The sequence below is a fragment of the Silene latifolia genome, chromosome 5 (assembly GCF_048544455.1).
Source record: "Silene latifolia isolate original U9 population chromosome 5, ASM4854445v1, whole genome shotgun sequence".
Taxonomy (NCBI): domain Eukaryota; kingdom Viridiplantae; phylum Streptophyta; class Magnoliopsida; order Caryophyllales; family Caryophyllaceae; genus Silene; species Silene latifolia.
This window is the reverse complement of record NC_133530.1, coordinates 27392846-27464934: the sequence shown is the minus strand read 5'-3', so window position 1 is coordinate 27464934 and position 72089 is coordinate 27392846. Positions and strand designations below refer to the sequence as shown.

Here is a 72089-nt window from a genome sequence, read left to right as displayed (position 1 = left end):
GGCGGCCCGCTGTCCACACAATGCTACTATATAACTGGTTGTAGTATTTGTGATTTTTGGGCTATGTCATTTATTTGCAGCATTAACTTAGTATCACAATATCACCCTAACTTTTGTTGTCTCAATTGTGTTACTTTAACTCATCCCATGAAGTCGAATATTTTTCTCATATGTACTTCAATCTGACTTAGCTAACCCATCAACCCATAATTAACCCATTAGAACTCCGTAGTAGTAATCAACGTGAGTTTAATTACTTTGTATTAGCTCTTCATTGGCCTGGAACTTACTGTCGTCGTACTCAAAAGTGTTGCAAAACCAACGGTTGTTGCCGAAGGTATCTGATCAATTAAATGATTTCCGACTATATTGTTGTGCGCAAACCAATCATACTGCACAACATCACAAAAGTGAGATTTCTACATATATATTACATTACTCTTTGAATCTTTGTCAATCAATTTGTAATTACTTCAACAGGCAAAATACTCACAATCCCACACACGTTGAATAACAAAGAAAGCGTAAACAACCTAGTGAGAAAACCGACAATAAACATACAACAATACGAAACATTAATGATAAATATATATCGCTAAAAGATTAAAAATATTAGAGCTCTGAAAATTACATGGAAAAATTTTCTGAGATAAAAAATCAAAATTTCATCCCATAAAATTGTGATCGCAAGTTTGTGAAGGTGATACCATGCCAAAATCATCAAAACCACGTTTAATATTAAGGCTTGACGCTTGCACCTTAGTGAATCATAATTATTGACATCTTCATCCTATCAACAAAATAAAAGAAATCAGTTAGCAATAAAAACATTATATACGTTTGTATGTATAATGTATCAAGTGAAAATCTAAAGATTGACAAACAAATTAACAATTTAATAATAACAATAATAAGTCGATAATGAGGGAAGGGAAATCATCCACCGTAGTTTAGAATATGTATAATATATAAGTGTTTATATATACAAATAGACTTTGTAATCCACCCAAATAGAGATTGTGTAGTTATGTATAATTCTCATATAAAATATAAAAAATACAAACATATTGGGCTGTTGATGAAACTCAATAACTCATACATTAGTCAACTGTGAAACGCTTTTTAGTATTAGAATAAGTGTTTGGATGTGATGCAAAGACAATAGAATTTGCTTAGTTCTAAACTTATTGTATATCTCTACGGTTAGCTTATCACACAATGATGTGATAAAAATTTATCTCTTCAAATATATAATTAATTTCTTATTGCCTAATTATCCCTAAATATATTGTAATAAAAAAATATTTTAGGTAGTTTCAGAAAGTTGGGGTCTCTCACGTTGCTCGAAAAAAGCTTCCTTTAATAATATAGATAGATAGATAGATTTTTTGGCGCCTTTAGCTCCTCTAGTGTGAATATGTGATTTTGACTTTTGTAGGCCGACTCCATGCCACAATTTCATACAAACAAAATTAGTTAACAAAGCGTCTTGCTTGTGATAGACATTATCCGTCACAAGCTTGTGACGAATAGTGCTCCTCTCACAATAAGGTAATTGGGAGGGCAAGTGGAGGGAAATGGAGCACCCTATAGATAGTGCCACTTGCATATTGTGAGAGGGGCACTATCCGTCTTCAGCTTGTGACGGATGATGCCCGTCTTCAATGAGAATTTGCGATTAGCTAAATAAACGATTCAAAATTGTATTATGCTAGACACCTAATCATGGCTAAAATATTTAATTTACTTAACTAATTATGATTTGCGTTTTATAAAATCAGATAAGAGTCCTACCACTAACCTCTCAATACACACACTAAAACTCATAGATTTAAGGTAGGACTTTATCATCAAACAGCAAAGAAAGTCATTCGTTTAGTCAAACCGGTTTTATCACACGACAAAGAAGAGTCCGTTTAGCTTAACTAACTTTTACCATAATTAATTGGAATATCTAACGAATCTTTCCTGTTCAACTTATTAATGCGTGTTCTTAGGGCACACCTTTAAAAAGTCGCAAACCTGTAAAACAAAACTTATAATTAGATGCTTAGTAAAACAAAACATAAAACTTTGAACGGTGTTTCACTGTTAGTCTCATATGACAAATTAAACAAAAGAAAAGTCATCAAAATTAGACATAATAGTAAATAGTATAATATAACCCCTATACGGAGTATTAGATATCAATATCATATCACCATTTAATAAAGTTATTGAACATACTACTAATCTTTAGCTTCTACGGTGTTTCATCGTTGAGCTTCTGTGGCTGGCGGTGGCAGGCCGTTGGAGATGCGAGAGGCGAGAACAGGGTAGAAGGAGTAGAGCAGGTGGTGCGAATTGATGAAGACTGAGGCAATGCTGCTGCTGGTTCGGTTGTGGTGCGACTTGGCAGCTTCGTTGTTGGGTTTCGGAACCGAGACAAAGGCCAAGCAATGAATGGTATTGGTGACCGCTCCGGAACCGAGACAAACACCTGAATTAATTGTTCTCATGATATTAAATTAAGTCATCATCTATAAATCTTATTTTTTATCCATTAAATTTATTTTCAATATAGGATGAGACTTACTCGTTCATAAAATAAACCAAACAAACCTATTACGGACTCGTGCAAACTTGTCTATTTGATTTCCTTAACGTCCACTCTTCATCTAGTTTTGTACATGCATTCCTACTATTTGCTTCCTGCAAAAACAATTAAATTTAAAAATATAATTAGCAAAACCCATCAACCACTTTCATAAACAATATAAAAATAACATGAGTAATGGTTATAAATTAACGTAAAATAACAATATAAGAAACATGCATAAATCTCAAGATGGTTTGATCTTTCTGGTCTCATCATCCATTTATATAGCTTCATAGCTTTTTTGAAATAGACTCCCACTGAAACTATATGATTAGCATTTGGAAGTAGACTCACAGTAATCGCTCGAAAAAAGCTTCCTTTATTAATATAGATAGATAGATATATAGATTACAATTTTTCTATATATTTATCGTACACTGATTTATTCATAGTTAGCTGGTTCTTGGATTATTAGTCCCACATAAAATCGTAATTCTTGACTTTGTTCATTTGTATTTAATTTTTTGGCTCATTTGACAAAATCGATATGAGATTTATTTAATATTTTTAAATGGTAGCTCAATTTTTTTTAATCTTATGTGAATATTATTCGTAATCTAATCATACACATTTGATACGTTATAGAAAGTCAGAGTTAAAACTATTTCATGCCATCATTGAAGTTGTTTATTTTTAATATTGTCATTGTAAAATTTTTTTTCTGCCAAATACTAAGTAAATTTTAATCTTTACTTCTTTTTCCTATTATGACATGTTACTTTTTCCTGAAATATTTTTTTTTCAAAATAAAAATTAGTTTTTTTTCTAAGGTTTTTTAAGTAAATTTTAATCTTTACTTCTTTTTCCTATTATGACATGTTACTTTTTCCTGAAATATTTTTTTTCAAAATAAAAATTAGTTTTTTTTCTAAGGTTTTTTTTAAGACAATTATGGGTTTGGTTATAATTAACAACTCGAATCTTTTGTAAATCTTTTAATTATTTAAAAAAAATTTACATAAAATTATCTTTGTTACTACACGGGTTTCACTAAGTAGTAAAAATCGATTTTTGACAATATTTTATGTTTGTAAGAAATTAAGATCTCTTTTTTTTCTCACAAAGATTAATTGTATGTTTATAAAATAAAATTTTTTTAACACTTTTATACGTTTATTATATGATTTTTTTTTTGCGTTATAAATATTTCTAAAATAAATATTCTTTATAAAGTTATTTTTCTATTATTATTTTTGTAACGTATAATCGATAAATTATTAGATCTACTTCTATTAGTATTATTATTTACTTCTATTAGGATTACTTTCTTATAAATTATTAGATCTACTTTGATTAGGATAATTTTCTCATAAATTATTAGAAAGGAAAAGCTAGATCTACACTTATTAGGATTTCTAAAAAAGTTGTACTCTCTAATATCGCTCGAAAAGTTCATGCTTTATATATATGTATTGATTGCAGAACAATTGGGCCCAACGTTGGCATATTAGCAGGAGACGAAGACAAGACTGAGAGCAACCACCAGGGGTTAAGATTGTGCAAAATTATACGATATTATTATACATATCCGATACGTTATATGAATTTAATTATACGGATTTCTGGATATTCGATGCGATTCTTTAAAAACCGTATCGGATAAGGATAGGTAAAATATGAAACCGGATATATGGTACCCGATACAGTTGCCTTTTTCTAGAAGTTATTTTGGTGATTAACCGTTGTTAGTATTAAACTTTATAAGTTATTTACTCTTATAACTTTTTAAAACACTTTAAGTTACTACAAAAATCAACAATTATACATAGAAAAGAAAAAAAATATATTAAATTATATAAGTGAGCCTGAAAACCGGATACCGGATATACGGTTTCAGAAAATATATACGGAAAAACCGTATCGGATGAGGATACTAAAATGGAGATTTAAAAAAACCGCATATCCGATACGATTTCCAAAACCATATCGTCCGATTTTACTCACCCTTAGGAGTAGGTTTTAGGAGAGTTCACACAATTAGTCTTGTTCTTCAAAATAAAAACCCCATCTTTTCTTGTTTTTAGATTTTTAACAAATCTCATTGAGGACGGCGATATCCGTAAGAAGCTTGTGACGGATACCATTTTCTCTCAGTAAATACCCATGAGAGGTGAGTGGGGGAGCATATGGGGGTGCCCCACCTTGTCCCCTCTCTCTTTTTATGAGAGGTCTTCAGTTTGTGACGGAATTAGCCCGTCACAAGCAAAACGTTTTGTATAGCCGACTATTCTTTTTGAAAACAAACTTGTATGAGTGTGAAGTGTCTATTCGTTTTTTTTTTTTTTTTTTTTTTTTGACAGCAGTCTATTCGTATTTTAGTTGTTGGGTTTGTGCCTTGATTCTGTTAACCGTCGCTTCGAATAACTATGCAAAACTTAAACGGTATCCGTATCTGTTATTGGGCTAGGTCTGTTTTGGGCCTTTATTAGGTCATTCTGTATTAGGTCTTAGAGAGTATTATATAAACTCTCTAAGCCTCTACCTAGCAGTCATACCGTCTGAATCTGTAATTTGAAAACTCCTCACATATCAATAAAACTCTCTCCCTTTTGCCCTGTGGACGTAGCTAACACACCGTTAGTGAACCACGTAAATCTGTGCGTTTGTCTCTTTATTGTTTTTATCAGTTCTTTCTTGCTTCTGTTATAACATTAGTATCGACCATTCAACACGATTATTTGCAAAAAATGAAAAATCGAAGCAACCGTACAATATGCTCAAGGTGAAGGAAGGGTCCCATATAAACATAGACACATGGCTGATTGCCTTAATAGCACCCTTTACAGTTTACACCCAAAAAAAAAGCAAGGACGTGCTTCTTTATGTAATTAATTCTTGGAAAATGAGATGGCGCCACCGGGTGGTACCCAGTTTGTGCGCCACCGGGGTTATAATAGGAAATTGCACATGTACTTTTAATTTCCTCCCTTAATTTTTAAATTTCAAACGAATTAATGGTAGAGGGTAATTTGCTTATACAAAAATTGCGCATCAAATTTGTCAATCACTCGAAGAAAAATCGTTATAGGATACTAAGTACACAAGGATAGTATACTCACTCGCATAACGTGAGATTAGTATTTGTCGTTGTACTTTTCTTATTAACGTAAGAGCAACCTAGAGTATTTAGCGATACTCAATCTGAGTTATAATCATATAGTTGATTATACGAGTGGATTGATAATTTTTGTAATCCGGAGAAAGGTACTAAAAATTATTAATCGAGAATAGTGGACGTAGGTTCCGACTTGTGAAACTGAACCACTTCAAAATCCTGTGTGTCTCTCTTTCTCTCTCTCTTTATTATTGTTATTTCGATTTTGCATTTATTGTTAATAATTTAATTAGTTGATTTTAATCAATAAAATCAAGTAATTAATTTATATCATATATTTCGAAAAAGCGGTCATCGTTTTTAATACTCAATTCACCCCCCCCCCCCTCTTTCGTATTCGATCAATAGACTCCTCATTATAGTATAATTCTTACACTAGTGAAAAAGGAAAACGGCTCAAATAGATGGATGAGACCCGTTTTAAAATTGTAAAAAAGCTTAAATAGATGGATGGAACAAAAAGTAATGAATAGATGATTAAAGATCAATTATTGATAAGAAATTAAATATGGTAGGTATTAGGTAATAGATATGAATGGTAATGTCAAAGTTGGCTAGTGTGAGTGGCAAGACTCTTATCTCTTAAGTAAGTGGTCAGATGTTCGATTTTTGACTCTTGCAAAAGAAAAAAGCCAAATTTGAGAGGGGTCAACCCATTAAATTACCTTCAGTACCCCAAAAGAGATTGCCCTAACCGTCGATAGGGGATACTTCTAGTCAACACAAAAAAAACACATGAATGGTATTGAAATCAAACATCAAAGTTATTAGACATGATATGTAGGTGTCACCATTTTCAAGCACTCGACTGGTTTAACCGTGTGCAAAACCTAACCAGGTTATTAGAGCAACTTCAATGCTAAGCTAAAAATTTTGGGATTAAAAGTTTACCAATTTGAAGTTGTTGTTTCATTTGATTGACAAGTCAACCTTTGCCAAACTAGCTACGATAAACTCAATATTAAGTAGCCGTGGCAGAACTTATTAGCCCCGAATAACTTGAACCACATGGGAATAAGGACCCAAATTTGGCAGAAACATAAACTGAACCGACTCTATCAATCCCGACCCGAAAATTAATTATCACATGATCTAATCTGACGGGTTAACCCCTCTGCGAGGTCACATATTAAACCATTACACGATCAATTTGCGCGAGTCGATCATATATTATCATTCTTTTTTCTTCTTTATAAAGAGTTATTGTTTGTCCTCTAGTAGTCAATAGGTGCAATTTTTGACCTAAGAACATTTTATGTGAGTAAATTATAAAAAAAGTTTTCATAAGGGAGTTATTTTAGAAAAATGATATATAAAAGGGAGTAATTGTTAATTTACTCTTAAATTAATTGGTAAATTTATGAGAAGTAATAGTCATAATTTACGTTCAAATCCCGTTAATATCAGAATTGCCTTAATAGCACCCTTTACAGTTTACACCCAAAAAAAAAAGCAAGGACGTGCTTCTTTATGTAATTAATTCTTTCGCCATAACCGATTTTTCACTCCGTTGATGATAATAACTAACGAAGCGGAGGTTTAATACAACTTTTCGAAGATCTTCTCAACTAACATCTACAACGCTCAAGTCATAATAACTTCTATTAATCCATAAGATCAGATAAGAGATTAGAGACCGCCAAAGAAAGATCAAATGTTAGGGTCGTACCGTGTGACTAATACCGTCGTACTTTTTTCGTCTTGAGCGACAAATAAACAAAAGACTCGTGAATGAATGGCAGCTAACAACTAACAAAACAAAAGTCTTTAAGCAAAAGGCAGAAAAAACAGCAAATTGATTGCTTCTATTAGCTTCTGAATCTAACGTAAATATATGGGGACCGGGCGAAAAAACTCACTGCCAACTTCACAAATGAGCACGGCTGCGCTACCGGAAATAGAGATGAAGCTCAGTACAGGTTGACTAGGCCATAACCTGGGCGCGTTTTTCATAACAGCAAATTGATTGCTTCTATTAGCTTCTGAATCTAACGTAAAAATAGGTATTTATAATAGGTATTCATAAAAAAACTCATCTGATCATGAACTGTTCATTTTAATTTGTTAAACTTCAAATTAAAATTTATAAAATTGCTCCTATAAACGATTTAATATGAACAGTAGTTTAGATCCCGCGCAATGAATGCGCGGTATTTATAGACTTTTTATTAATTTTTCATATTTCACTTTATTACATTTTGAGTGAAAAAATTGAACTGTAAAATTATTCAAGAAAACTAAGTAAAACTGAACTGTAAAATAATAGTGGTATCTCATTAGTTGTTCATTTTTCTCTTTATTGTATTTTGTTTCGAGCAAAAAATAAATTAAAACTGAAAATTAATCCAGGAGGATGGAGTAATGTGCTGACAGGCCCGTCCAAAGCATGGTGCTCTATGTGCACTAGCACTGGGCCTCAAAATTTAGGGAGCCCAAACTTAGCATTATCCATGCAAAAAAAAAAAGGTTATAGCAATGAAGTTAGAGAAAAGCACGGTGCATAGATATTCCAATCCTCATTTATCAACAATCTCCTTTCCCAAATAATTGTCTTCCTTTCCAAAAATAATTAAATTTACTCTTTAAATTCCCATAAACTTATTCAACGATTTCTATTATAATTTATAAATATGAAATCACTTGCTCAGAAATCATTCCAAATTTACAATTAGAGAAATTGGAATCAAAAATTTGCAATACAATTAGTTTCATGTCTATCAAAAATAAAAATCCTAAAGTTATACTTGAATTTCAAAGAGATCGAAATAGGTAATATTTCTTCTCGATTTTAATAAATTTCATATTTTCAATACTCTATTCATGATTATTGAAAAAACTTTAAAACCCAACTGTGATCCCGTGGATGCTTGTGTTAGTGATTACTTCTTGTTGCAATATTGTGTTGAATTTTTAGTGTAATGTTTAGTCCAAGCATTAACTTCGAATTTGATAGTTTGTAAAATTTGTATCCCAACTTTGCGGGATTCGTTGTTAGTATACCTTATAAAACTCCAGAGCATATTTGTACATGTACATAGTTAAGTTGGTTAATTTTCTGTTTTGGGTGATGATGTCGCTTTCTGGTCTATCTTGTCTTTATTTTTCTTTCATATTATTGACTTATTATGGGAGGGCAAGTGGGGTGCTTAATTTACTTCTATTTGATTTGCCACTTGTATATTGTGGGAGAGACATTATCCGTCTTCGACTTGTGATGGATAGTGTCCGTCTTCAATGAGAGACTGTGTATTAATATTGGTTGCATATTTGTCTCAACATAGCGTCCGTCTTCGATTTTGAGAGTGTGAATTTGAGTATTAATATGGTTTCCCTACAAGCGTAAGTCGATTTTTGGAGTATAATTTTCTTCAATTTTGTAAATTTGAGGCCTCATATATTTTTAAGCACTGGGCCTCCACTTATCTTGAGACGGCCCTGTGTGCTGAAATACATTTTTTTAAGTATTTTTTATACCACAACGCTAATGATTTCAATTTATAAATTCTCTCAACTTTTTTTTTTATGAGTAATCAAAACCCGTTATAGTTTTGTTTATACATAGTATGAATAGTATGAGTCAAGTCATTATCAAATAATTATATCAATAAAAAATTTAATAGTTTATAGTCTTAAAATATACTCCCTCCTATTCTAAATAATAACTCTCCCGAAGTAAAACTGATCCAAATTGTCACCCAATAATGACAAGAAATTATTTGTGATTGACACGAACCTGTCATCGATCCGACACAACCCGAACTCAATATAATTTGACGTGCTTTAACCCAACTCATAAACAATCTGAATGACTCGATTACCAATGTGGACTAAGGCAATAATGTTGGAAGATAATTCGCAACAATGAAAACAGACAGAAACTTTAACAGAAGCAAGAGACAGAAAAAGACTTATCGAAACTGAATTGCCCGAAGTAAAACTGATCCAAATTGTCACCCAATAATGACAAGAAATTATTTGTGATTGACACGAACCTGTCATCGATCCGACACAACCCGAACTGAATATAATTTGACGTGCTTTAACCCAACTCATAAACAATCTGAATGACTCGATTACCAATGTGGACTAAGGCAATAATGTTGGAAGATAATTCGTAACAATGAAAAAAAATGAAAACTTTAATGAAGCAAGAGACAAAAAGACTTATCGAAACCGAATTGCGGCTACCGTGGTATGGAGGCCATTGACTTGAAAACTATATCGGCACGACCGTGGTGGTAATCGTCTCTCATGCGTAGTTCCCAAGGTTAACACTGTGACACCCGTACACAACCACTCGTGTATGAGAGCCTTGGAACTAACAAATCGAACCTTAAATAAAACTCAGAAGCAGAATATTATCATATATGAGAGATGTAGAAGAGTTGTGTGAATTTGTGTGTATCAAGTGATGAGAGAACAGCTCTATTTATAGTCGAAAATAGAGCTGTTACAGGCAAACGGAAGGATCAAAACGGAGGAAATAAAGGAGATAATCAATCCCCTTAATGACAGTCAATACGGGATTAAAGGAGAATAAATCTCCATAATCACGGAGATATAAATTGACTGAGATCCGTTACTGGACTCCAAAAACACACACCGCGTCGAAAATAGAGCTGTTACGGGCAAACGGAAGGATCAAAACGGAGGAAATAAAGGAGATAATCAATCCCCTTAATAACAGTCAATACGGGATTAAAGGAGAATAAATCTCCATAATCATGGAGATTGACACGAACCTGTCATCGATCCGACACAACCCGAACTCAATATAATTTGACGTGCTTTAACCCAACTCATAAACAATCTGAATGACTCGATTACCAATGTGGACTAAGGCAATAATGTTGGAAGATAATTCGTAACAATGAAAACAGACAGAAACTTTAACAGAAGCAAGAGACAGAAAAAGACTTATCGAAACTGAATTGCAGCGCCGTGGTATGGAGGCCACTGACTTGAAAACTATATCGGCACGACCGTGGTGGTAATCGTCTCTCTCCGGTAGTTCCCCAAGGTTAACACTGCGACACCCGTACACAACCACTCGTGTAACACCCCCTCATACCAAGGTGCCTTACCAGGACCACCCTACCATGAAAGTGCGTTACCATCTCGGTTACCCGAGGTTAGTACATATCAAAAGCGTCTGAACTGAGCACATTTATTAAAGTAATGTAAAATGCAAGGTTTACAATATCCGAAACCAAATACTGTCTAATGAAATACAACTTCAAAGTCTTACTAATAAAAGAAAACTCGGTAAGACTCAGACAGTGATGCTATGACTCGTGGTGGCAATTCTCCCAATGAAATCCCCAAGCTCTCACTAGCAAAATCTGTCAAGCCTGCTCACCATCCCCGAATGGATCACCGCAGATTACACAAACAACAACGGGGTCAGTGTTATGCAACAACAAGACAAGCAAATGCAATACTCGTCCGATCATCGTCAACTCCCAATCACCCTGTCTCACATAGTAACCGACTACACACTAAAGTGTGTAGCCCCGCTGATTACCCATCGCAACAGTAATCCTCGCCGCCGGGGGTGACCGCAGCCGATCCCACCTAGTCCACTCCTCAACGAGCGACAATAACCCCGTCCCTTAATGTGCACATCCCCCCCCGTGGCGGGTTCCACGGAGGGCGAACTAGGGTGTGAAGCCACTCCCGCAAGTGACTCCACCACAATCACAATCACATGACATTACCGTCATCTCAATCCCCTCACACCAACACTCCACAACAATCTCCATATTACGGTGATCAATAGACAACGATAAATACAACAATATGTCATGTAAAGCACAAAGAATCGAGTAGGGAAACCCTACCTTAGCAATCACAAAGATAAAGCAACACGGACAATCAAAAAGGCTCCTCTACGAAGTCTTCTCCTATACAAAGATCATACAACACAATTACACTTTGAACAATTCCCAACATCCCCTTCCATATAAATGTATAGCAACCCGAAACGATGCAATAATTACAAAGATGTACTTACCAACAAAGCAACAAGAACCTTTACGCAAGAATCACCGCAAATTATCGCCACAAAGATGCTACGAAATGCTCAAAGGGATGATTAGGGAATGATTTGGGTAGGATTAGGGTACGTAGAAATGTTAACGCTGTGAAAAGTGATATTAGAAACGACGCGAATTATAAAATACCCTAATCATTCCTTAATCGAACCGTCGAAATATAACTTCGCCAAACCGGACACTCGGTCGAGTGCGGAATACTCGGCCGAGTGTCCAATACTCGGTCGAGTATTCGCTATACTCGGCCGAGTATTCCTCGGCAGAACCGAAATAACACGCACTAAGAGCACTACTCGGCCGAGTAGGCTCTACTCGGTCGAGTAGGCTCCAAAGAAGATCCGTATTGTTACAATCTTTCCCCCTAAAAAGAACTTCGTCCCGAAGTTCACACTCTGCTATACACAAGCACAACACCACGACACAAGACTCACAACACCACGACACAAGACTCTAACACTCACATGAGACAACTCCGAGGAACTACACAAAACGCACCTCCCGACACGAATCAAACAAAGCAAAGAAAACACAAAACACTATCGCGACCATCTCCTACCCCCTTAAAAGACAACGGTTACGTCCCCGTAACCAAACATACCTGATCAAAAAGGTTAGGAAAGCGGTCTCGCATAGCTTCCTCGGGTTCCCATGTTGCTTCCTCCACATTATGATTAGACCAAAGGACCTTGAGTAAGACCGTCTCACCATTCCGGTCTTACGAACCTTGCGATCAAGAATCTCCTTAGGAATCTCGGCATAAGACAAGGATTCATCAAGTTCGATGTTCTCCATCTCGAGGATGTGCGACGGGTCACTCACATATTTCCGGAGTTGAGACACATGAAAAACATTGTGAACTCTATCCAAAGTCGGTGGTAAAGCTAACTCGTAGGCTACCTCGCCAACACGGTCCCGAATTTCATAAGGACCTAAAAACTTTTGGCTTAGCTTACCCTTTTTCCCAAACCTCATAACACCTCGCATAGGTGACACTTTCAAAAGCACCTTGTCACCTACCGCGAACTCAATGTCCCTGCGGTGTAAGTCGGCGTAGCTCTTCTGACGATCTTGAGTTGCTCTCATCTTTTGGCGAATCAACTGGATTTGCTCAACCATATCCTGAACCAACTGTGGCCCTAGAACCACTGTCTCGGAACTATCATCCCAACAAACTGGACTTCGGCATTTCCGGCCATACAAAGCTTCAAATGGTGCCATCCCAATACTTGTATGATAACTATTATTGTATGAAAACTCGATCAAATCAAGTCTGTCTTCCCAATCGCCTCCAAAGTCCATAACACATGCCCTTAGCATGTCTTCTAAGGTTTTGATGGTCCGTTCTCGTCGACCATCGGTTCTTGGGATGAAAAGTCAGTACTCATCTTGATGTTGTACCCATCAACTCTTGCAGTTCTTGCCAAAACTTTGATATGAACCTCGCATCACGATCGGAAACAATATCTTTCGAATACCATGTAACCGAACCACATGCTTTCTCAGAACCCAAAGCCACCGCATCTTAGACCAAGTATCTTTCATTGGAACAAAATGGGCTGACTTGGTTAGCCGATCAACAATCACCCAAATCATGTTGTTACCTTGTTGTGACCTAGGTAACCCCACAATGAAGTCCATAGAGATCGACTCCCATTTCCACTCGGCACCGTCGGGACTGAATCTTACCTTGAGGTCTCCTTTGTTCACCTTTGACCCTTTGGCAAGTCAAACATCTAGCCACAAACTCAGCTACCTCCCTCTTCATGTTCGGCCACCAAAAAGTCTTCTTAAGGTCCCTGTAAAGCTTGTCACCACCCGGGTGAACTGAATAAGGAGTGCAATGAGCCTCAGACAAGATCATTCTCCTTAACTCTGCATCGTCAGGAACACACCATCTCCCATCAAAACGAACACTCCCATCTGGATGTATAGAGAACCTAGATGCTGCTCCGCTCTCTACCGTTGACTTCCACTCCTGGATTTTAGGATCAAGCTCTTGCTTACCTTTGATGTTTTCATACAACTCGCTCGATCGTCAAATCCCGATGGTATTCCCCTCTCGAATCATAAAGATCCCCAATCTAGACATCTCATCTCTCAACTTCAAGAAGGACATAGCCAGTGCATAGCGAATGAACGCTCTTCCTACTCAAAGCATCTCATGACAACATTAGCTTTACCCTCGTGATAGATGATCTCCATATCATAATCTCCAATCAGCTCCATCCACCGCCTCTGTCGCATGTTAAGCTCCTTCGAGTGTAGATATACTTTAGACTCTTATGATCGAGAAACACCTTAAAAGTTGCGCCGTAAAGGTAGTGCCTCCAAATCTTAAGTGCGAACACAACTGCACCCAGCTCCAAATCATGAGTAGGGTAGTTTTCCTCATATTGCTTCAGCTGCCTCGAAGCATAGGCTATCACTCTTCCTCCCTGCATCAAGACACAACCCAAACCGTTCTTTGAAGCGTCGGTATAAATCTCAAAGTTCTCACAACCCTCTGGCAAGGCTAGGATAGGAGCTGTGGTCAAGCGTTCTTTTAAGGTCCAAACGCCGTTTCACAACTCTCATCCCAAACAAATCTGACTTCTTTCCTCATCAAGGATGTCATAGGCCGTGCTATGGTAGAGAAATCCTTCACAAATCTCCTAGAGTAGCCGTGAAGGCCTAAGAAACTCCGAATCTCAAGAACATTCTTCTGGCGATTCCCACTTGGTAACGGCCTCAATCTTACTAGGATCCACAGATACCCCTTCTTGGATATTACATGGCCTAGAAAAGCCACTTCCTCTAACCAGAACTCACACTTGGATAACTTGGCATAGAGCTGATTTTCCCTCAAAGTCTGCAAAACTATCCTCAAGTGCTCTTCGTGCTCTTCTTTAGTCTTGGAATATACTAGGATATCGTCGATGAAAACAACCACAAATTTATCCAAAAACGGTGTGAAGATCCGGTTCATCAAATCCATAAAAGCTGCTGGCGCATTGGTCAACCCAAAAGGCATCACTACATACTCGTAGTGACCATAGCGAGATCGAACGCTGTTTTTAGGAATATCTTCGTCATATCCTCACCGATGATACCCCGACCTCGATCAATCTTAGAGAACACACCCGCTCCACTAAGCCGATCGAACAAATCATCAATCCTCGGCAACGGATACTTGTTCTTCACTGTAACCCGATTGAGCTCTCTGTAGTCAATGCACAATCTCATACTCCCATCTTTCTTCTTTACAAAAAGAACTGGAGCTCCCCACGGTGACACGCTAGGCCTGATATAACCCTTGTCTAACAACTCATGTAACTGCTTCTTCAACTCAGCCAACTCTTTAGGTGCCATACGATAAGGTGCTTTAGATATAGGACCCGTTCCCGGCTTAAGCTCCACGCTGAAATCGACATCCCTCTTGGGAGGCAAACTTGGTATCTCCTCAGGAAATACATCTTCAAATTCCTTCACCACGGAAATCTCAGAAGTTGTCGGCGGCTCTACTCGGTGATCTCTCACATGACAAAGGATTAAGGGACACTTTTTCCTTAAACATGACTTTAAAGTCATAACCGCTATAAACCTACACTTAGGCTTTACCACAAACCCTCTATAGGACACCTTAACACCCTTGGGACTCTTTAAAGACACTCTCTTCTGTCTACAATCTATCCTGGCATCATACCTACCTAGCCAATCCATCCCAACGATCACCTCAAACCCATCCTTAGGAAACTCTAACAAGTTTACTGGTAAATCTACCCCTCCAATCACCATGGATATACCCTTATATAACTTGAGACACGACACAGACTCCCCCGAAGGTATGAACACATCATCTTTTACAACCTCAAACTTACCCAAACCCATAGACACAAAGATGACTTTTAGACACAAAAGAATGTGTAGCCCTTTAATCAAACAAAACAAAGGACGGTACATTATTAACAAGAAAGGTACCGAACTACATGAGCATCATCCTGTGCTTCCCGCTTATCCATCATGAAGAGCTTTCCACTATTCTTCTCGTCCTCCACCCCGAATCAAGCATTGGAGGTACTAGGCTTAGCCGCCGAATCTCGGGTGACACCGTTATTCGACGCCGATAAGATCCACCACCACCGCGGTTGTAACCGCCCGGCTACCCCCGTCCACCTCTGTTGCCCCATGAACCTCCCGGTCGGCTACTAGCAAAACTCTGAGTCGGCCCCTGAGAGAAATTTCCTGATCGAGCTCCTGAACCATTGTCGGGCTTGTAGCTCGTGCATTCCCGCCTTTTGTGGCCTATACCACCACAGTTGAAGCACCACTACTACAAGAACCCTTTACTACATCGGAGTTTTAGGGTCATGGACATGGGATAGTGCTCCGATGTAGAGTTCGGTCATGTCCTTATGGTAGTAATGCACATCGGATTTACAACCGATGTCCATTTTTGGATGGACATCGGATTTCTTATATATCCCATGTCCATTATTGTTGATACACATCAGATTTTACTCATAATCCCATGTCCTTTACTTGGATGGACATCGGATTTCTTATATATCCCATGTCCATTATTATTGATACACATCAGATTTTACTCATAATCCCATGTCCTTTATTTTGTCAATTTTTTAAAAAAAAAAAATTGGAAATGGTACTTCTAATGCAAATGAACTGTTAATCCAAAACAGAGGCCATTCATAAATGGCAAACCATATTCCATTCATAGATGGCTTACCCAAATTGGAGGCCATTCAACCAAACATATCAAATTCATACCAAATTTTGACAAACGTTGTTCGTCATACATTGTTTGAATTCAAGCAGCTAATTTAAACAATCCAACAAAGGTTTCGTAATACGTTTCTTACGACAACAAAACATGGCCTTCAAGATCCCGAGACAAACAGAGTTTTCGAATCAAACTAATAGATTACTACTACAACTAGGCATTCGTAAAAATAGTTCGCCCACAAGTCCCGAACTTCATCGATTTCATCTTGTGAATATGCCATTTTGTCTTGAAAAACCTGAAAATCATGCACATGACGACGTCTTATATAATACCACAAATACTAAAACAAATTAAGCTCAATAATGGGATTTTATGGTAGTAAAACTTGGCAAGGCGACAACAAGCGTGCCATCATAGGCTATCATAGTTCTTTGTTGATCGTGCAAGGGGGTAAACATTACTTGAAAACATTATACAAGAGTTTTAAAATTTCGGTAATCCGACCTCATCGATAGCTTTCGTCGGTCCGAACGAGTCACAATTTCAAAGATGTACCTCATTATGTAGTACCCGCATTCTCGTATCACCTTCTTGACGAGCACACTAAAACAAAGATGTCGGCAAATTAAAGCAACCATTTTTTGCTATTTAAACGTAATAAAACAAGTAGACATCTGATATAGTAATGAACTTACATTAATTTTCAGCCATTGCGGTGTTTGAGAACTCTTTCTTGTCCCACCGTTGTAGCCGTACACTCGTATAGCTCTATATAAGGTTTCCAATAAATAATTGTCGTGAATATAGTTCGAAATGGACATTCAAATAACATTGTGCATGCATAATAACTATCAAGTTCAACTTACGTATTAATGTAGGTTCTTAACTTTGAAGGCACTGAAAGTTGAGATACTTAACTAGACGATGCCTCAACTTCATCACTGGTTCATTGTAGATTTCTTGTTCTCTTGCCTAACCTTTCTCTGCAATGGGAAGTAACAGGGAAAATTTAGTAGCATCTCAGCTCACAAAATCCAACAAGCATTAAATTGAAACCAAACTTCAAAAGGCACACCTTAAACACAACTTTACTACTGTTCTAGTGTTTAAGCATTGGAATATATTAAATGACAACCCAAGTGAAAGACTATCAGAAAGCAAAGGCAATATTGCCCAAGAAGACAATAATAGAGAATTGTATGTTGCAAGTACTATTAATCCACCAATATTGTGCTTTTCATATTCTATAAAATAGAACTCTTCCAAATTAAACTAAAGGGTTTTACACTATAAACTAGAGTTTCATTCAAATCAAACATAACTAGAGCATGATATGCTGCAAGTTGCAAGGTTACCAACAAAAATCATATGCGGTGATTCAAAGAGGATGTACTTAGCTTACCTAGAACATTTATAAGTTAGCACATCGTAATCGTGAATATCAATTGTGCCACCGCCAGCCCTTTTCACTGAAAGAAGCGGAATTTTCAATCACAATACTCTCCTAACAATCTTTTGATGGTAAGTCTAGCCCAAAACCAAATAACATTAAACTAAAGGGTAGAAATAATCATACAATTGTAAATGAAACCCCAAAGATTCAAACTTTAATAGCATAATCCAAACTAAATCATAGACCCGTAAACATAGTAATTAACTTTCAAGGTTAAACCCTTGTCAAAGAAAGCTACTGCAATGGATAGTCATTAACCGTCAAGGTTAAACCCATAAATTTTACGACAAGTAATTACTGAGCCCGTGTTGAGTAGAGCACATCCAGTCGCTCCTCGCCTTTTCGCTCTCGTCTCTCCTCAACTTTCTTCTCTATCTCCAACTTACAGTCGCTGCAACAACATCAAACCCTCCATCGATCAATAAACAAATTAAAACCAAAACAAAATACTACTACCTTCTTCCTAATCATTTATTTACCTTCAAATTAAAATAGAAAACCCCTGAATTCAAGATGTCATCAAAGAGTAGCTACCGAGTTAATCATAAACAACATTAATGTAACATAAATTAATCCACCCTAACCAACAATCAAAATAGAAAACCCCCAATTTCACCTAACCCTAACCCTAACTTAAACAACTCTAAATTTTCAATCAATTCATACTAACAAATCAATTACTACCCAAAATTGTATGTAAATAACAATAATAAACCCTATTAAAACAACTTATAACAAAAAAATTAAGTAAAAATCAGACCTATATCAAATAGGAATTAGATGACTAGAAGAGAGTGAGACGGCGTACTAGGGTCGGCGGCGGGTCGGCGGTTCGGCGGTGGTTCTTCGGTAGGAAGGTGTGGTGTGGTGTAGTGTCTATAGAATGAGTGAAGAGGAAAGGGAGTGTTAATTATTTTTGGAAGGAATATAATGGGGAAAGGGAGTTGTGTCTCAGTATGCTAGTGAAAATAATTTGGGGCGGGGGAATTGTTTTCATTTTGCGCCCAAATTGAGGATTATATGGACATGGGCTGTACTTTAATCCGATGTCCATTATAATGGACATGGGTTGAAAATAACAACCGATGTCCATATATTATAATTACATCAGACTTTTATAAAAATCCGATGTGCAAACTTATTACATCTGTTTTTTCAAAAATCCGATGTCCATCCACTGATGTCCTTGATGAATTCTGTAGTAGTGCACGTAAGGTTGGTGTTGTCACTTACAGCCCGACCTCCATTCTTTCCCCAGCCACGAGAACCTCCAGAGAAACCAGCTCCACTAGAGAAAGCTTTAGCATGGTTGAAATTCCCTTTCTTGTTGGTTGGCTGATTGTTGTTCCCACTATCAGCCTTCCTCTTTTTCGGTAGCAGTCCTCTCCTCAATCTCCCTTGAGAGATCCACCATTCTCTCAGCTTGACCCGCTCTCAGATACACTTCCTTGAGGTCAGTAGCAACCCCAGCCGGCATACGACTCACGATCTTAGCAGACAAACCCCTCTCAAATCGGAGAGCCAAACCTCTCTGTCCAAGCTGCAAATCTTCCACATAACGAGAAAGCTCCATAAACCGATGATAGTAATCAGTGACCGTCATCTCCTCAGACATAGTGAAAGATTCAAAGTCAGATCTCATCTTGTGTCGGATATGCTCCGGCACAAACTGTTCCCTCATAGCACTCTTCAACCCAGACCACGGAATAACCCCTTCCTCCTGGTAGTAAGCTCTAGCATCATCCTTGACGTTCTGCCACCAAACTGCAGCTTCTCCTCTTAGGTAGTATACAACCTGTTCAACAATCATATCCTCGGGGCACTTAACCATTTCCATGAGAGCTTCAATCTCACGGTGCCACTTCTCGAGCAGCTTTGGTTCGCCTACCCCGTCATATGTGGGAGGGTGGAAACGAGCGATGTTGATGCTAAGCTGGGTTGCATCCACATTTCTCTCGTTTCCTTTTCCCACATTTTTGAGAGCTTCAAGGAGAGCCTCTTGTTGCTCAATCATGCGAGCAACCTCATCAACAGACATCTCCGAAGCTTGGATCTGGCGCGGAGTTCTTTTGGGCGGCATTTTGAGCTGGTAAGAATGAAAGAAACGTAAACACATGCTCAAAATATAACATCCCTCCGCCATAAGAACACTCGGCCGAGTATAAATCATACTCGGTCGAGTAAAGATCACTCGGTCGAGTATCCTCTCAGATACTCGGTCGAGTATCGACTCCAGAGACAAACATCAAAGCACAAAAAGAAGCACTCGGTCGAGTATAGCAACACTCGGCCGAGTGGACCATACTCGGTCGAGTGTACCCCCATGCTCGGTCGAGTTACTATAAACAGTAGCGATTGCTACTTTCCTTCAAACAACACTCGGTCGAGTTCCCGTATGCTCGGCCGAGTACTCAATACTCGGTCGAGTGCCTATCATGCTCGGCCGAGTAACACTATTTACAGGTTAACACTTTACGATCCCTCTATCATGCTCAGTATTCTCATAACAATACGTAAGAAAGCAAAAGCCATGTTATAAACATATCAACATGCAGTGCATATATCAAAATTTTAATGCCACATTGTAAACATATCAGCATACTATTCATGCTTATTCGATTTCTAACATAACAATCATTTACAATCCATTTCTTCCATCATTTCTCCCTTCATCACCTTCACAACTTTAACACATATATATATTCAACTATCAACTTTTACTAGCCTTCATCATCACATACATGTACATGCAAAACCTACTCTCACCACTTTTCCCCATGTTACCGGTTTGACTTAGTGAGGGCCAAGTTGCGACTCCGGGACGTCTCCCGAGTCTTTGCGGTAGCTCCGCACAACTCTCCCGGGTTCATTTTATTTAGACTCCCTAGGTTCATTAATTCATTTTGTTTAGGTGCCGGAATCTTCTGGCTCGATACCACTTTGTAACACCCCTCATACCAAGGTGCCTTACCAGGACCACCCTACCATGAAAGTGCGTTACCATCTCGGTTACCCGAGGTTAGTACATATCAAAAGCGTCTCGAATCGAGCACATTTATTAAAGTAATGTAAAATGCAAGGTTTACAATATCCGAAACCAAATACTGTCTAATGAAATACAACTTCAAAGTCTTACTAATAAAAGAAAACTCGCTAAGACTCGCATGGATGCTATGACTCGTGGTGGCAATTCTCCCAATGAAATCCCCAAGCTCTCACTAGCAAAACTGTCAAAGCCCGCTCACCATCCCCGAATGGATCACCGCAGATTACACAAACAACAACGGGGTCAGTGTTATGCAACAACAAGACAAACAAATGCAATACTCGTCCGATCATCGTCAACTCCCAATCACCCTGTCTCACATAGTAACCGACTACACACTAAAGTGTGTAGCCCCGCCAGATTACCCATCGCAACAGTAATCCTCGCCGCCAAATGGGTGACCGCACCGATCCCACCTAGTCCAGCTCCTCAACGAGCGACAATAATCCCCGTCCCTTAATGTGCACATCCCCTCCCGTGGCGGGTTCCACGGAGGGCGAACTAGGGTGTGAAGCCACTCCCGCAAGTGACTCCACCACAATCACAATCACATGACATTACTGTCATCTCAATCCCCTCACACCAACACTGTCACAACAATCTCCATATTACGGTGATCAATAGACAACGATAAATACAACAATATGTCATGTAAAGCACAAAGAATCGAGTAGGGAAACCCTACCTTAGCAATCACAAAGATAAGCAACACGGACAATCAAAAAGGCTCCTCTACGAAGTCTTCTCCTATACAAAGATCATACAACACAATTACACTTTGAACAATTCCCAACATCCCCTTCCATATAAATGTATAGCAACCCGAAACGATGCAATAATTACAAAGATGTACTTACCAACAGTGCAACAAGAACCTTTACGCAAGAATCACCGCAAATTATCGCCACAAAGATGCTACGAAATGCTCAAAGGGATGATTAGGGAATGATTTGGGTAGGATTAGGGTACGTAGAAATGTTAACGCTGTGAAAAGTGATATTAGAAACTGACGCGGAATTATAAAATACCCTAATCATTCCTTAATCGAACCGTCGAAATATAACTTCGCCAAACCAGACACTCGGTCGAGTGCAGCAACACTCGGCCGAGTGTCCAATACTCGGTCGAGTATTCGCTATACTCGGCCGAGTATTCCTCGGCAGAACCGAAATAACACGCACTAAGAGCACTACTCGGCCGAGTAGGCTCTACTCGGTCGAGTAGGCTCCAAAGAAGATCCGTATTGTTACAACTCGTGTATGAGAGCCTTGGAACTAACAGAACCGAACCCAGAAATAAAACTCAGAAGCAGAATATTATCATATATGAGAGATGTAAATTGACTAAGATCCGTTACTGGACTCCAAAAAACACACACGGGATTAAAGGAGAATAAATCTCCATAATCACGGAGATATAAATTGACTGAGATCCGTTACTGGACTCCAAAAACACACACCGCAGGTGCTCTACCCAAATCCAAACCCGAGCCGGTAACCCACAAGCCCAACAATCACCACAAAACGAAGGAAATAAAGGAGATAATCAATCCCTTTAATGACAGTCAATACGGGATTAAAGGAGAATAAATCTCCATAATCACGGAGATATAAATTGACTTGAGATCCGTTACTGGACTCCAAAAACACACACCGCAGGTGCTCTACCCAAATCCAAACCCGAGCCAGAGCGTGTTTGGACCCAAACCCACAAGCCCAACAATCACCACAAACTATATCGGCACGACCGTGGTGGTAATCGTCTCTCGCCGGTAGTTCCCCAAGGTTAACACTGCGACACCCGTACACAACCACTCGTGTATGAGAGCCTTGGAACTAACAGAACCGAACCCAGAAATAAAACTCAGAAGCAGAATATTATCATATATGAGAGATGTAGAAGAGTTGTGTGAATTTGTGTGTATCAAGTGATGAGAGAACAGCTCTATTTATAGTCGAAAATAGAGCTGTTACAGGCAAACGGAAGGATCAAAACGGAGGAAATAAAGGAGATAATCAATCCCCTTAATGACAGTCAATACGGGATTAAAGGAGAATAAATCTCCATAATCACGGAGATATAAATTGACTGAGATCCGTTACTGGACTCCAAAAACACACACCGCGTCGAAAATAGAGCTGTTACGGGCAAACGGAAGGATCAAAACGGAGGAAATAAAGGAGATAATCAATCCCCTTAATAACAGTCAATACGGGATTAAAGGAGAATAAATCTCCATAATCATGGAGATTGACACGAACCTGTTGTAATACCCTCCCTTTTAGGGATCCCTTTGACCAGCGTTGACTGCCCTCGGGGGCGGAAGTAACCTTAGGGAAGTATACCAAACCATCTTGGGGAGCGTTTTAAGAGTGGTACTCGATAGAGTAGAGGCTACTCGATCGAGTAGCTAGGTCACTCGATCGAGTAGGGGGTTACTCGATCGAGTATGTTGGGTACTCGATCGAGTGCCCGCCTCAAATGAGGGTTATATATCGCGATTTGTTAAATCCGCTTACCACTTTCGCCACTTTCCTCCTATCCTTCAGTCGCCCCTTTCCTTTCCCTTTCACCTCAAAACCTCCATGGATGCCTCTTGAAGTTCCTCAAACCTTAGGAGAGCGTCTCTTGAGTCGGGTAGCGGTCTTTTGTCTTGCCTCTCCCTAATAGGTATGTCATAATCATCATCCGTGCCTTTGTTTCCATAGTTAGGGTTTTGCTTGTAGTAATAGATGTTTGCATGATGGTAATAGGCTTTGCTTGTGCGCTGGATGCTGTGTTTGTCGACATGGATTGGTTGCGGTTGCGTAAAGGTAGGTTCGCCTACTCAGTTGCTGTAGATCGTCTAGTGTGTCGGTCGTTGTGATAGTATTGTGTTTGCTTGACATAGTGATCGTATTGTGTTGTGGTTGTGGTTGTGATCGTTGATGATGGCTCTCGAGATGCGTTCTCGGCTGAGTGGGGTCACTTGCGGGAGTGATCTCACGCCCTAGTTTCGCCCTTCGTGGAACCCGCCACGGAAGGGGATGTGCACATTAATGAGCAGGGTTATCGCTCGTACGATGAGCGGGGCTTAGGTGGGAACGGCTGCGGTCCCCCACTGGCAGGACTGGTCCAGTGGACAGTCGGTGATAGATTTGGTTGGATTGTTATGATTGTGGTTGATCTGATGTCATGGTTTGTGTTGTTGTTGTAGTTGCCGTTGCCTTGTCCTATCTCAGTACTGACCTTGTGTGGTTGTTTGTTTGTTATGTGTCTGCCGTGATCCCTTATGGTGAGCAGTCGGTCTTAGCAGGTGCTGGTGTTGATGATAGCTGGAGTCCGGGCAGGGACGAGTCCTCACGAGATTGTTTATAGTGTAGAGTAGCTTCTGAGTTGTACCTTTTGTATCGTCTTTTGGTTTAAATCACTTGTAACATGACTCAACAGTTCTGTTATTGACGTTTGATAATTACTTACCTCGGGCAACCGAGATGGTAACGCCCTTATATGCTAAGGAAGGCCTAGTTAAGGCTCCTCTGAATATCAGGGGTGTTACAAAGTGGTATCAGAGCGACGATTTTGGAACCTGTAACAAATGAACATAATGAACATAGAAAGTCTAATAAAATGAACCTGGTGTATGTAAGATGGGAGCCCCGGCTGATGCTAGATTTTGGGGTGAGTAGGCGCCCTCATTCCAAAATCTTGGCCCCATGATACTTAAGCCAGTCGCATGGGATGGGAATGTGGAGTCCGTGTGTCTATGCGTGTTAAGTATGTTAACTGTACCGGAGCTACCTCCGGTTAAGTTTTGTTAGAATTAGTAGCGGTGTGATAGTAATGTTTGGATTGAATATGGTAATTGTCGATGAAGTTATGAGTTCTTGAATGATTAGTGAACTTATATGATAGCTATGTGATGCGCGACGAAATTTCTCGTCATGGAAATGCGTGAAAATGTGAAGGCAAATGTGTAATAGGAATAGTGAACACGTGGGTAGTTGCCATAGAATTTATGATTACGGGAGTTGTACGGGGGGGGGGTTATATATCCTACCGCGATAGCTATAATGAAAATTATAGTATGGATGAGTAATAATTCGGGTCACGATATAGGGTAATGTGTATATGTTTTATTAGCTAGTTGAAATTTTCCGCTGCGAAATATTTGAATTATGCAAAATAGATTGCTTAGAATAACATATAATACATAATTGATTAAGTGATTGGCAATGTATATAATTATGTGACAAATAAATATGGGGATATTAATGTTAATCATACGTTTGAACTTGATGTAAACACGAGTTTAGTAATAGCATGTAAAGTAAGTAAATGTAATAATATGGCACGGCTAGGTTTGTACATAACTCGGTGACAGGTAGACCGAGTTGGGTAATTTGTATAACGTAACAGGATATGTCCCTTAGTTGTTGGAGAGTTGTATGTTGTGTGACGATGGTTATAAAAAGTGATTGAATGCGATGACTAGTGTCGAATTCCGAACTTAGTTGGAATCGACACGCGGTGTTGTTTTTGCAGGAATCTTCAAGTTACTTCGTTCTTTTGATCGAGCACTTAGCTATACTTGACCGAGTGCGAGTGCGTACTAGACCGAGTAGACCTCCCTCGATCCAGTTAGGAGGCTATAACGTCGGAATGAGGGAAAATCCCCCAGTTACTCGATGATTTAGCTCCTACTCGATCGAGTAGGGTGGTACTCGATCGAGTACCCAGGCACTCGATCGAGTAGGTTACTGTGCAGTGATTTCTACGGGTTTTCTTAAAACCCCTAAACCTAAACCTCCTATATCTCCTTCTTATTCCTCCTTATTTCGACACAACCATCTTAACCTCCCTCAAACCCCTTAATCTCTCTCAAATCCTCTCTTTCTCTTGGGTTGGTAGTGAGTCTTGGGGGTTGATTTTCTTGTTAATTCGTTTCTTTATCTTGCTAACCAATCAAGGTAAGTTATTCTTCTCAATCTATGTGATTTATTATTTTGAATGTGTTAAAATAGTGGCATAATCTGAAAATTTCGATTCACATGAGTAAGTTGTCGTTTTGATGATTGAAACTTGATTCACATGCCTTCTTTACATGTTTGTTGGAGATTATATGCTGTAAATTAGGTTAGGAAGTTGCAAGGATGAAATCGAAATTTCTAGGGTTACAAATTTGAAATTGGTTTTTGATTATTTTACATTGATTAGATGATGGAATTAAGTACTATACACTGTTTATATCATGTGGAAGAATGAATTTTGATGATTATCACCTTAGAAAGTTGCCTTAAAACTCCGTCTTAAAAGTGACTTAAATGGAAATTCGTGATTTGTAACTGAAAATTTATGTTGTAATTGACAAAGATAAGTATGAATTGAACTTCAATATGCTAATAGAAACAATGATTGAGGAATATATACCGAAATTCTCACAGCTGTAAAGACCGTCTGAAGAATTTTAATTGAGTTGTTTTTACATAATAAGTGAAGGATGATGTTGAATTGTCATAAATTGCTCATTCTCTTGATTTAGTAACATGTAATTAACAATGTAAATGGAACAACCGTTAGAGGCATGCTAGGTTATGCGAATTGCTGGGTATATGTGTGCACATGCTAAACTTTCGTAGTTATAGTTTATAAGAACCTACAATCGGAGACCATATGTAAAAATTGAGGACACCATTGATGAAATGTGTGTACCTATCTGAACATCTACGTTTAATGATATAATTTATGTGCTTCAAATATGGAACTAGCTGATGAGTTAGTGAACTTGCTAAGTATATAGGACTCAAATTTGTCGAACATATGTAACCGCCATGATAATTTCCGTCACCACCGTGACTTGTGAAGTAGTAGTAATTTGACCTGGTATGCTAAAGTGTTAGAAGTTGTTGATAAACCTGAGCACTTATCTCAATATTCAAGTTTAATAACATGAGCTATGCGCTTCACATGTCAAATTGTTGGAAAATTGTGTGCTTAGCTGGGTATGTGAATTCAAATTACATGAAATAAGTGTATGGATGTTTATACAAGTTGTTTGGACTTATGCCTAAAACAGATGCCGAGACTAAACCTTGGAACCCGTCAGAGTAAACGGGGAAGGGTTGATCCACTTGAGAGGGGGGAGGCTAGTGGACCGGTAGTACCCGCAGTTTCTGAGTACCCTTCTGTTGTTTTTGTTGACTTTAAGCAAAGGGAGCGTTTTGTAGCTTTACAAAAACGCAAGATGAGACCCACAAAGTGTATTGACACCGGTGTGTTAGAAGAGTTGGAAATAGAGACGGATGTCCGTCATATATTCGAGACCTTGGGTTTTACTGGTTTGTACCGGTTGAGGAAGCACACTTACCCTTTCCTTACCCTAGAATTTATGAGTTCCTTTAACTATGACCCAAATGGGTCGGTATCGTGGAGTTCGGACTAATGAATACCGCTTTCCTTTTGACCATGGATTTGTTTGCCTCTCACCTTGGGTTGGCCAAGCCTCCCAAGGACTCCATCACCGACATTCCAAATGAGTGCGGCGTCCCGCCGCCTAATGCCTTGCTTGACTGGGAAGCAAGCTCCCACCGCGAGCAATATGCTGATTAATGACGTTCAGCACATCACTTTGAGAATCTTTCTCCGTTCCCTTTCAAACCTCCTCTATGATCGAAAAGATATCAGTAAGTTGAATAACCATGAGGTCTTGCTTTTGATGTCGTACCTCAATCCGGAGCGGGCCAAGAAAGTGGTCTTTAATGCTCCTTCCATAGTTTGTGCTGCTCTTGCCTTGATGGCTTCCTCTACTTCTCGGTACCTGAGCTGTGGTGCCATTGCCACTCGGTTAGCTGAAAAGCTAACCTCCTTTGAGGCTTCTTCAGAGTACGTGCCTCTAGCTACCCCTGTGCCTACCATGGATCGTGAGTACTATCTCGACCTGAAATGGTTGAGAACCTTGGCTGACGGTAGCCTAGCGTGGAGAGTGCTTGGCATGAGTTGGATGAAGATTCCAGCTCCTGAGCACCTCCCGCCCACGAGCCCTTGGAGCCTAGCAGGTGGTGACGTGGATGGGGACGATGAGGAGGAGGAGGAGGAGGATGAGGACACACCCCGCCAGCTGCAGACCTATCTCATTGATGGCACGATCCTCCAGGAGATGCCGGAGCCGATGAAGGGCGAGAATGCGGAAGTTCAGAGGGTGGAGAGACCCAGAGTGGTGAGGGGACCCCGTCGAGTGAGGGAGAGGGCCCCGGAGGCTAGGCCACAGCCAGTAGCACCACCGCAGCAGCAGCAGCCTTTCCCGTACTACCCTTACCTTGACACCCCGGAGACGCGATCCAGTTACCTAGCGGAGAGAGTGTCATCTACCTTGACACTCCGGAACATGCACGAGATGGCGTACGCTCAGGGGATAGGTACAGAGGGACCGCATCCAGTTTGGTGGAGTGGAGTTGGGGACTACTCGGGGGTTTTCCATTCCTACGGGGTGGAACAGTCGACATGGGGAGCACCTCAGTCCTTTCCTTATGGAGGCTTGACGCCTTGGTACGTGGGCCCGGGAGCAGGAGCAGGGGGTGATGCGGGAGTAGGTTCATCTGGAGGTGGTGGTGGTGATGATGAGGTGATGTTCGAGCAGCAGCAGCAGCAGCAGGAGTGATACTCCTTGTTTTATCTTCGTTCGTGAGTGTTGATAGTAGTTGATGTTAGATGGTGGTATTGTTGTTAGACTTTGATAGTTGTTTCCTTTTGTTTTGAGACTTAGTTGGATCTGTATGATTGGCCATAAGGCCGAATTTGATATTCTAACTGTTTGCAGGGTATTAGAAGTCGGGGAGTCGTCCCGACTCGATTTTATATGTCAAGTATGCGCATTGGTGTTAGCTCGTGACAGATTTATGAGGAGTTGGCCTGTAGGTACTCGATAGAGTACCCCGTACTCTATCGAGTAGCTACAGGATGACATGAGAAAAAGCATTCTGATCTCGGGCTACTCGATCGAGTAGCCAAGACACTCGATCGAGTAGCATGGCACTCGATCGAGTACCGATACTTACTCGATCGAGTGTCACTGTTACAGGGGGTTTTTGAAAATTAAAAGTGTTCAATTGTTTTATAATTACGATCTTAATGTTTAGAGCAGTTGTGAGTGCGTAGTAACACATTTGAACCGTTAATTTCATATGTTACAAGTCATGATTGAAGTTTTATAAGCGTATTTGTCACAATTAGTGAGGCGATAATAATTTCTTGTTTCTTTTATTTTGTATGCGCCTTTTTACGATCTATTTATCAGAGTTGTAGCTTCTCGTACTTTTGTGCTTACCATATTAATATATGTTATCAATCGGTGGCTTGGTATTCCGGTGACATGTGTATGATTTTAATTTAACGAGTGTATAATTAGTGAGTAATGTCCATAATAAATAATATGGTTATCTTTAATGATTAGGATACAAGTAGTAAATTATGTACGTGATAATTTGGGGTGGTGAACTTCGGGGACGAAGTTCCTTTTTAGAGGGGAAGAGTAATGTCGCGGAATAAAAAGGTTGTTTTCGTATAGTGTTTTGCTGATTTATAATATTGTTAGTAGTTGTTTATGAAGGGGTTGGTGTCTTGTGTAAAAATATATATATATATTTATTTTGTTGTTGAATTATAACGACTTATTTTCTTTGGTTCTTTAAAGTGAGTGTGATTGTATCTGAATCATGTTGCCAAGTAACATGGTGGCATTAGTTGTACCACATGAAAGTTGATATGAGACATGTTCTAGATTGACAATTTAATAGTTATTATTGTATGCTGGGAGATCGTGAGCAACGATTCGCATTCCGAGTTGGATGACGGTTGAATGTGATAAAGCTTGCATGATAGTGGCAAAAGTTAATAGGTTTAAGTATGGACGGTGATGATGATGACATGGGGGGGGAAATAGTATTTACAAGGAGTGACGGTCTGACCGGGAAGTTTGGTGAGATTGTGTTGGATCCGTGCCACGAGCGGGAGAGGTGAGTTGAACTTCGGGGACGAAGTTCTTTTTAAGGGGGGAAGACTGTAATACCCGCCCTTTTAGGGATCCCTTTGACCAGCGTTGATCGCCTCGGGGCGGAAGTAACCTTAGGGAAGTATACCAAACCATCTTGGGGAGCGTTTTAAGAGTGGTACTCGATAGAGTAGAGGCTACTCGATCGAGTAGCTGGGTCACTCGATCGAGTATGGGGTTACTCGATCGAGTATGTTGGGTACTCGATCGAGTGCCCGGTTTCAAATGAGGGTTATATATCGCGATTTGTTAAATCCGCTTACCACTTTCGCCACTTTCCTCCTATCCTTCGCCGCCCCTTTCCTTTCCCTTTCACCTCAAAACCTCCATGGATGCCTCTTGAAGTTCCTCAAACCTTAGGAGAGCGTCTCTTGAGTCGGGTAGCGGTCTTTTGTCTTGCCTCTCCCTAATAGGTATGTCATAATCATCATCCGTGCCTTTGTTTCCATAGTTAGGGTTTTGCTTGTAGTAATAGATGTTTGCATGATGGTAATAGGCTTTGCTTGTGCGCCGGATCTTTGTGTTTGTCGACATGGATTGGTTACGGTTGCGTAAAGGTAGGTTCGCCTACTCAGTTGCTGTAGATCGTCTAGTGTGTCGGTCGTTGTGATAGTATTGTGTTTGCTTGACATAGTGATCGTATTGTGTTGTGGTTGTGGTTGTGATCGTTGATGATGGCTCTCGAGATGCGTTCTCGGAAATGGTGGGGTCACTTTGCGGGAGTGATCTCACGCCCTAGTTTCGCCCTTCGTGGAACCCGCCACGGAAGGGGATGTGCACATTAATGAGCAGGGTTATCGCTCGTACGATGAGCGGGGCTTAGGTGGGAACGGCTGCGGTCCCCCACTGGCAGGACTGGTCCAGTGGACAGTCGGTGATAGATTTGGTTGGATTGTTATGATTGTGGTTGATCTGATGTCATGGTTTGTGTTGTTGTTGTAGTTGTCGTTGCCTTGTCCTATCTCAGTACTGACCTTGTGTGGTTGTTTGTTTGTTATGTGTCTGCCGTGATCCCTTATGGTGAGCAGTCGGTCTTAGCAGGTGCTGGTGTTGATGATAGCTGGAGTCCGGGCAGGGACGAGTCCTCACGAGATTGTTTATAGTGTAGAGTAGCTTCTGAGTTGTACCTTTTGTATCGTCTTTTGGTTTAAATCACTTGTAACATGACTCAACAGTTCTGTTATTGACGTTTGATAATTACTTACCTCGGGCAACCGAGATGGTAACGCCCTTATATGCTAAGGAAGGCCTAGTTAAGGCTCCTCTGAATATCGGGGTGTTACACCTGTCATCGATCCGACACAACCCGAACTCAATATAATTTGACGTGCTTTAACCCAACTCATAAACAATCTGAATGACTCGATTACCAATGTGGACTAAGGCAATAATGTTGGAAGATAATTCGTAACAATGAAAACAGACAGAAACTTTAACAGAAGCAAGAGACAGAAAAAGACTTATCGAAACTGAATTGCAGCGCCGTGGTATGGAGGCCACTGACTTGAAAACTATATCGGCACGACCGTGGTGGTAATCGTCTCTCGCCGGTAGTTCCCCAAGGTTAACACTGCGACACCCGTACACAACCACTCGTGTATGAGAGCCTTGGAACTAACAGAACCGAACCCAGAAATAAAACTCAGAAGCAGAATATTATCATATATGAGAGATGTAAATTGACTGAGATCCGTTACTGGACTCCAAAAACACACACCGCAGGTGCTCTACCCAAATCCAAACCCGAGCCGGTAACCCACAAGCCCAACAATCACCACAAAACGGAGGAAATAAAGGAGATAATCAATCCCTTTAATGACAGTCAATACGGGATTAAAGGAGAATAAATCTCCATAATCACCGCAGGTGCTCTACCCAAATCCAAACCCGAGCCGGAGCGTGTTTGGATCCAAACCCACAAGCCCAACAATCACCACAAAACCTCCTCGATCTAATCTCTTACCCACCATTGAACCAAAGACAATATAAACACAAACCATACAACTCTCCTCACCGATGTGGGAGAGCGTATGAACCAAAAACCAAAAACCTTTGGCTTTACTTGGCATCACACCAACAAATAAAAGTACAAGTATATTGTTTTTTTTAATATTTCGTCTATTTTCCATAATCTTCTTAGGAAATAGCCATGATTTCCTAACATATTATTTTCATGGTTTTACTAGGATTTTAATTCCTACTTAAATCCGTACATGATTAAAGTTAGAATAGCAATATAGACGATCAAGCTGATTATCAATGACGATCCTGGAGGGCCTCAACATGGACGTTATCCTCATGGAAATCCTTCCGAGGTTACCTGCCAAAACCCTAATCCGCTTCAAATCCGTCTGCAAATCCTGGAATTCCATAATTTCATCCTGGGATTTCGTCCGACTTTATCTCCGCCACCAGTCTCTCTCGTCCTCCGAAGCAGACAAACGCCTCATCCTCGCAGGAAACGTTCGCATTAACTGCTACCAACTTGACCCACACGCAACAACCACCACAACAACCTTCGATTATAGCAAAACGAGTCTATATATGTCCGTCATCGGGACATCCAATGGATTGCTATGTATTCGTCGAAATAGGGGCAAATTCAGCGAGTACTGTATTCTCAACCCGACAACCCGAATTTGCCGATGTATCCGTAGTACCCTTCATGAAGAACTTGGGGTCGTACACAGTTTTGGGTTTGGGTTTGATCATGAAAACCTTGATTACTTAATAGTTGTTGTATCCGAGTATCACAACAAAACGCGAATAACTAGTGTGTACAGCTTGAATAAGAACTCCTGGAGTGTATTTGATGAAATAACGTTTCCTACAGATACAATACACCCACTTAGGAAGTATGGTGTCCTCATTGATGATAACAATTTGTTGCATTGGATGTTTTGGATGCCCGCATTGCACAAATATAGGATTGGTTGTTTCGATATTTGTAAGAAGAAGTGGACATACGATGTTTTATTGCCTCGCTTCTATGACGATCCAACCTGCAACCAGGAAACCTACCGAGTTGATATTGGGATTAATGATGATTGTTTGTCTTTGACATTCAAGGATGGAATTGAGAATCGATACGATGTGTGGGTAATGAAGGAATATGGGGTACAAGAGTCATGGGTCATGTTGGTGAGCATTCCTGTTTTAAGTTGTTTCCGAGGAAAAATTATCAAATTTGTTGCTAGTTGTCGGAGCTCAGAGATGATTTTACTTCGACATTATTTTAGTTGTAGATTCTTCTGGTACAATAAGGTTAATGGCGGACTTAGCGAGACTAAATTTGATGGAGCTCCGGATTTGTCGAATATTCAAACTTATATTTGTAGCAGGAGCCTTGTTCACCTTCCTGGTAGACAACTGTTTGAGCATTCTAAGGCTGTTTGCATGGAATAAATCAACCATGGTGTGATTGGAGAATAAAGTAGTGTACTTAGACCTTAGGGGCATACACATACTGTCAAATGATTGCAAATTACATTCTACATCGATCAACCTTGCTGCTTTGATCACTGCAGCTTGACGTCTTGACATATGGTTTGGATCACATTAGCTTCTACATTTTCTTGTGTAGTTTTTAAAATGAATTCCGGTGTTACTCCTCCTCTCTTATTATTTCATTTTTTTTCATTTTCAATTATGCTCAATCAATTGTTATTTCTATTTTAAGGGTGAAATTGTTGAACAATTTAATCATTCATACCCAATTCGTTCCACTTGTTATTTGGTAATTGGCCTTCTCCTCTTTCATTTAGTCTTTTCTTTGCTTAAAAACCAGAAACAACAATCACTAAAATGGAGAATAAGATAAAATAAACGTTATTAACCTAGCTTAATAGTGACCCGAATTAAAACCAATCCACTTGTTACCCGAAAATGACGAAATTATTTGTAATCGACATGAACCTGTCATTAACCCGACCTAACCCGAATTCGTTATAAATTGACAAACTTTAACCGACCCATAAACAACCCGAGTAATCACCGCTCTAAATTTACTTAAGCCTAAGAATAATCAAAACTTTATACTCCCCAAATATCTATGTGGACCAAGGGAATAAAAGTACTAGAAAAAACGATTCCTACAGATACAATGGAAACTTGGATGTTTTGGGCAGGATATAATTTACGGAAAGACAGTAAAGATGAAAGTAAGTGTTGAATATGGTGAAGAAATGGAGAGATGGCAGGACATGAAGATTTCATGGAAGCAGAAAATGCAGAAGCAATTATCACAAGAATTGAGCATAAATCTCGCAAGATCGAAAGTCTTCTCAAACAGTAACTCCTACCCTTTTTTCATTCTTCATTAATCTTCCATTTTCTTCATCAAAGTTTTCATCTTTCATTCTTTTACATTCTCATTTCTCTAATTATTCTCTCAATTTAATTAATTACCCTTAAGGTATAAACCTGTTGAAGCTCTTAAAACTGCAATCACCAAAGACGACCGTTGCAAGGTACTCTATTTACGATTTATAAATACTTGTGTAAGCCGGTTTTATATATGGGTATTGTAAGACAGATCCTTTTAGTTAAAATTTGTGGCTTCTGTTTCATGTTTGTAAAACCGCCTTACACAAGACTAATTATGCGAATTTCTGGGTTTTGATCATTGATTGGTTAATTTTTGTGGGTAGTCGGCGAATTGGATAGCTGTGCATCGGGCAATCATGGCAATTAAAGATGTTGATGGAATGCTCTCTTCTTTAGATGCTGAGTACTATGACATTCTCATCAAGTATGCTCTTTTTTCTTTAATAATGTTGTCTCATTTAGTTTCATTTGTTTTCGGGTTTGTGATTAACAATTACATTGCTGTAAACACAATTGGGGAGGTTGTATTTGTATTTGACTTTGAATTTAATGAGTTAATGGTGCTTACTATCAAGATTCAAGTTTTGGGTGCTTTGAAGATGAATTATTGTTTGTCAATTTTGGTCGGGTGGCAATTATTTGGTTGGGACAACCGAGGCGAGATGATTGTCACGTTGATTGTTTAACTAATTGATGACGATGTCAATGAAAATGTAAGTAAAGTGAAGTAAAGTAAAGCTGTAAAGGTGTGAAAATGTAAATGGCACAAGGTTTTGGTGAGACGGAAACCCCTTGAAGTGGGTAAAACTCTGGGGTAGATCTGTCTGTACCATCCACCATTATCCTCTTCAGGACTTGGTCACTACAAGCTTCTGGACGATGACTTTATGTGCAAGTGAATTGATTTATGATGCTAGATTGCTTGAGGTTATATGAGTATATGACTGCTTCCTGAGGGATGTACCTGTGTCCTCCTTCATGTGATCAAGTGCCTTTTTACACTTGTATACCCACCTCTCCACTTGAACCTTACCATTCGTTGTGTATCACAACTTCCCTTCTAAGCCTAGTCCGCTTTTCTCCTCATTCTTCCTTTGTTCCATGTCATTCGAATGTTAGTTGCTTCTTTCTGTTGGTACCATAGGATGAACCTCTGCTAAATGATGAAATATTTTCCTTGAATGTAGCTACTTGCACATTTTCCGCTAACCCTATACCGCGTGATCATTGCTTGTTTGACACTACTTAGCTGTCATTCCTCTAGTCATCAATGCTGTCTTTGAACAACATCAAGATGTTGTCATTACTCATTAGCTTTAGTCTGCGAATGCGAATCTGAAAGTCTTACTCACGACTCACCAGACCTATTTGTGGGCAAACAATGATATCAGTAGAATGTAGAGTTAAGTTGATAAGATTTATACTTTTCAACTTTTGAAGATGCATTTTTAGCCAAGGAAAGAAGAAAACGATATTTGGACATATTAGAATTTAGGAGGTCTAGAATTTGTAGGTCGCAGCATTTTCATTTCGTGGCCTAAATCACTTACAATGCCAACAATTTTCTAGTAATTGTGTGGCTTTGGAAAGATCTATGTATGGTAGCTAAGACACACTTTATTCAAGAGAGTTTTAGGTGTAAACATATTAACAGTAGTCTTGTTGTCCTTCAGAGTTCAGAGTCAGACTACTGAGTACTGATTGCGGAGTATAATTAGGTCTCAAGTATCATTTGTCGGTTTCCATTTTAGTTGAGTGAAAGACCTGTTATTCTTTGGTATGAAATATGATGGGATTAAGCCAAATTACTTGCTAAATATTGTGAAATAGTATAGTCAGTCACTGTTCTTGCTGCAGTTTTCATTATCAGTCATCCAGAACCTGTCTGTGTTTTAAACATTATGATAAGTCTGCCTACTTCTGACCCTTCCTTACCTTGCCATGGGTAGGATCCTTTAAGGAATATGGTTGTATGTGTTGCTGATGAACATATAAGGTGTTAACCTTTGTTCATTTCCCCAAGGCTTGAGCATAGCTAGTTGTCAATTGAGTAGTATGAGTGTTAATTCCTGTGGGATAGATAACTATGAGTAATTTACAAAGCTAAGTTCTGTTATAGCACTTAGAGATAAGGTGTTTGGTATGTCTCGCTTAGTTCAGTTCGGTATTGCTAGAAACATAGTGACATACCTACTTGATAGCGATCTTGGTGCCTGCAATAGCTGAAAGTTGAAATGTTTGTTTACTAGATTGTATAATACTCCGTACTATATTGCAATAACAACGGAATCTGACAGGAGAGGATATTGACTCTTGAAGTGGGAGCAAATCATGGCATCCTTTGTGGGCTGTTTCTGACAATTTTGTCTGAACAATATTAGACTTGGTAGTTGGTAGTGTATTATGTACTTGTTAGAGTTCCATTTTCGCCAATAATCCCCCCCGCTTGCATTTTTTTTTGAACAATGAGGTGTAATGATTGAGATGGATGATTGGGAACATGAGAGGGTACCATTCGGGAAAATGAAAGTTTGGGGATGCTATGAACGTCAATTATTTCATAGGCAACAATTATTTCATATTTTTGGCAGATAACAAGTCGCATGCTTATAATGTAAACTTTCATGGAGAATTAAAGAAACAGTAATCCATGCTTTCTGTCAGTCTCATCAGCTATAGAGTAACTCAGTGTTGATATCGTATATTTGGAATTGCAGGTATTTGTATAAAGGTCTATCTACTGGAGATCGGCCTACATGTGATCAATGCCTCAGAATACATGAAAAACTCACACAGAAAGCTGGTTTAGGATGCATCCTGCGCTGTCTTGCTGATAAAGAGAACATGGTATAATTTAATCCTATGTTACTCCGATTCCACCGCAAGTATCAAGCGCGGCTCAATGTCAACTGTCGACGAAGCAAATTTGTGATAAGGTTCGTGCTAAAGTGTCGTTATGGAGTGTCGGACATGGGATACACCATACACGGTTGGAGTGAAGTGCTGAAGTAACATAGATTCAATCTAGGAAAAATTTGTAAGAGAACTTGTCGACAATTTTGTACAGAAGCTTACTGGTATACACTTCCTGTGATCACTTCTCTTGTCATCCTTGTAAAATGTGGGTCATATTTACTATCTGCTTGTTACAGTATATGAAAGGCAACCTTTATCTGAAAACTGCGGCTCTTAATATTACTGAAATTTTCCCCATTGTACCCTCTCATTACGCTTCATTGTTCAAATCCTCCGCTGGCCAATGAAAAGTTCGAAAGTTTTACAATTTCTGAAATTTGCTCTAAGTTTACGTTATGTCATTACTCGTTCACGGTTCACCCCCTCAGTGTTAGAGAATGCAAATAGAGACTGAACTCCTGAAGGGAAATTTTGTTCAGATTAGGATTCTCTTCATATGATTTCTAAGCTCAATCGATCTGAAATTCCGAAATTGATATTCTGCATTTAAATCTACTCTGTAGTTCATACTTTTTACAAGAAATTAAAACAAGTTCAAAGTTTACTAGCATTAAACTAAACTGCAACCATGAATAAACCTACAGTTTACAGTTTATCCACATTAATTATACACGGGGAAGGTTAGATACGAACATGTTATTGTTTATCGTCAGAGACAACTTGTTTAGATTCAAAGGGGCAGGGCGGTGTAAGACACCAGCAGTCGGAGTTTTACTGCTGCTAGCGAAGGAAGGAGAAAGAGATACACTATTGCATGATGAGCACATGATCTGCCCATGCATCGCTGACTGATCAGAAAGTCCCATCTTCAGCGCCGCCCTTAGTTCCTGCACCTCCTTCTGTAGCTTCATGTTTTGTTCTTTCAACGTCTCGGAGAACCTCCTCAGATATTCACAGTCCACTTCTGTTTGCTTTAGCTTTGTCCTAATAACACGAAATCACACCGGTTTCATTATTAGATATCAAATACTCATGCAAGACGGTCTTAAAATACATTACAGGCGCGGAAATGCATATTTACACAATTACACATACCTTGCCCTTCTGTTTTGAAACCAGACCTCTACTTGCCTTGGCTTTAGCTTAACTTCTCTTGCTAAGCTCAACTTTTGCTTCTGGAAATGGATAACAAGTACATGTGTCACCAGTCAAACGTATAGTAGTTGTACAATGCTTATTATACAACTGGAGATATAGTAGTATTTGTGCCCGTTCACTTGGTAAGTACAAAAACAAGAAATTTAGAAATTTAATGAGAGCATTAATTAAACATGTATTTCATTCTTTTTTCGATGAAAAATGGGGAGATTGTGAAATTTCTATATATATCAAGAAATCAATAATACATTTGTATTTTGTACGTATGTTGTGAAAACAATTACTAGGATACGATGCGAATCACGATCTAGAATGGATAGATACGATTCGAATCTCATGGTAAAATCTTTTTAATTAGATACGAATCAATCATATTCTTGATTATATATTTATAATTATTTCATAAAAACACGTTTAACATTATACTATACATATCGTTCCAAATTCACGTTTTAAACATGTTCATTCAATTTATTTGCAAGATTTTAGATTCGGTTTGTAACATTCTTGCTGATTAATAAAATAACCTTCCGGCCTATAAAAACAAGAACTAAATTCAATTAAATTGTTTCAAAAACTAGTAAAAATAAATTACAAATGACAATTATGCCACCTTTAGTAGTTAACTTAGTTAACTCGTACTTATTTATTTACGAACTTAAACAAAAACCTGTTATATCACTCATAATTAAAATTACTACGAGTAAAATAAAAATAAAATATCAAAAACAAAAATAAATAATACTTGGTAGAAGAACAAAAAATGAAGAGATGACTAACCGTATTAAGAGTGGTGTGTTCCCCAAAAGCCCGTTCCAACACCATGATCTGCTCCTTAGAAAGCCTGAGTTTCTTCCTCTCTCCACGTCTACCGCGGCCACCGTCACTACCACCACCACTACCACCTTCTTCGTCGTCGCTTTGAAATCCACCAAAATTCTTGCCAGCATCAGCATTGCTTGATAAGGTGCTATTTGGGGAACCAACTTTGGTTTTCTCCATTTCCTCCAAATCTATTACCAATGGTGCTGGTTTTACATCCATCTCCATCGTCATCGTTAATCTTTCATTTGGTTTATGAATTTTTGAGCTTTTCTCTTCTGCATTTAATCCAACAATAAATTATTATACAATATCTTGCCACTTTTACTTCTCTTTACCATAAACACATTAAATTCTTTCCTATTTTGGTTTCTTATCCTATGCTTAGTGGGCATAGGTTAGAAAAACCCTTTTTTTTAACAAGATTTTCAGGGCAAAATGCTGGAAAAATAGAAGTGTGAGTTCTCTGTCCCATTTTTACGTCTCATTCATTTTAAATTAGAACACATCATTCAATTAATATGTTTGACGAAACTTTTATAAGATTAAGGATGATATATCGAACATGATACGTAACAAAAATACCACACCAAGTGTGATACCAACAAGTCCAACAAGTATTTATCATCAATTGGGGAAAAAATACATAAATCTACGGAACACGAAGAAAACTATAATCTAAAACTGAATTGATTATGAAAAATCAACCCTTTGTAGTAGACATTTTGACTAAAATTTTCTAAAATCTAATTCATACATATATCTATCACCATTATTATATTAAATTTATTCTTATACTCCGTATATATAAAGGAAGAATGTGAAATCATGAAAACGGGTCAGGTCATACCCAAAAAAACGAGTTTAACAAAGAATCATGTTGTTTTTCATTACAAACAAGACACTTATTTAGTTATACAAAAAGGGCACTCGATCGTATGGGTTAGACAAAATTCATGGACATGTATGTTCTTACAAACAAATGATTATTATAATCATATCATACCACCCTTTTCGTAAAGCAAAATATTTTTAAGACAATTTTATAATTTATTTATAAGATCATTAAACAATCTGTACCACAAAAACATGATCATAAATTACTCTATCCGTCTCAATTATTTATTTACTTTTAATTAAAATATCATTATAAAGAATATAAAACGTAAATAAACGACTGAGATAAAAAGAGTATTGATTAAAAAGGTACCTATGGAGAAATGAGAGACTCTCTTGCATGTAGCCTTTTCATTAACACCATTAAAACTTGGTGGTCTCAAACTCAAACTTAAACCCCATGCATCATTCTTATTTTCCTCACCCATTTTTTTTTTGCACACTAATTATATAATTTGTTATTGTCTCTTTTTTTACTACTTAGGATTTGTTTATTTAGTAGAAAAAAATGAGATGTGTATATATATTTATATAAGGTGAAAGAAGTGATTAGGGGTGCATTCAATCATGAGTTAAAGGGTATATTTAGAGGATTTTGTTAATTGGAGGATTAATCATAATGGAAAATGTGTAATTTGTTGCACAATTATTTTTAAACATATTATGGTCAAAGTAATTTAATTAATTTCTTCCTTAACATTTATTTTATGTTCCCTTTTCTCCTATCTCTTTGACTATAATTATGTTTGTAACTCCACCTAATAATAATTAACTACATAGTTATAGTAAGGTGTTATAAGTTCAATTTAATGAAATCATATGTAACTACTCATTATAATGTTGCTATTACTATACCGTTTACCAAAGAATAATGCTGACTTACTACTAGTAGTATTACTCATCTGTCTGTAATTCTGTAAATAATGAGTTACTCCTCCATCTCAGTCAATTATTGTTCTTTGGTTTTGACATAAAAAATAAGGAAAGAGGAAGGGGCTAATTATAAGATGACAAGTTAGCTTATAAGACGGCTTTATTATAACGACAATTGCAGATGTCAGCTAGCTTAATTGGTAATAACGTCATAAGAGGAGGTGTTCATGAGTTATGACCTTGGTTCGTATACCATCGATATTAAATCATCCTTGTGACTCCCGTCCACTCAAAATAAAATAAAATATCATATCGATAATTGAGTAATTGAGCTGGTCTCAAAATAGTATCATCCTGTATATAAATTTTCTCAATGTTATTTTCTTGTTACATTTAATTCGAATTGCCACTTTACAAATTGAAAAATGACTTACATAATTACCAATGTTTATTGTTGTTATTCTCACTTTGTGATTTTAGTAAGATAATATAAATCTTTTATTAGTTAGATTTTAAATGTGTGCTCTTAAAACATACGTTTAAAAATATTACCATATAGTACAAATTGTTAAATAAAAAATGTCTCACGTTATAAGATGATCCTCCACAATACTATATATGGCGTATGTTAAAAATGGGATCATATCGCACTAGATTTGATACACCACCTGCCCTTCTTGGTGATTTCTTTTCTCCTTTCATTAATTGTTTCTCCACAATAATTAGTTGTGTAATTAAAGGATGTAAAATAGGGAGATTAAAAGAGTCAAACAGAGTTAATAATAAGGGAAATAATAAATACAACCCAATGGGTTGTATTTAAGGACCTAAATTAGGAAAGAAATTTTTAATATATACATTAATTGCATTTGTTAATGTGTAATTTAGTCTTGAATTCCTAAATTAATACCAAATATGGAAGATATTAAATGCTTAAATACAACCCAATGAATTGTATTTAGCATTACCCTAATAATAATTGTCAAAGTTGTAAGTTACGGTGGCATAGAAGCACAAGTATTTTAGTGAGGTATTTAATTATTTTAGGTTTGTGGAAGGCAGTTTCATGCCAAGAAGCAAACTAAATTATGGTCTCTTGAGTCAAAAGCAATAAATTCCATTGTTTTGGAATCGTGATAAAACAAATTATACCTTAAAGATTATTACGGGTAAAATCGCTTAAAAAGTAACCATTTTATATTAAAATGTGATTATTTTATATTAGAAAATGACAAAATTTATTACTATTTTGAAAGTTATCGTTGTTTTACATAAAATGGTCATTGTTTATCAACAAATAGCCATTTTTTATCCTGCACATCATACAATAATCGTACATAATAACTATTATCCGGATAAAGCATGATATCAAGTAGGATTTGGGTTATATTTTTTTTTTTTTTTTGGTACATAAGAGAGCTATAAGCCCGAAACTAAGCTATCAAACGAGGGGTGGTAACCCCTAATAAATCCTCACGGAGAATTGATCTAAGGGTATTCGGAGGTTCGTCAATAAAGGTGACTTCAGTGGGGGCGTTGACACCTTGATTAGCTAGCCAATCACTAGCTCGATTAGCTTCCTTGAACACATGTTCTATGTGCACTCGCCATCCGGGAAGCCGAATAAGCTCCTTACATCGAATCACTAGAGGGCGAATGCTATTGGAAACTAGCTGATCTTTCAGAACCAAATCCACGCATACGACATTATCCATGTGAACAAGCAGCTTGTCGACTTGAAGGCTCCTCGCTCGTTCTAACCCAACAACTAAGGCTAGCATCTCCGCTCTCATTGATGTGCAATACCCACCTGAGAACAAATAAGCTGAGATAAAGTTACCTGAATCATCTCGAAGGATACCTCCGCAGCCTGCTGGACCTGGGTTTCCTTTTGAGGCCCCGTCGGTATTGAGAAGGCACCAACGATAGGGAGGGGGATGCCAACGGATCAAAACCTCTCTGTGACGAGTACCCGGCGTAGGTATGAACAACGAGTATTTATCAAAGGCATTTTTTGAAGACTCGAATTGCTGATGGAGAAAAGGGATTGGATTCGTAGGATTGTCGGAGTCTCGGCCAAACGCGACATTGTTACGCCATCTCCAAATCCACCAACAAGTAATGGCAAACTTCATCGACCAGTCCTCGATACCCACATCGATGCTATTACTAGCATTCAAAGAAATCCAATCCGAGTAATTAATGTTGTAAAAAGATGGGAGAGTTGAGGGTATACCGAGAAGGCTCCAAATGTGACGGGAGAACGGGCAAATACGAAGGACATGGTCCATATTCTCTTCATCAGCGCAGCAACAAGGGCAACTAGGATCGTCTGACAAATTGCGACGAACTCTAGCTACATTGCACATGGCCCGTTTGTGAGCAGCTAGCCATATGAAAAATTTGATTCTTTGTTGGACGGGAAGTTTCCATATCGCATGCCATCGGACTTGATTAGTTTCCGGAACCGGGTCCATTGCCTTGATAATATTTAGCGCGTATTTTATGGTAAACTTACCATGTGAAGTTCCATTCCAATAGAGTGAGTCCACAAGGTTCGGGTCAGGAGACAACGAAAATGATGCAATTTTTAGAAGACTCTCATTGGGGAGGAAGTTAGCGAAAACATCCCATTTCCAACCCGATTCCTCATCCCACATGTCGCTCACAGTTGCACTGAGAAGAGATTCCGGTATGGGAATGATTGCTATGTCTGATAAGGTGCCTTCTTCTACCCAAGAGTGATCCCAAAAAGGGTTCGTTGACCGTTTTCTACTGCGGTTGTAGTGCCCTTAACGATATTAGCTGCTTGTGATGATATACCCGCCCATACATTTGACATATTCGCTTTGGGTTTGAACATATCGAAGTCACATCTCCCGCTGCAATACTTTGCCCGTAAGACCCGAGCCCATAAACTGTTCGGGGATGACCGAATGCGCCAACCTAGCTTCGTTAAGAAAGCTGCATTTGCTTGTCGAGATGAAGTTAACCCGAGACCACCCTTTTTCTTTAGGCTTTTGAACTGTCTCCCATGAGATAAGGTGTATCTTCTTTTTGTTCTCATCGCCACCCCAAAGAAACCTTCTGGTTTTAGCATCAATAGAGTCGCAAGTGGTTCTTGGTATCTTGGCTGTTTGCATACTATAACTGGCCCTAGAGGAGAGTGTAGATTGAATAAGGGTAGCACGGCCTGCGAGGGAGAGATGCTTCGTGCTCCAGCCAGCCAGTCGAGTGTTGAACTTTTCTAGTATGCGATTAAAGGTTTGTCGAGTTACGCGACCATTTATCGTTGGCATACCCAGATAAGTGCCTAAGTCCTCGGTAATTTCGAAACTCAATTTGCCAGCAACCGCTCCTCTAGTGACCGTATTAGTATTCGAGGAGAAAAACACTCGAGATTTTGCCACGCTGAATTTTTCTCCCGAGGCCCGACAAAAGGTATTAAGCACTTTGTTGATAATAATAGTCTGATCAATATTAGCTTCAGCGAAAAGAACCATATCATCTGCAAAGAAGAGATTAGAAATCATAGGGCCGTTACTACAAACTTGGATTGGCTGCCAATGTTGGTTTCGTACTTCCTCGTCGATCAGCTGTTGTAATTTCTCAAGACACATTACAAAAAGATAGGAAGATAGGGGATCTCCCTGTCGAACTCCTCTCGAGGGTTTGAATAATTCAGTTGGCTCACCATTCCAAAGGATTTGCATCCTAGCTGTTGTGACACATTCCATTATCACGTCAAACAAATAAGCAGGGATGCACATATCATTCAACGTGTCCCGTATAAAATCCCAACATAAACGATCATAAGCCTTCTCCAGATCAATTTTTATTGCCATAAAGCCTTTATTACCCTTCTTTTTTCGCATAGTATGGATAACCTCTTGGAATACCACAATATTATCGGAGATTTGACGACCTGGGACGAAACCACTTTGTGTCTCCGAAATTAATTGTGGTAGAACTTTTTTAATGCGATTTGCTAAGACCTTGCTGACGATTTTATAAGAGACATTGCAAAGGCCAATGGGTCGAAATTGTGTAATATATTCAGGACCAATTACTTTGGGTATTAGGACAATATGAGTATCATTAAAATTTTCAGGGAAACCTTTACCTTGTAGAGCTTTTATAACTGTCTCGCAGACAGCTTGTCGGACAGTAGTCCAATTTTTTTGATAAAATAGGGCTTGAAAACCATCCGGTCCAGGAGCTTTAAGCGCACCCATGTTGAAGATCACTTTTTCTATCTCAGCTATGGTATAAGGTCGTGTTAGCCAATCAAAATCATCCCCTGACAATTCCGGGAACAAATCATACGGGACTTCTGCATTAGCGTCATACGCCTCTTCTTGTGTGTACAATTTTTTATAAAACTCCACCACTAGAGATTTGAGCTCATTCTTATTCTCGACCCAAATTCCCTCGCTATTTTTTAGCGCATTTATCTTATTGCGCCATCTTCGAACTAGTGTACTCACATGGAAGTACGATGTATTTTTGTCCCCGTCTCGAATAAAATCTACTCGAGACTTTTGATACCACAAGATCTCTTCCCTTTCCTATACCTCATCGAGCTCCTTGCGCAATCGTGCCTCCAAAATAATAGTTCCTCTGTCTCGACAGGAAGATAATTTTCGTTGACAGCCTTCAATCCTAGCTTTTAGATGTCGCTTCTGTTTAAAAATATTACCAAAGATCTCCTCATTCCAAGTTTGCAACTTGTTCGAAAGGTGGGTAAGCTGGGACGTTAGGTTCCCGTCATGTTGCCAATTTTCTGCGACGAACTCGGAAAATTTCTCATGTGTGAGCCAAGCAGCCTGGAAACGAAAGGGTCTTTGTATCGAATGGAGTGAGGCAAAACCATTCGGCGATATAAGAAGGGGGCAATGATCAGACTGTATAGCTGGTAAATGTTTCACACTCGCATCCCCGAACAACATGCTCCAATTACTATTACATAGCGCTCTATCTAACCGTGCACTTTGTCGGGTCTCAGGTGTGTTGCCTCTGGCCCAAGTATGGGACGGACCAGAGAATTCCAATTCAACGAGAGCACAATTATCAATCCAATTATTAAAGAGATCGCAACGTCTAGCCATGTTACTATCTCCTCCGTGCCGCTCCATTAAACTTCTGGTTTCGTTGAAGTCACCCGCTACCATCCATGGCTGGTTGTTCCTCCTAGCGAAATTTTCGAGTTCTACCTAGAGCTCTCTTCTATTATTAGGATCGGGACTTGCATAAAAAGCCGTAAAGAACCAAGGAGTCTCATTGACCCGGGTTATTTCCATGGTAATATACTGTGAGTGTTTCGTGACGGGGGTAATGCTCACGATATTCGAGTTCCAGTAGACCCAAATACCTCCCCTGAACCCAATAGCATCGACCCGAGAGTGACTATCATAACCAACAATTTTTTGAACCTTTTCCGCGTGTTCTCCCCCCATGTGAGTTTCGATGAGGGCAAACACAGACGGTTTGTAAGTTCGAATAATATCCTTAAGTGCTGCTAATTTAGCTCTACTAGCAGAACCTTGAAAATTCCATACCATACACGTAATGTGAGGTAAGTTGGGCGTCAAACTTGGTATTCTATCCGACATAAGAAAAGGTAGAGATGGTAACTGAGAAACGTAAGAGCGACTTACTAAGGACAGTACCTTATTAACATTCCATGGAATCGACATCTCGACCCATAGACGTGTTGAATTCTCCTGAACTTGCTCGAACGTTAGATTCATTATGTGAGATTACCTCACCATCACCCCCATAAAGGGTACTGCCATCCCCTCCCAAGTTCTGAACATGAATCGTCGATATGGCGGTATCATGAGAACTTGGGTTAAGCTCAAAATTGAATGGTCCTGTGATGGAGATAGGTCGACCACCGTCGAGAAATTCAGGTCCATTGCTAATACTCGAGTTCACTTCTAAAACGGATAAGTTTTCTTTTTGACAGAGGATAGGAGAAACAGAGCTGGTAGATTGGGTGTGAATTGAAACGTTATTAACTAGGTTGTTTGATTTGTTTTGAGTTGCAGGCGGAATAGGGTTGGATTTGTGTAAATTAGTAACGTTTCTTAGGGCTTCTCGGGACACAGGAATTTGATTATGGGAAAGAGATTTTTTTGGAATATTATTATTATTATGTGTTTTATTAGTAGAAGTATTTTTAATTGGTATGAACTTCTTATTTTTTGGCAATTGGGATATATTTATCTCCTTATTACTAGCCACATAAATAGGGGTTGATTGTGTGAAGATTCCCTTGGATTTACCCGAATTATTGCCATTCTCGTTTATCGAATTAAGGGCTCCGAATCTCGAACCCGAATTCTCTTTTGAAGTGCTCCCAAACTCGAATGGCTTCTCTGCTGGTTTCCTCCTTGGAGGCTTGCGGACCATCATCCAGTCACCGAAATCCGACTCCTCTTCCGGACGTAGGCCTGCCTCTAGAGAATTGGGATTGATGATATCCGAATTGTCTATCATAATTGCATTCGAACCATCCTGTTCTAGAGTTTCAGGTGAAGATGTGGGAATACATCCCTCGGATTGGTGACCCATTTTTCCGCATTTAAAACAAATCATCTTCAATCCTTCATATTGGACACAATAGATTTTGCCGTAAAGTCGGAACTTGGAAAGCAGAGGTTTTGTGATATCGACTTCAACACTCAGTCTCGTAAATTGGTCACGTTCAGCTGAGGCTGTATTCCTGTCGATCCTGATAACTTTACCTATCTTTGAACCTACTTTCTTAAGGAACGTTTCATTGAAATACTCCACAGGTAGATTTGGAATACGGACCCAGGCTGTTTGATGCTATCCTCTGAAGGAACGAAGTTGGGTACCCATTTTCGGATGGTGAGATAGTGGTCATCAATCATCCAAGGTCCTTGGGTGATAACAAACTCATAATCTTGACGAGAGGAAAAACGAGCCACATAGTAGGAACTAGTGAGATCTGTCAAGGTTAGTTTACCTTTGATCGACCATTTCGTTTGTAGCTTTCGCATTAAGGATAAATATCCGATCTTTTTGTCGAACATCTTAATAATGAGAGCATGCCGCCAGGGTTTGCGTATGGTGGCTTTTTCTTCTTTTGTAAGATAGATTCTAGGGCAGAGTTTGTCTTCCTCTTCTTCATCTTCAACGTCATCTTCAGAGTCGCTCTCATTTTCATCTGACCAAGAGTTGTCAGACGAATTGGGATTAGTCCTGAATCCCTGTGCCATCGATGAATACGATACAACCGGATTTTGAGGATTTTCAGGGTGGGAATGGTATTCACCGGGGATGGGTTCTGAGATTGCAGAATCTGGTTGGGTAGGGTTTGCGAGGAAATCAGAGAGATGCATAGTCTTCCTCTTAGCATTTTTGGGGAGGGGTGGGAACATATCAGTGCCATTGTCAGAGGAAGACGGAGCCGTTAGGCTGCTGTTGCCATGAGGAGGGGTCTCCGGTGGGAGACCACTTTTAGGGTTACTCATTTGAAACAACAGAGGATTTTCACCTTGTATCTTATCTGATGCCAATGAAGAATATATGTTTCTATAAACTAGTTTTTTATATTTTATGAAATTCATTGAAATCTATAATTGGTGTGGTTCCGAAGAGACTAGTTTATGAGAAATGATATCATATAATCCCTTCATTCACATGGCCTTTCTAAAATGAGTTTTAGCCTAAAGCACAAAGACCAAAGAAAAGGAGCGGGTTAATTATATTATAAGATGACAAGTCGATCAAATTGGGTGTGAAGGATCAAATTGCTCATTAAATGCAATCATGAAATAAAAAGGACAATAGTTGACTGAGACACCCCAAAATGGAATAGGACAACAAATAACCGTGACAGAGGGAGTATCTCTTATTTGTTAAAGCGACAACCAAAGGCAGTAGGTCGATTATACCATTAGACTACAATTGATGGCATAAATTATGAGCTTTATAATAGAGTTTTTGAGCTTAAGTGTATAGTTTATGGTTTTATACATTATGACGGTTTTTTTTTAAAACGTGCTCTAAGGACACATGCTAATTGTTATTAAGAGTATTAAAATGTAAAGTTCGACAATAAATATGACCTTTAAATCTAAAAATGTGTTTTCTTATTTTAATTTACCATGATATTTATTTATCATAAACATTCAATTTAAGTCTTTTTAATATATACCTTTGAGACACATTTTAGAAAACCATTATTATAAAGTTTATCAGATCTTTTATAAAAATATTGAGCTCAAAAACTTATACTCCCTCATATTCATTTTAACTCTCCCCTTTCAAAAGAGCACGCAAATTAAGGGGAAGATTATTTTATTGTAAAATATTGTAGTGGTGTAAGGTAATTGGAGAGATGGAAGGTATTATTGTGGGGTAAGATGATTAAAATAAGTATTGTTGTGGGGTAAGGTTATTAAAATAAGATAAAGTATGAGTATTATGGGGTATTGTTGTGGGGGTAAGGTGATTAAAATAAGTACTCCCTCATATTCTCAATAAATGTCCCATTTGGAGGAGGGCACAAATATTAAGGAATATTGATAAACAATGAAATGTTAAAGGTAGGGGTAAGATTATAGGAGAGAGGGTGTTATAATTAAGAGGGGTAATTTGATAATGAAATGCTAATGATTCCCTCCTTTTTTACACAGCAACTGATTTCCCACCAAAACGAACCAAACTTGGCTGAAACTTTGTTTTTTCATTACACGGTTGCGATATACAGACGATTTCGCTTACAAATAAAATGACATTATAATTATTACACATTCTATTTTCTAATTAAATTACATAATAAAATTACATTACCTTGAAATAAAATTACAGCACACTTAAAATAAAATTACATTAACTCGGGAAAAAATTACAGCACACTTAAAATAAAATTACATTAACTCGGGAAAAAATTACAGCTCCAACTTGAAAGATCGAAAGAGAAAATTGGACTTCAGATTAACTTCAACTTATCTTGATTGGCGTGTCTTAGTTGTTCCATAAGCCAAGTAAACTCAAATTGTCAGTCCAAATGTAAATATCCAACTCACCAACATTGAAAATTGGCACCAAAATTGAAATATGGAGCCAAAATACAAAGAGGGAAATATTTTCGCCAAACCGAAAATTCAAAAGAGTGCAAAGTTCTTTTGTCTATAAATAGCAGGTGTGAAACAAAAAATTCATTTACTAACTTCAGTCCAAAACACATCTTTAAAACATAGAGCTATCAAACAAAAAATTCACCAACATTCAATGAAGAATCTGACCAACTTAGAAAGATCAAAAATAAATGAAACACTATTGAATAACAGCATAAATGAAAAACCAAGACATGGTATTATCAATGAAGTGGCAGCAAGGTTTTCAGTCGACAGGAAAACAATAACAAGGTTATGGATGGAAGCACAAAAACAGAGAACTTCATCCTTACCAGTGAATGTGAGCAGCAAAAAGAAAGGCAACAAAAAGGTGGGAAGAGCAATTTTAGATGAGGAGAAGCTCAAATCAATTGACCTACTGGATAGGTCAACACAACACTCATTGGCCACGCACTTAGGTGTAAGCCAATCAACCGTTTCAAGATGGGTGATGTCAAAACAAATCAGGTCACACACAAATGCACTCAAACCAGGTTTGACTGATAAAAACAAACTTGCTAGATTAATTTTCAGTCTACAACATTTAGTATATCATAAGCACACTAAAATAATTGTTTTCAAAGATCAAAGCAATATTATTCACATGGATGAGAAATGGTTTTCTAAAACTAAACCTACTACAAGGTTTTATTTGGCTAAAGGTGAAACTGACCCACATAGATGTTTACAATCAAAGAGTTTCATAGAAAAGGTGATGTTCATGTGTGCAGTAGGTAGACCATTATATGGGTCAAATGGTGAATTAATTTTTGATGGCAAAATAGGAATATGGCCATTTGTTGTTGAAATACCAGCACAACGAAACTCAAAAAATAGAGTAGCAGGAACAATGGAAACCAAGTGTATTGAGTCTATAAACAAGCAAGTAACAAAAGACATGATAATAAATCGTGTGTTGCCAGCTATAAAGGCTAAATGGCCTTCTAATGTTAGTAAACGCATAATCATTCAACAAGATAATGCCCGTCCCCATTTTAGCAATGATGATCTTGATTTTAAAAGGGCAGCAACATCAGATGGATGGCAGATTGAATTGGTCTATCAAACACCCAATTCACCAGATTTGAATGTCTTGGATTTGGGGTTTTTTAGGTCAATACAATCTCTCCAACAAAAAAAAGGCAATCAAATTGGATGAGTTAATCAGCAATACAATCAAGGCATATGAAGAACAAGATGCACTAAAGCTGAAGTATGTCTGGATAACATTGCAAGCATGTATGGTAGAAGTAATGAAAAAAAAAGGTGGCATAGACTACCCAATTCCACATATGCATAAGACAAAACTAGCAGCACAAGGTTTATTGCCTGAATATCTTGATGCTAACATCGATTTAGTGAAAGAATGCATACAATATGTACAGAATGTTGGTGATCCAAGCACTATAAGTAAATTAGTTAATTCACTAAACAGTTTGACAGAGAATGCAGAAAATCAAGCAAGTACCAGTGACACCAGTAATGAACCAACAGGGGACAATGAACCTGTTGGCACCATTACTGAAGCAGGTTAAGGTAGTAATGACCCAACATTGGAAAATCCCCTTGTTGGTAGCATTAGTAGTTGGTTCGTAGATTTATGTACAGGGGAATGAACAAGCAGAATTTAACATCATCAATAAGCACCATTTTGGACTGTTAGAAGTTATCAAAGACTGGATATGTTATCAAAGTCAATTTTTTGCGCAGATCAAGCAAGAAGCAAGCAAATCAAACAATCAAGAAGGTCACACTGAAGAAGATGTTGTGACTGTATTCAGTTTTAATGTAGAACTTTGCAGCTCTTTTGTAATATTCAGTCATTGACACTAATATGGATATGAACTTCAGAAATGATCAAATGAGTACAATAAGCTTTTGTAAACAAAACTCTTCAATTTTGATGTACATACACAGCCTCATCACTACAAAAGGTGGTGGCATTGTATATGAACATAAAAAATGATAACCAACCAACTACCCTCAACATTAGATCACTGGGTAGATAAAATAAGATGAAACAGAGTATATACGGCCGAAAAAGTTATCATCACTAATCCATTAAAAAAACAGATTAAAAATTAAATACAGGGAGTAATAAATCAACCTCCTAACGGTTCGTCTTCCTGTGTAAGATCAAAACCAGGCCAATAATTAGAAAGATCCTTTATAAACCAACTAGTAATAACTGCATTTTTTCGTACAACCTCCGGATCTAATTCAAGGTCTGAATTAGAAGCATCATCAATTTTACATGCAATATCAAATGATTGTTCCTTCGCCTTCTCCTCATACTCATATTCCAATAAAACCCCAAACTGAGGCCAGATTCTACATAGTTCTTCCATAAACCGCATTCTATTCTTTAGATATTCATGCTTTTCCAACCACTGCTCAATCCCTTCATTCACGATTGTTACAGGCACGATTGAGCGACATGCATCAACATCAGACGAAGTTTCATCAACTTCTTCATCTTCCATCTCCATCTCACCCTCATTTAGATAGAAAGCTTCATAGATCTTCTCCATACGACGAAGATCAAAATCACCAGAAAAAGGTTTAAATTTTTCCATTTTTTTTGAAATTAATCAAAGGAGAAGACAAAATTTTGTGAATCAGATCATTTTTTTGATGAAGATTAAAAGAGGACATGCAAATTTGATGAAGAAATTAAAACAGTTCACGTATTTGATGAAGAATCAGATCATTTTGATGAAGAAATTAAAACCGTTCACATATTTGATGAAGAATCGGATCGTTTTTTTGATGAAGATTAAAAAGGAGATGCAATTTCGATGAAGAATCAGATCCGTTCACATATTTGATGAAGAATATGAGAAGATTTGAGAGACGGATGAGAGAGAATGAGAGGATTTGTGAGGCGGATGTGATAGACTTTGGGTTTCTGGGGGAAGGGGAAGCTATATAAGGCGGGAGGTATTAGGATTAGGCTGGGTTAATTAGGGAATGGGATAATTAGTGGACTCGGTTAGTTTAATAATAGGTTGGGTTAGGGATGGTATGGGTTGTAAATAAACAAAATAGCAAAGGGTAGAAACGTCATTATTCATGTCCAAAAAAGGCAAATGGGACAGTTATGTGAATAGACGGAAATGACAAATGTGACACTTATTGAGAATAGGAGGGAGTATAAAACTTTATTAAATAAGGAAAGGGGGAGAGTTATATGAATAGATGAAAAAGGAAATGGGAAGAGTTAAAATGAATAGGAGGGAGTATAATGTAACTAAAAAAAACATATAAGCTCCTCTAAACATCATTCCATCTTATAATAGCTGAAATTTTATCATAATGTAGTAAATTTAACTCCGTTATTTAGTCTTTTGCTAGTAGGAAGTCTAATTCAGTAGCGCATGAACTTGCTCATTCTCGTCAGCCCGAACTTGGGGTCACTACTACAAATACAGGCAACCACAACGGCCCTTTAACAACGCTTATTCACGAAAATCATCAAAACACGTTGTAGAATTGATTCCGCGAATTTTACCAAACTTAATTACAACGGTTATGTGTTGTTAACCGTTGTTATTGGTTTTAACAACGGGTCATACTTAAACAACCGTTGTTAATGAAAAAACTAATAACAACAGTTAAATTTTAACCGTTGTTAATGGTTTGGCGCCAAATTAGTGAAAAGTAATCACAACAGTTATATTAGAACCCGTTTTTAATACCTTTTAACAACGGTTGTAGACTCAATAACCGTTGTTATTAATATTATGAAAATCTTAAGAACAACATATTGCTTTATTCTGCTATACGCTACAAACACAAACACAAGCTAATACTGCTACTATATCATCCTCCATTCCTCCCTGATCGTCTCTCTGTCTTCATCTCCGTCACTGTTGTCACGTACGTCTTCTCTCCCTCATCGTGTTTATCAATCAGGTATATATATGTTTCTTAGCAACGCTTATAGATATAGGATTTTTTGGGTTATTATCTAATTTGTTGATAATTTAGCTTAATTGCTTTCCTGAATTTCATTTATTTGTTTGCCTATTATTGTATTTTCTGAATTAGTTGCCTATTATTACGAATGTAGAATAATGACTCGAACTTGGATGATTGATGCAAATATGAGTGACCGCACCTACAAGGATGGTTTAGCTGAATTTTATGAATTCGTTTCGAACAATTTGAAAGGTTCTTCTAGTATTGCATGTCCTTGTGAAAGATGTGGTAATATTAGCTATATGGCTTTTCTGGACGTTAAAATACACCTAGAAAAGTGAAGATTTAGTCGATCCTATACACTTTGGATTTTTCATGGGGAATCATTAGAGGAAGAGAATAACTTTGAAGAAGATGATGTTGAGGTACACGAAAGGCTAACTGATGATCCTGAGTTTGCCGAGTTTTTTGAGTTGGAAGAGTTGGAAGTAGAGAAGTTGAATGTTGGGTCTATAGATAATGAAGAGAATGATGATGAGTCATTGCTTTTGAAGATGTAGGTGATGACACTAGTAATTGGGATGACCTTAACAACATGTATGAGAAGTTGTGTGAGTCTGAAGCACCTCTGTATCCTGGTTGTAAGTTCACAAAAATGTCGGTTGTGGTGAAGTTGTATAATATCAAGGGAGCAAATGAGGTGAGTGACACGTGTTTCACTAGTTTCTTAGCCTTGATAAAGGAGTTGCTTCCTGATGGTAATGTTCTACCTGTTAAGACATATGAGGCGAAAAAACTAATAAGAGGAGTGGGTATGAAATATGAGAAAATACATGCATGTCCAAATGATTGCATATTGTATCGGAAATTATATCAAAACTTAACCAATTGCCCTAAATGTTTGGAGTGGCGTTATAAGGATAAGGAAGGGATCCCGGCTAAGGTGTTGTGGTATTTTCCATTGATACCAAGAGTCATAAGGATTTATGCGAATCCCGATGATGCAAAAATGTTAACTTGGCATGAAACAGGAAGAATAAATGATGGAAAGCTAAGACATCCGGCAGATGGTAAGCAATGGAAATCGTTTGACGCTAAGTATCCCGAGTTCGGCAATGAACCTAGAAACTTACGTCTAGCGCTGTCCACTGATGGAATGAACCCATACGGAAACATGAGTAGCCAACATAGTACTTGGCCAGTAGTGTTGGCTATTTATAACTTACCTCCATATGTGTGCATGAAAAGAAAGTATTTGATGTTGTCGTTGTTAATTTCCGACCCTAAACAACCTGGAAATGATATAGATGTATATTTGGAACCTCTTCTAGATGATTTGCAATTGTTGTGGGATAGTGGGATAGAAGTATTTGATGCATATAAGAACGAAACTTTCAATTTGAGAGCGATGTTATTGTGTACAATAACTGACTATCCGGCTTATGGCGACCTTTCTGGGCACAAAGTTCATGGGAAAGAGGCTTGTCCATTGTGTGGGGAGGATATCGAGTCTGAATACTTGAAGTCTTCTCGTAAGTATGTGTATATGGGAAATAGGAGGTTCTTGTATCATGAGCATTATTATCGCAAGATGCAGAAAGCATTCAATGGAAGACAAGAACTTCGTCAACCTCCTAGAATTTTGAGTGGGCATGAAGTTTATCAGAAAGTAAAGCATATTGAGATAGATTATGGGAAGAAGAGCGGCTCTAAATTGTCTACTCGTGGGTATAAGAAAAGATCCATATTTTTTTATAAACTTCCATATTGGCCTCGACTGGAGGTCGCATTGCCTCGATTTCATGCACATTGAGAAAAATGTCCGTGATAATATTATCAATACCCTTCTGAATGTTCCTGGTAAAACAAAGGATAACGCCATTTTAGGGAAGATATGAAAATGATGGGTATTAGGCTAGAGTTGGCACCACAGAAGAGAGGTAATCGTACATTTTTACCGCCATCAGCTTTTACCCTTTCACGGAATGAGAGAAAAGAGTTTTGTGCATGCTTGAATGGAATTAAAGTGCCACATGGTTATTCGTCGAACATCAAAAGCCTAGTGTCGATGCAAGACCTAAAACTCACCGGGTTAAAGTCACATGATTGTCACACTTTGATGCAACAATTACTACCTGTGGCTATTCGTTCCATTTTACCTGAAAAGGTAAGATATGCTATAATTAGATTCTGTCTCTTCTTCCAGTCCATATGCGAGAAAGTCATCGATCCCGATGACGCGGATTCATTGCAGGACCTCGTTGTAACCTCTCTTTGTCAGTTGGAAATGTATTTTCCACCCTCTTTCTTCACTATCATGATTCATCTGACCATTCACTTGGTTAGGGAGATTTTGTACCTTGGGCCCGTGTACTTGAGATACCAGTATCCTTTTGAAAGATTGATGAAAGTCTACAAGGACTATACATCTAATCGGTATCGTCCGGAAGGTTGTATTGCTGAACGCGCTATTTTAGACGAAGCTCTTTCATATTGTTACGCTCATCTCTCCCCTGAGGAGTTGATTGGCGTTCCTAAGAATCGTCATAGTGACTGGATGACCGGAAAAGGTATTAGGGGCCGGGTTGAAAAAATTGTGACACGTGAAATGTTGCATTTAGCACACATGTATGTGCTAAACAACGAAGATGAGGTGCAACCTTATATTCAACAACACAAAGATGAGCTCAAATACGATCACCAAAACAAGACCGAGAAGTGGATTGCGAACGAGCATACGAAGACGTTTCCAGAGTGGTTTAGGAATATTGTCTTACGAGTATCTGATCAAACCGGTGATGACATCTCTCCTAGGTTACTACGTCTTGGTTTAGGTCCAAATGCCAGGGTCACTTTTACAACAGTTTTGCCATTAATGGATATACTTTTTACACCCGCGAGCAAGATGAGTTGAGCACAATGCAAAATAGTGGTGTGAGTTCTGAATTTGAGGCAATGCACTTTGCTACTTCAAAAGATAAAAAAGCCTATTTGGGGAAAATGCCTTTATTATGGTGTTATTCAAGAAATATTGGTACTAGATTATTACATTGATTTCACAATGCCTTTGTTTCGATGTAACTGGGTTGATAACAACATCCATTGTGTCCGAAAGGATAAGATGGGATTTACGTTGGTCAATCTGGGTAAGGTTGGCAATAATAAGGATGATCCTTTCATAATGGCATCCCAAGCTAAACAAGTGTTCTATGTCACCGATCCTATGGATAAGAAGTGGTCTGTTGTACTGTCTATAAGGAGTAGAAGGAGTAGTCCATCCGATAATGGTGATGATGATCAGGATGTCGTTTTTGAGGGAATGGATCAGTCTACCACTGTATCTTATTTCGACGATGTTGACACTGATCATGAGGACACTGAAAGCATCTATATGCGTGATGACCATGGTGAAGGTATTTGGGTTAACGAAGAAACTACGACATCCAAGAAACGCCCCCGATCCCGAGATAGTTCATCGGGACACGATGATATGGACGACCAACATTTTGAGTCATTTTCGGACCAATAATTTGATGGTTTAATTTATTGGTAAATCAATAATGGTCATTATATTGTTAAATAAAAATTCCCAAATTTGCATGGCATGGTAAATCCCGTAGCTTAGATATGCAAAGATGCATGCATGCTTTGGTGTTGTCTTATTTTCTTGATCTTATTATTAGATGTGGATGCTGGTGTTGAAATTGCTTTGAATAATATATGGTGCTTCACACATTACAGTATGTATTGTTACAGTTTGGACCGTAATGGAATTACATAATTTTAAAAAAAAAAAAAAAAAAGGTTCAACAATAACAACGGTTATATTTAAATTACCCGTTGTTAATACTTTCAACAACGGGTGTAGTACCTCTACCCGTTGTCAATGATTTTTTTGACATATTTCATTTTGGCGCAAATTTGGTGAAAATATATTACAACGGGTATATTTTAACCGTTGTAATAAACTTTTGACAACGGTTGACTTTTATTGACCCGTTGTTAGTAACATATAACAACGGTTCTTCTCTAAGCACCCGTTGTCAATAGTTTGTCTTAATAAAAAAACTAATTTAGAAACCCATACAGTATGCCATACACAAACACACACAACATTAGTTCAACCGTTGGTATCCTGAGTTAATTTTTCTCTCTTCCTCGCTTTCTACATTTTCGTTGTCGGCCGTCGCCCAATTTCCGACGCCCAGATTCCGTTTCCTTCCCTTATCATCCTACTTGTTCTCTTTATCATCATCATCATCAGGTATGTTCACTTTAATTTTGTGTTTCGTCATTAGGGTTTTAAGACGATCATCTTGTTTCTTTTTCATGCATCTGTTTGTTTTTCGTCTTCTTTGTTATCTTTATCATCCCGCATCATCTACTTCACTCCTCTTATTAGGGTTTAGGATTTTAGAAGCTCAATCTGTTGTTTTAAATTTTCATTCCTATTAGGGTTTAGGGTTTTAGATAATACTCTGCATGTACGTTGTTAAGTTGTTCATTTCCTATATCATTCATATTTGGGTTTTAGGATTATCATGGGTGAAAAACGTAAAAGAAGTCAAAAGAATAATAAGCCTGGTGATAATAAGCCTGGTGAGAGTGGTGCTAGAAGTGCCAGAGAGTCCTTGCAGCTATAGCCGCTAAACAGCCGTTCAAAATAACATGGAGTGAGATGGGTTTCCCTACTGGTCCAAATGCGGGTCTTTTTTCCAGTTGGATTGGTACTTGCACAAGACAGTTTGTGCCTATCCATTTAGATGATTTTAGAAATTTGAATCCAAAATTGGCGGAGTTATACTTGGCTCGTGTAAAGGAAGGCTTTATTATACCCGATGAAAGCCATGATCCGTATTTAATGCATAAGGCAGCGGATGTCCACAGGCAGTGGAGGTGTGACGTTGCTAGGGATTGGTTGTATGTGGACAAGGCAACGGGGGAGATGCGTAAGAGCCCACCGGAAAACAAGTGTCCCACCATCAAGCAGAACAATGGGATCTTTTCAAAAGATGAGAACTACCGAGAAGTTTCAGTTAAATATCCTCGCCTTTTAACGATTTACCTATCATTTTTTTAATTAATGAGTCCTTTATATAATCTTTTTATTATCTCATCTACTTGCGCTTTTATATAATTATTTGAAGGCCGTTAGCAGAAGAAATCGTGCTAACATTTCATGCAAGAAGGGGAAATGGTATGGTTCTCGAGGCGGTTCTGAAAAAGATAGAAGAGAACCTCGTAAGTAGCATGCATTATTCCCCTGTGAGACTTTATTTTTTTAATCACACTTGGACTTGCATAAATGTTACCATGTTAATGTTACCATGTTAATGTGTAGGTGGCAAAGGGAGTGAAAGAGGTGGATCGGCATGTAACTTATAAAGAAGGGCACACGCCTAAAGGATCCCGGTCGCGTGACAAATATGATGAGGAAGTGTTGGCCAACATAGTAAGCATTATTTTATTAAGACGAGTTCATTACTAACTTTATTAATTTAGTCACAAATATAATTTGAAGTTTATTTAATATATTATAGGACAACGTATTGAAAGAGGTAGAAGAAGGGAAATTCACTCCCAGTGGTCGTAATGACGTTCTTGCTAGAGCGATCGGCCGACCCGAACATCCAAGTCGTTTGAGGGGCGTCCCGTTACAGGTTGGAGTAACGAAATATTATGGGAAAACTGCCCAGATAAAGAAGAAAAGGAAGACTAAGTCTGAGAAGGCTGACATGGTAACATTTATTCTATTATTTTCATTTAAGTTCAATTCACATGTTATTGTTGGGATAAAAATTGCGACACATTACATTCTTGGCAAGCGACTTGATTAATGGCATCCGTACTACTAAAGCTGAATGCTGGAGGTAAGCTTTCCGAAGATGAAGTGAAGATGATGGAGGATGTCATTTCTAAAGGGGGTAATAATAAGGTACAACAGATTGGTCAAGAGGCCGCTACTACCTTGGCAATACATGAGAAGGAAGTATTGGTCAACGAGATTCAGAAAGATCAGGTACCTAATAATGCTTTTGAAGTTGTAACAACTAAAGCCGATCAGGTACCTAATACTTTCTTATTTTTCTTTTCTTTTTTTTTTTGGGTAAGATCAGGGGGTGTGTTCCCTGCCAGCTCTAATTCTATAACTTCTGACATGGTGCCATTGGTTAATTTTATTAGGTAAATAATGGGTCTGAAAAGGAGATGCAACTTGAGAAGACGGCTGATGGAAAACAACATACATCCCCTTCAAGTCAGTTCCCTGTTTTCAGTAAGGTATGCATGAAGTGTTTAATTAGTTAAATTTATATGAATGCTGAAGTTTGTGCAAAAATCGGCCTGAGACAGAAAGCGTTTTTGCAAAATCTTTTGAATGCTGAAGCGTTTTTGCAAAGATATAATAAGGGTAATTTGATAACTTATACCTTGAATATATCAGTTTTTCAAATCTTATACCTAAAATAATTTTCTTTAAAATCTTATACCTAAAATAACATTTTCTTACAAACTTGATACCAAATCTTATAAAAATCCCTAAATTAACGATTTTGTCCTTACTAATTTGATGGTTTTAGTGGTGGTAATCGTAGATATGTGTGTTAATGGGTGAGGCAAATGATAACAATGTTTAATTAGTAAGAGTAAACTTGTCAATTCAAGGCTTTTTTTTCAGATTTGGTATAAAGTTTGGAAGAAAATGTTATTTTAGGTATAAGATTTTAAAGAAAGTTATCTTAGGTATAAGATTTGAAAAAGTGACTTATTCAAGGTATAAGTTATCAAAATACCCATATAATAATGTATGTGTATATTCTTCAGGCCGTAAACAAGAGGTCAGTTATTCTTGCTGACCCTAAAACCGAAAAGCCACATGTGCGTGTTGGCCGGGGTCTCGTAGAAATGCACACCAAATCTGCAAAGCAATGAAAACGTAGTTCATGGCGAAAAACTTTTGCCGAATCATACCAAAGTAGAGATAACTACAGTCTTACCAGGCCATGAAAACTTGCAAACCGCTGTCCCGATTCGTGACGACATTACCATTCTGGGAGATGCGCTTGGAAGTTTCATCCAATGGCCTGAAACTCACATCTACTTGGCTCGGACGTCTCCGCCTCGTGCGGAAAGCAGTTGGGGTTAGAAGAAATACCTTTATATATATGTTAAATTTTTAATTGTTGAATGTTTTTATATGTTAAATTTATATGTTATTTTTTTTTGTAGGGAACAAAAAACCCGGCTTTGGCGGATAAGCCTAAGTCCACAGACATGCCAACGACCTCGTCGAGACAACAACTTGATGAGGTATTTAATTAACTTCTCCATTTTTTTAAAAACCTCGCTCCCTTTATTTATATTTTTTCTGTATTTATAAAAAGCATGGTAATTTTGTGTAGGGGACAAAAAGACCCGATAAACCTAAGTCCCCAGTCTTACTCGCTACTACCTCATCATTGAAAGTTAGGAGTTTAAACGACAGACAATATAAAGGGAAGGATTACATGGGATATGTAAGAACAGTGACGATGAGGAAACTGCATGAGGAGGCTGCCCATCGCATAGCAACCGAGCAATTGATAGTTATTCCGCTCGAGGAGGATATTCTTGGGGTTGAGCGCCAAGCACTTCTATCATGGGATATGCTAGCCGTATGGGCTGGCCTAGACCAGATTGATATCCAACACGTATTTGTTTGGATGAAGTAAGTTTCTTAATAAATAATTTCATATTCTAATATTCTGACTACTAGATAGTGTTTTAAATACCGGAATTAATACCGTAATAATGTAGGATATTGAAATTGAGAGTGATCCCCGAGAAGAATATTCCATCTGATCAATACGGATTCCTGTGCCCCTTTATTTTATCTTTATTTATTGCGGATTTCTCGTTCCAAGACCGGGTAGATTATATTGCTCAGCAATTGGCGACAACCAAGAAGCTGATTTTTGGCGCTTATAATGAAAAAGGGTAATAAACAAATTAATATTACGTTTCCCTCTACAATTGCATTTTCATAACTAATATATGTACTTGTTAATAATGATGATGTCTCTTGATGTAGGACTCATTGGGTGCTAGCAGCCATCATGCCGATAAGGAATAAAGTTTTCTGGTTGGACTCTTTACATCATCAACCAAGCGAGACTTTTAAGTGCTTGATTAATATGTATGTTTATAATACTGATTTATTTATAATAACATTTTCAATTTTTATTTATAGAAAAAAGCTCTTTCATATTTTTGCCCCTAAAAAAATTAGTTCCTGCCTCCTTTTTTATTTTTTAAAAAAAGGGCCTTTGAGAAGAAAAGAGCAAACGAGCAGGATCAACCCACGAAAGATTCTGATGTTGGCCCTGATTTTATTACGATAACAGGGGTACGTGCTCAAATACAATAACATTAAGTGCAAAATCTGTGTTTAATACTAATACAATACCTAAAGTTCAAGATTCTGATGTGAGCCTTCTCTCGTCTGTTTTTTTTTATGTAATAATAGGCCCCTCGCCAGCCAGATAGCATACAATGTGGATACTACGCTTGTCGGTTCATGTTGGAGATTATTAGGCGAAGATATCTCATTATTCCAGAAAAGGTTAGTAATAATTTAAACATGTGTTTATTACTTCTTTTTAAATTAGAGCTAATGTTGTCTTGCTTGCTGCTATATATACCATGATGTTGCTAATGTTGTCTTGCTTGCTGCTATATATACCATAATGTCTTCTCTTTGTTTTTTCCGCAAAGATGCAATCAACCCGTCACAACAGTTGAGCGACTCAAGTATAGATATAGACGAGGTAAGAGACATGTGGGGCAACTACGTCTTAGAATATAGAAATGCATGATACTCATAGTTTAGATCAACTTATTAGTAAATTTTTTGTTGAAGTTAGAGAATGATTAGTTCATGTAAATTCAACTCCTTGTAATTATATATATATATATATATATATATATATATATATATATATATATATATATATATATATAGAGATAGGTTCAGATAAGTCCACAAATTTGGTTGAGTCCCTAAGTCCCATTCTTAGCCAATCATTTTTGAGTGTAACTTTACTGATTTATGAGTGTAACTTTAGCCATTTAATGATTTGTAAGTGTATCTTATCTTTTAAGGCTAACTTATATACACAAATTTGAATTTGTAAATTAAAATTTATGTAATTTTAACAAAAATCTATGTAACTTTAGTGTCTTACGAATATAACTTTAGTCATTGGGAGTGTAATTTTAGTCGTCGGAGTTATAACTTTTGTAATATGGTGGTTTGTATGTAAAACTTTGAGTTTATATACTTTTATGAGTGTAATTTTAGTCATTTGAGGTGTAATTTTAGCCGTGAAAAATGTAACTTTAGTCATGTGGTGATTTTTATGTATAAATTTGAATTTATATACTTTTCCGAGTGTAACTTTAGTCTTTGAAGTCGTAACTTTAGTCGTTGAAGTTGTAACTTTAGTCGTATAGTAGTTTAATGTAAATATTTGAATTAATATACTTTTCTATTGTAAAAGTAGAGTGTAACTTTAGTCCGATACGAGTGTAATTGTAGTCCGATACAACTGTAACTTTAGTATGATAAGGCTGTAAATTTAGTTTGATAGCTTGTAACTTTAGTTCGTCAAGTGTGTAACTTTAGTCCGCTAAGTGTGTAACTTTAGTCCGACAAGAAGCTAATACAACCATGACCACCACCACCACCACCACCCTCAGATCTGGAAAAAAAGAAAAAAAAGGAAGAGAGGGAGGCGGCTATACACCACCACGCATCACGCACCACAAACACCATCCCCCACCCATTCTCCACCGCGGCACCACCATAAAAAAAACAGAAAAAAAACGAACAAAAAGACACACCAAATTCACCCATCAACAACCAACAACACCCACAACTTTTTTTTAAATCTGGAAAAAAAAGATAGGAGAAGAGGAGGAGGCGGCGTGGTGGCAACAACCAACCACCATCCCAATCTTCTGCCCCCATCCCCCACGTCAACAGTAAAAAAAAAAAAGAAAAAAAAAACCACCAGAAACCCACCACGACACCCACCACGACACCACCATTAAAATAACACAAAAACTGAAAAAAAAAATGGTAACAACTCACCCATCAACAACCAACATCAACAATCATTTCAATTTTCGAGATCTGAAAGAAAAAAAGAGAAAAAAGAAGGGGAGGAGGACGGATGGTGGCGGGGTAGGCGGCTGCAAGAGGGAGAGCGACGGGGGTGTTGTTGTCGGTGGTGGGTAGTGGCTGTCGTGGATGGTAGTAGAGAAGGAGGAGGGTGTGTTGTGAGGGAAAGATCGGAGGGAGAGAGAAAGTGGGAGGAAGAGAGAGAATGAGAAAAGTGTGTTGTGAGGCAGTGAAATGAGAGAGCTAGGGTTTTGGAGTGTTTTAATCTAGACCCTTTATTTTGATCTAATCTTGGCCATTCATTTATTTGATCCAAAGGTCTAGATTGGGACTTATGGACTCAACCAAAATAGGTGGACTTACATGATCCTTTCTCTATATATATATATATATATATATATGATGCTGCTGTTGTGGTTGAATTGAATCTATTGAGTTCTGATGAACCCAATTTGTGATTTATCTTTGTGTCTTTGGTATATGGTGTCATTGATATATGCGAGGTTTTTTGAATGGCATGAAACAAATTTAATTTTTCAAAAAATTAGGAGTTCGCAATAAAAACGGTTACTAAAAAAAACCGTTGTGAATCCTTTCACAATGGTTAATAAAAATAACACCGTTGTGAATGACTTTCACAAATACCCGCGCATAATATTCAACAACAGGTTTTAATCGAAGAACCGTTGTTAAAAGTCTTCACAATTTTGGAGGTAAAATTACAACAACGGGTATTAAACTAAGAACCGTTGTTACTAAAAATTTCAACAACGGGTATGTAGCATAAACCCGTTGTTAAAAGACTTCACAATTTTGGAGGGAAAGTTACAACAACGGTTATACATACGACAACCGTTGTTATATTATTCCCTCCAAATTTTTGAAACACTTTCCACAACGGTGAACAGTCAACAACAACGGCTTTTAACCGTGGTGAATACTTTAGACAACGGTTTCCTTAAATAACCAAACCGTTGTAAATACCTTCTACAACGGCCGCTTTAACAACGTCCGCTTTTTGTTTTTACAACGGTTTTTACCCGTTGTTATAGGCTGTATCTGTAGTAGTGGGTGCATTACTGGTCGCCTTTCCCGAGCAGGGTCGTCTCAAGAAAAGTGGAGGCCCAGTGCAAGAAAAAAAATGAGGTCAAATTCCAAAAACTTGCGTCGCAACCGTCTGTGATACGAAGTATAAAAAATGAGATCATATGAAAACGGAAGTATAAAAATCAATCTCCGACTCTTTATCCTTCCCCAAATAGCTACAAATGCATTAAATTTTAGAACAGAATTGAAAATTTTCAATTCAGAAAACAAATAAAAAATAAGTTAATAATATAAAAGAAAAATAACGACAAGATTCGCAATAAATCGATATTATCATCCAAAACAGAATAAGTAACCCAATCTAATTATATACATATACTAAAACCTTTTTACATCACACGATAGTTCAAATTATAGTTGTGTTGTGTAATGTTTATAATCGTGAATACATAAAATATGGAGTATGAAATTCATTAAAATTAAGAAGAGTATTACCTATTTAATCTCTTTGAAAATCAAGTGTGAAACTGCAATTTTATAGGCAATCGAAACTCAAACGGAAAGATTTGTTAAAAATTGATTTGGGCTAAGTTTATTGGAAATTAAAGAGCAAATCTAATTTTTTTGGGAAGGAGATTTAATTATTTAGGGAAGGAGGTTGAGAATTGGAATAGTCAGACATGATTGAATATGTGGCGTCATTATTTCATTGCTTAAGTTTCTTTTTTTTTTTTTTTTTTTTTTTTTTTTTTAACAATCACAGTAATGTAAGGATTTGGGCCCCCAAATTTTGAGGCCCAGTGCCAGTACACATAGAGCACCATGGCTTAGACGGGCCTGTTCCCGAGTTATATTGTGGCTATTGTAAACCCGTATGGGTTTCCCTATAAAAAATTTTACATATAAGCTTCTCTAAAAAACTCTCTCAAAAAAAAAAAAAAAAAAAAACTCTCTAAAAATACTAACCTCTATCAATTATATTTGGGGCTTCAATCGGTAACCAGTCGATGTTAAGCCTCAATACTGTTTCATTTTTCAATCAATAGTATGGATATCTATCTTTTAGTCAACAAAAGTCTCCTTTCAGAGTTTTTTTTAAATCGTTTTTCAGTCCCTTATTTCAGGGGGTTTCCATTTATTTGCACCATTATGAACTCGTAACTAAGAGATATGAGCAGTTAAAATCAATTTTATGAGCAGTTAAAATCAATTTTGAGAAAAATAGGGTATTTGAGGAAAAAACTAGTTTTGGAGCCGTGAAAATCACGGAATCGTTAATAATTTATTGTTTTAATCAACTTAAAGATTATGGACTGTGAATGTTTATCTTCCAACAAATATTTAGGCGTTATTTTAAGTTCTCTTTATTGATTGAATGAATTAGAGTGTTTAGACTGACAAAATAAAATCTCAAAGGTGTTTAAGGTAGACAAATAGAGATATTGTGATAACACAAGAGATGATAATCGTAGACAAAAATATGACAATGTGTATAGGTAGTATAAATGAGGAGGGAAGCCAAAAATTCATCATTTAAGAAAAAAAGTTAGATATTAAATTAGTAGAATGTATTAATTATTAATAGGTATAAAGATGAGAGGAAACTAAAAAGTTTATTACATTTACATTTTTTTTGTCACATTAAAATTTGTCATTTTAGGTACCATTTAATTAAATTGTATAGATTTACTTATAGATGAGTGAATGAAATCAATGTCATGTAACTATAAATTGATAATCCACGTCACATTAAAATTTCCATGTTACATTTAATTAAATTTGTCATTTTAAGTACCCCTTTAATTAGATTGTATAGATTATAGATGGGGTTTTAGGGCCACCGCATGAAACTTCATAGTGAAAAGAGTTGCATATTCAACTAATAAAAGTTGCTTAAGGTAACAGTTGTTTTGATATGTGAGTATGTATCATCCTCCTGCAATTTGAAAACACAAAAATAATTAAAAATAAGATTCTAATTAATTCAATATACAATAAAGAAAAAAAAGTAAAAAAAAATATTCTAGTTATCTATGTAAACTTTACATACCAATTTTTGGAATAAAATGAAAATTTTGATTGTTATATAATGGTGAGGGGAAAGCAAAAAGATCATCATTAAATAAAAGTAATAAAGTAAAATAAATAGGGTAAATTGATGACTAAAGTTATGAGAGGGAGATAAAAAGTTTGAATCAATTTTTTTTAATTTATTTTGTATGTTTGAGACTTTATATTTTTTAATTTTTTTTTACTAATAAGCATGTGACACATGATAATAAAAAATGAATTCTTTTTATGACACATGACTTAGTGAGATGACTTAGTGAAATATTTAGTCTTGTCTTTTTATAATATTGTACTTTACATACTAATTTTTTGAATAACATGAAAATTATGATTATTGTTATATAATAGCGAGGGGAAAGCAAAAAGATCAACATTAAGAAGATAATAAAGTTAAAGTTAAATAAATAGGGGAAATTGATAACCAAAGTTATGGGAGGGAGATAAAAGGTTTGCATCAATTTACTTTTTTTTTTTTTTGGAACTTATATTTTTAATTTTTTTAAAAAATTTATGAATGAGGTGAAATATAAGGTTTTGTTTGTCATGTTGAACTCAAAGCTGGTAAGAATAGAAACTATACATATATGAAAATTAAAGGGTTAAACAGATTAAAAAAATGGAAAAAATAAAACAATAGGCGAAAGTAGTAACTTACAACATAACAATAAAACGTTCACATCAATGAAGATCATGACATTGAATCCTATAAAACACAACAAAATAAAGAAGTTAGACTTAATTTACTAATAGAAATATTAAAAAAACCATAAAAAAAACAATATCAATATATACACAAAAGATATGTAATTTCACTTCAGAGATGGAGTATATATATAATAAAAAATGCTATAACATTCATTAAGATTAAGAATTTAAGAGTAAGATGAAAGATTGAAATTAGGTTACGAATGGGAGAAGAGGAAAAACAAAAGTGGAGTAAATGCATAATAAAACATCTTGAATGTGTTATTATTATTATTATTATTATTATTATTATTAGAACTTAATTAGACATGAAATATTATAGCATATTAGGAGGTTTTTGAGAGTTGTCACATGGCAATTAAAGACTACTCAAGTTAGTCTTTTAATGGTATTTTATAAATGATTTAGCTAGTCATTTAACTATATTGTATAGATAGAAATATATTTCAACGCCGGCAATCAAAAGGCATTTTGGCAAAAAAATTGGGCAAGATGATATTTTGAAAATTGTATATGTAGTTGATTCATATGTGGGCGGAATAAAAGAACAGGGATTACTAATCCGATTTTGGTTTTTTTTTTTTAAATAAGGAAAAAAGAGTGGATTAAAAAAATAATTTATTGCTAGGTGGCTTTTAGTCGATGTCTACGTGACATTTAATAGGTGTTTCAAGTGGACTTTTAATAAAATTTTATAGATTAGAGTGACACGTGCATTAAGATGTGGCATTGCAAATGCATACGTGGTTTTTCCTTATTCTACGTGGCATTGTCTGCGTGGCCTTTTGAGGCTAGCCTTTTAATAAGATTTTATAGATGTAAATTTCAAGGGTGCCATAGAGTTTATCCGTAAATTTTATGTTAAATCAAATTTTAAAAAATGCCATAAAAAAGTGTTGTAAATGGTATACTTCGCAATCATATATGCTCGGGCGAAGCCCAGCACCAACCATATCATTAAAGTTTGCGAGAATTACATTTTAGGGGATTCGAACTTGTGACCGATTGTCAAAATAGTTTGCAAGAATCTTGTAAATTCAACCCCAATTAGTAATCATTCTACTTTCTATTTGATTTTAATTAATTTTTGTTTGCTATAAATTAGGTTTTTTTTTTAATTTTAATTACAATTAGCAGGATTGCGATATGGTACTGAAGCGAAAGCGATAGGGAGATGAGTTCTGAAGAAGAGAAGGAGTTTTTGAATGAGGTACTAATTTTTAGGAATTATTATTGTAATTATGATAGTTTTGGATGGTTGAGTGAGTTGTTATTTGATGTTTTGATTGTTTTTTAATTTCGTAGGTGAGTGAAGAAGATGAGGAATTAGGTGCCGATGATGGTAGTTACGAGGATGATGGGAATGACGAGGACGGGGATGAGGATGGCGAGGGTAGGGAATTTGTGATACCGAAAGACGATGAGATGGAGGAACTTGAGAAAGAGTATCGGGATCTTCAAAATAGGGAGGAGTATGTTTTATTTTGTTCAAGTTCTGATTTTCGGTGTGGAAACTAATTTGTTTTGATTATTAGATATATGAGGAAATTGTTGTAATACGATCCCCTTCCCTTCTCCTTTGCAACGGCTCCTTGCCATACATAAGCCCCTTGTATATTTACCTTATTTACATGATTTATAGCTGTTGTAGATTATTCTATTTCCTTGTATACTTTCATCCCACAAGTATATATATGTACATATCCTTTTGTAAACAAACACATCAATAAAATACATTCTATTATTCTCTATTGTTCTCTATGCAATCTTCTATTCTCTAAATTATAATATGGTATCAGTTTCTAGGTTATTCTTATTCTGAAAATAAAACAAAACAGACGATCATCTACTTCTCTGCCTCTTCACCATGACTAATTCTACTGATTCTTCTCAAACTTCGTCTTCAATCTCGGTTTTACAAGTTGAAAATCCAGGCACAAAAATCACCCATGTCATCTTCAATGGAAATAATTATGATGAGTGGGCTCGCGCTTTCCGTCTTGCTCTCCTTGCTAAAGACAAAATGGGTTACATCGACGGGTCAATCACTAAACCCTCTGAATCCGCCACCGACTTCAAAATCTGGCGTTCTACTAACGCGCTTGTGACTGCCTGGATGTAACACCCCCATTTATTTAAGGGCCTGAACTAGGACTCCTCAGATAAATGACGGTGTAACCATCTCGGAAACCCGAGGCAGTAGATAACAAAGGAAAGAAACACAGTACTTTATTAAATGCTTATAGTGAGATTACAACTGGAATTAAAACAAAGTCTCCAAAATATGACCAAAAGATGAAGTCTGATAAAACTACTAGTAAGACTAAGGTGGGCTAGGCACTAAGTCCGTCATCCAAGCTCTCTTCCCGGCCAGCTCCTATCAGTCTCTGAGATACCCATCAATCTGCTCCCCAATAATTGGATCATCACGGGCATACACGAATACACGGGTCGGCGCGAAGGCCGAGTAGGGAAAACAATTAGACAACAAAATATAATATGCATGATCCTCCGTCACCTCCATCTCCATCTCAACTCGTATCTCATATCTCATTCCTCATATCTCATAACCCGGACAACCCAGCCATACCGATCCCCCCTAGACTATATATATCGACCGTAGCCGATCTGCCCGGCTCGCGTTGAGGACACCAGGGCAAGTCTGCGAACCCGCTGGGCCTTATCACAACATCACATCGTATCTCAACATCGTCACCACCACATCGTCCTCCAACTCCAATGCATATGAAATGCTCAACAGTAATTAATGCAATGCAATATGTATATAAATCACGAACCGATAAATCATAAAGTCATGCCGATTACCGATGTTGTGATATCATACTCAATACGATCAAATCAATCAATCACCTTCCCGAATATAAATGATAACGTAATTCAACCACCATGAAACAAGTCAACACAATTCGATCAATGACGATAATAGGACAAGTGTATTTCCCTACCTCAAAGTGCCAAAAATTCCAATTAAGCGATTAAGCGATCCAGAAAGTAAAGCAATGAATTTGACTATCGATCCTTCACGAATCCGTCACCTAAAACAATTATAATAATTATAATTACTAACTACTAAATATAGTAATTTCCCAAACTAGAAGCTTTCCCGAAATATAATCCCGACACCAACTTGTGCCCAATTGTTAACTAAAATAACCCGATTAATATTTGACCCACTTCCCAAAATAGGAAGTTATTAAAGTATAATTTCTTAAAATGGAAACCTTCCCGATATAGTAACTTTTCTCTTTTAACAAACCCGACTCAAAACCCGACTTGAATTATTTAACCGACTCGGGAATTAATTAAATAAATTATTTAATGACACGGGGATTAAATTAATTAATTATGAATACGACTCATTACGAATACAACGATTACATTATGAAAAACCCGCTTCTAAACCAAAACAGCCCGTCATCGCACTACCCCCCCCCTTCACACGCACTCACGCACCACCACGCACCACCTCACCACCGTGTCAACCACCGCAGACCAGTCCCCCACTTCAACCCACCATCAACAACCAACCCCACCCTGGTCGATCGCCGCCGTAGTCGAACCAGGGTCGCTAACCTGGCCGGTTCACCACCGCGCATCCCCAAACACCTCCTTTTCTCCCCTGACCACCGCCACAACCAACAACCATTAACTATTCTATCACCACCATTCAGCTCGCCGCCAACCCACGAACACAGACACCACAAAGACCACCGTTTCGACCTCCCCTAGTCCACGGTGGTGCCACCCAAAACCCACCTGTCTAAACTCCCCTGAAAACCCGTGTAATAACCCGTTTCTACCACCCATGTCGCTGCTGCCTTTTTCCGCCATTATCACCACCAACAACCACCCTAAACACCACCAATACACTCGCCCCTTACCACCCATTACCAATACCACCCGCCAACAACTACCCTAGACGCCATTATAAGACACGAAACAACCCACCAAAAACCCGACATTAAACGAAAA

At 37.7% G+C, this 72089-nt stretch overlaps 4 protein-coding genes across 4 annotated transcripts; 3 read left to right on the top strand and 1 right to left on the bottom strand.

Annotated features, from left to right (window-relative positions):
• The first annotated feature begins 32309 nt into the window (after positions 1 to 32309).
• LOC141655121 (F-box/kelch-repeat protein At3g23880-like) lies at positions 32310 to 33455 on the top strand. The gene has a single exon (XM_074462215.1). It carries the CDS (start codon positions 32310 to 32312, stop codon positions 33453 to 33455), a length of 1146 nt encoding a protein of 381 aa, XP_074318316.1.
• Positions 33456 to 34125: 670 nt separating this feature from the next.
• Positions 34126 to 37574, top strand: LOC141657117 (actin-related protein 2/3 complex subunit 5A-like). Its single transcript, XM_074464252.1, has 4 exons — positions 34126 to 34340; positions 34465 to 34519; positions 34700 to 34800; positions 37094 to 37574. The coding sequence occupies exons 1-4, from the start codon at positions 34243 to 34245 to the stop codon at positions 37227 to 37229; spliced, it is 390 nt and encodes a 129-aa protein (XP_074320353.1). The 5' UTR covers positions 34126 to 34242; the 3' UTR covers positions 37230 to 37574.
• Positions 37575 to 37957: 383 nt separating this feature from the next.
• On the bottom strand, positions 37958 to 39506 carry LOC141655120 (homeobox-leucine zipper protein ATHB-4-like). Its single transcript, XM_074462214.1, has 3 exons — positions 39231 to 39506; positions 38388 to 38467; positions 37958 to 38276 (listed from the first exon to the last, which is right to left on the bottom strand). Exons 1-3 carry the CDS (start codon positions 39504 to 39506, stop codon positions 37958 to 37960), a joined length of 675 nt encoding a protein of 224 aa, XP_074318315.1.
• A 10803-nt stretch (positions 39507 to 50309) lies between these two features.
• On the top strand, positions 50310 to 51729 carry LOC141655118 (uncharacterized). Its single transcript, XM_074462213.1, has 2 exons — positions 50310 to 51251; positions 51337 to 51729. Exons 1-2 carry the CDS (start codon positions 50310 to 50312, stop codon positions 51727 to 51729), a joined length of 1335 nt encoding a protein of 444 aa, XP_074318314.1.
• The last annotated feature ends 20360 nt before the right edge of the window (positions 51730 to 72089 follow it).

Bases quoted from the DNA above. Each gene is read 5' to 3' on its own strand.
- LOC141655121 (XM_074462215.1), top strand. From the start codon at position 32,310: ATGACGATCCTGGAGGGCCTCAACATGGACGTTATCCTCATGGAAATC.
- LOC141657117 (XM_074464252.1), top strand. From the start codon at position 34,243: ATGGCAGGACATGAAGATTTCATGGAAGCAGAAAATGCAGAAGCAATT. The intron at 34,341-34,464 runs GTAACTCCTACC...ATTACCCTTAAG, and splicing joins ATCGAAAGTCTTCTCAAACA to GTATAAACCTGTTGAAGCTC. The intron at 34,520-34,699 runs GTACTCTATTTA...TTTTGTGGGTAG, and splicing joins CCAAAGACGACCGTTGCAAG to TCGGCGAATTGGATAGCTGT.
- LOC141655120 (XM_074462214.1), bottom strand. From the start codon at position 39,506: ATGACGATGGAGATGGATGTAAAACCAGCACCATTGGTAATAGATTTG. The intron at 38,468-39,230 runs GTTAGTCATCTC...ATCCATTTCCAG, and splicing joins AACACACCACTCTTAATACG to AAGCAAAAGTTGAGCTTAGC. The intron at 38,277-38,387 runs GTATGTGTAATT...TCGTGTTATTAG, and splicing joins TTTCAAAACAGAAGGGCAAG to GACAAAGCTAAAGCAAACAG.
- LOC141655118 (XM_074462213.1), top strand. From the start codon at position 50,310: ATGAAGAATCTGACCAACTTAGAAAGATCAAAAATAAATGAAACACTA. The intron at 51,252-51,336 runs GTCTATCAAACA...AACAAAAAAAAG, and splicing joins ATGGATGGCAGATTGAATTG to GCAATCAAATTGGATGAGTT.